Source organism: Ranitomeya imitator, chromosome 2, assembly GCF_032444005.1.
Source record: "Ranitomeya imitator isolate aRanImi1 chromosome 2, aRanImi1.pri, whole genome shotgun sequence".
In the NCBI taxonomy this organism is placed as follows: domain Eukaryota; kingdom Metazoa; phylum Chordata; class Amphibia; order Anura; family Dendrobatidae; genus Ranitomeya; species Ranitomeya imitator.
The window spans coordinates 31,436,654-31,497,601 of NC_091283.1; the positions used below are offsets into that span (position 1 = coordinate 31,436,654).

Genomic DNA, 60,948 nt, shown 5'->3' on the forward strand with positions numbered 1-60,948 from the left:
CCTACCTTTTCTCGCTGTCTCAGGGTCCCCACAGCTGCACCTTCCTACACCTTGCCTCACTCCCTACCTTTTCTCGCTGTCTCAGGGTCCCCACAGCTGCACCTTCCTACACCTTGCCTCACTCCCTACCTTTTCTCGCTGTCTCAGAGTCCCCACAGCTGCACCTTCCTACACCTTGCCTCACTCCCTACCTTTTCTCGCTGTCTCAGGGTCCCCACAGCTGCACCTTCCTACACCTTGCCTCACTCCCTACCTTTTCTCACTGTCTCAGGGTCCCCACAGCTGCACCTTCCTACACCTTGCCTCACTCCCTACCTTTTCTCACTGTCTCAGAGTCTCCACAGCTGCACCTTCCTACACCTTGCCTCACTCCCTACCTTTTCTCGTTATCTCAGGGTCCCCACAGTTGCACCTTCCTACACCTTGCCTCACTCCCTACCTTTCCTCACTGTCTCAGAGTCCCCACAGCTGCACCTTCCTACACCTTGCCTCACTCCCTACCTTTCCTCACTGTCTCAGAGTCCCCACAGCTGCTCCTTCCTACACCTTGCCTCACTCCCTACCTTTCCTCACTGTCTCAGAGTCCCCACAGCTGCACCTTCCTACACCTTGCCTCACTCCCTACCATTTCTCGCTGTCTCAGGGACCCCACAGCTGCACATTCCTACACCTTGCCTTACTCCCTACCTTTTCTCGCTGTCTCAGAGTCCCCACAGCTGCACCTTCCTACACCTTGCCTCACTCCCTACCTTTTCTCGCTGTCTCAGGGTCCCCACAGCTGCACCTTCCTACACCTTGTCTCACTCCCTACCTTTTCTCGCTGTGTCAGGGTCCCCACAGCTGCACCTTCCTACACCTTGCCTCACTCCCTACCTTTTCTCGCTGTGTCAGGGTCCCCACAGCTGCACCTTCCTACACCTTGCCTCACTCCCTACCTTTCTCGCTGTCTCAGGGTCCCCACAGCTGCACCTTCCTACACCTTGTCTCACTCCCTACCTTTTCTCGCTGTGTCAGGGTCCCCACAGCTGCACCTTCCTATACCTTGCCTCACTCCCTACCTTTCTCACTGTCTCAGGGTCCCCACAGCTGCACCTTCCTACACCTTGCCTCACTCCCTACCTTTTCTCGCTGTCTCAGGGTCCCCACAGCTGCACCTTCCTACACCTTGCCTCACTCCCTACATTTCCTCGCTGTCTCAGGGTCCCCACAGCTGCACGTTCCTACACCTTGCCTCACTCCCTACCTTTTCTCGCTGTCTCAGGGTCCCCACAGCTGCTCCTGCCTACACCTTGCCTCACTCCCTACCTTTTCTCACTGTCTCAGAGTCCCCACAGCTGCACCTTCCTACACCTTGCCTCACTCCCTACCTTTCTCGCTGTCTCAGGGTCCCCACAGCTGCACCTTCCTACACCTTGCCTCACTCCCTACCTTTTCTCGCTGTCTCAGGGTCCCCACAGCTGCACCTTCCTACACCTTGTCTCACTCCCTACCATTTCTCGCTGTCTCAGGGTCCCCACAGCTGCACCTTCCTACACCTTGCCTCACTCCCTACCTTTCCTCACTGTCTCAGGGTCCCCACAGCTGCACCTTCCTACACCTTGCCTCACTCCCTACCTCTTCTCGTTATCTCGGGGTCCCCACAGCTGCACCTTCCTACACCTTGTCTCACTCCCTACCTTTTCTCGCTGTCTCAGGGTCCCCACAGCTGCACCTTCCTACACCTTGCCTCACTCCCTACCATTTCTCGCTGTCTCAGGGTCCCCACAGCTGCACCTTCCTACACCTTGCCTCACTCCCTACCTTTCCTCGCTGTCTCAGGGTCCCCACAGCTGCTCCTTCCTACACCTTGCCTCACTCCCTACCTTTCCTCACTGTCTCAGGGTCCCCACAGCTGCACCTTCCTACACCTTGCCTCACTCCCTACCTTTCCTCGCTGTCTCAGGGTCCCCACAGCTGCTCCTTCCTACACCTTGTCTCACTCCCTCCTTTTCTCGCTGTCTCAGGGTCCCCACAGCTGCACCTTCCTACACCTTGCCTCACTCCCTACCTCTTCTCGTTATCTCGGGGTCCCCACAGCTGCACCTTCCTACACCTTGCCTCACTCCCTACCTTTCCTCGCTGTCTCAGGGACCCCACAGCTGCACCTTCCTACACCTTGCCTCACTCCCTACCTTTTCTCGCTGTCTCAGGGTCCCCACAGCTGCTCCTGCCTACACCTTGCCTCACTCCCTACCTTTTCTCGCTGTCTCAGGGTCCCCACAGCTGCACCTTCCTACACCTTGCCTCACTCCCTACCTTTTCTCGCTGTCTCAGGGTCCCCACAGCTGCACCTTCCTACACCTTGCCTCACTCCCTACCATTTCTCGCTGTCTCAGGGTCCCCACAGCTGCACCTTCCTACACCTTGCCTCACTCCCTACCTTTCTCGCTGTCTCAGGGTCCCCACAGCTGCACCTTCCTACACCTTGCCTCACTCCCTACCTTTTCTCGCTGTGTCAGGGTCCCCACAGCTGCACCTTCCTACACCTTGCCTCACTCCCTACCTTTTATCGCTGTCTCAGAGTCCCCACAGCTGCACCTTCCTACACCTTGTCTCACTCCCTACCATTTCTCGCTGTCTCAGGGACCCCACAGCTGCACCTTCCTACACCTTGCCTCACTCCCTACCTTTTCTCGCTGTCTCAGAGTCCCCACAGCTGCACCTTCCTACACCTTGCCTCACTCCCTACCATTTCTCGCTGTCTCAGGGTCCCCACAGCTGCACCTTCCTACACCTTGCCTCACTCCCTACCATTTCTCGCTGTCTCAGGGACCCCACAGCTGCACCTTCCTACACCTTGCCTCACTCCCTACCTTTTCTCGCTGTCTCAGGGTCCCCACAGCTACACCTTCCTACACCTTGTCTCACTCCCTACCTCTTCTCGCTGTCTCAGGGTCCCCACAGCGGCACCTTCCTACACCTTGCCTCACTCCCTACCTTTTCTCGCTGTCTCAGGGTCCCCACAGCTGCACCTTCCTACACCTTGCCTCACTCCCTACCTTTTCTCGCTGTCTCAGGGTCCCCACAGCTGCACCTTCCTACACCTTGCCTCACTCCCTACCTTTTCTCGCTGTCTCAGAGTCCCCACAGCTGCACCTTCCTACACCTTGCCTCACTCCCTACCTTTTCTCGCTGTCTCAGGGTCCCCACAGCTGCTCCTTCCTACACCTTGCCTCACTCCCTACCTTTCTCGCTGTCTCAGGGTCCCCACAGCTGCACCTTCCTACACCTTGCCTCACTCCCTACCTTTTCTCGCTGTGTCAGGGTCCCCACAGCTGCACCTTCCTACACCTTGCCTCACTCCCTACCTTTTATCGCTGTCTCAGAGTCCCCACAGCTGCACCTTCCTACACCTTGCCTCACTCCCTACCTTTTCTCGCTGTCTCAGGGTCCCCACAGCTGCACCTTCCTACACCTTGCCTCACTCCTTACCTTTTCTCACTGTCTCAGGGTCCCCACAGCTGCACCTTCCTACACCTTGCCTCACTCCCTACCATTTCTCGCTGTCTCAGGGACCCCACAGCTGCACCTTCCTATACCTTGCCTCACTCCCTACCTTTTCTCGCTGTCTCAGGGTCCCCACAGCTGCACCTTCCTACACCTTGCCTCACTCCCTACCTTTCCTCACTGTCTCAGAGTCCCCACAGCTGCACCTTCCTACACCTTGCCTCACTCCCTACCTTTTATCGCTGTCTCAGAGTCCCCACAGCTGCACCTTCCTACACCTTGCCTCACTCCCTACCTTTTCTCGCTGTGTCAGGGTCCCCACAGCTGCACCTTCCTACACCTTGCCTCACTCCCTACCTTTTATCGCTGTCTCAGAGTCCCCACAGCTGCACCTTCCTACACCTTGCCTCACTCCCTACCTTTTCTCGCTGTCTCAGGGTCCCCACAGCTGCACCTTCCTACACCTTGCCTCACTCCCTACCTTTTCTCGCTGTCTCAGGGTCCCCACAGCTGCACCTTCCTACACCTTGCCTCACTCCCTACCTTTTCTCGCTGTCTCAGAGTCCCCACAGCTGCACCTTCCTACACCTTGCCTCACTCCCTACCTTTTCTCGCTGTCTCAGGGTCCCCACAGCTGCACCTTCCTACACCTTGCCTCACTCCCTACCTTTTCTCACTGTCTCAGGGTCCCCACAGCTGCACCTTCCTACACCTTGCCTCACTCCCTACCTTTTCTCGTTATCTCAGGGTCCCCACAGTTGCACCTTCCTACACCTTGCCTCACTCCCTACCTTTCCTCACTGTCTCAGAGTCCCCACAGCTGCACCTTCCTACACCTTGCCTCACTCCCTACCTTTCCTCACTGTCTCAGAGTCCCCACAGCTGCTCCTTCCTACACCTTGCCTCACTCCCTACCTTTCCTCACTGTCTCAGAGTCCCCACAGCTGCACCTTCCTACACCTTGCCTCACTCCCTACCATTTCTCGCTGTCTCAGGGACCCCACAGCTGCACATTCCTACACCTTGCCTTACTCCCTACCTTTTCTCGCTGTCTCAGAGTCCCCACAGCTGCACCTTCCTACACCTTGCCTCACTCCCTACCTTTTCTCGCTGTCTCAGGGTCCCCACAGCTGCACCTTCCTACACCTTGTCTCACTCCCTACCTTTTCTCGCTGTGTCAGGGTCCCCACAGCTGCACCTTCCTACACCTTGCCTCACTCCCTACCTTTTCTCGCTGTGTCAGGGTCCCCACAGCTGCACCTTCCTACACCTTGCCTCACTCCCTACCTTTCTCGCTGTCTCAGGGTCCCCACAGCTGCACCTTCCTACACCTTGTCTCACTCCCTACCTTTTCTCGCTGTGTCAGGGTCCCCACAGCTGCACCTTCCTATACCTTGCCTCACTCCCTACCTTTCTCACTGTCTCAGGGTCCCCACAGCTGCACCTTCCTACACCTTGCCTCACTCCCTACCTTTTCTCGCTGTCTCAGGGTCCCCACAGCTGCACCTTCCTACACCTTGCCTCACTCCCTACCTTTTCTCGCTGTCTCAGGGTCCCCACAGCTGCACCTTCCTACACCTTGCCTCACTCCCTACATTTCCTCGCTGTCTCAGGGTCCCCACAGCTGCACGTTCCTACACCTTGCCTCACTCCCTACCTTTTCTCGCTGTCTCAGGGTCCCCACAGCTGCTCCTGCCTACACCTTGCCTCACTCCCTACCTCTTCTCGTTATCTCGGGGTCCCCACAGCTGCACCTTCCTACACCTTGTCTCACTCCCTACCTTTTCTCGCTGTCTCAGGGTCCCCACAGCTGCACCTTCCTACACCTTGCCTCACTCCCTACCATTTCTCGCTGTCTCAGGGTCCCCACAGCTGCACCTTCCTACACCTTGCCTCACTCCCTACCTTTCCTCGCTGTCTCAGGGTCCCCACAGCTGCTCCTTCCTACACCTTGCCTCACTCCCTACCTTTCCTCACTGTCTCAGGGTCCCCACAGCTGCACCTTCCTACACCTTGCCTCACTCCCTACCTTTCCTCGCTGTCTCAGGGTCCCCACAGCTGCTCCTTCCTACACCTTGTCTCACTCCCTCCTTTTCTCGCTGTCTCAGGGTCCCCACAGCTGCACCTTCCTACACCTTGCCTCACTCCCTACCTCTTCTCGTTATCTCGGGGTCCCCACAGCTGCACCTTCCTACACCTTGCCTCACTCCCTACCTTTCCTCGCTGTCTCAGGGACCCCACAGCTGCACCTTCCTACACCTTGCCTCACTCCCTACCTTTTCTCGCTGTCTCAGGGTCCCCACAGCTGCTCCTGCCTACACCTTGCCTCACTCCCTACCTTTTCTCGCTGTCTCAGGGTCCCCACAGCTGCACCTTCCTACACCTTGCCTCACTCCCTACCTTTTCTCGCTGTCTCAGGGTCCCCACAGCTGCACCTTCCTACACCTTGCCTCACTCCCTACCATTTCTCGCTGTCTCAGGGTCCCCACAGCTGCACCTTCCTACACCTTGCCTCACTCCCTACCTTTCTCGCTGTCTCAGGGTCCCCACAGCTGCACCTTCCTACACCTTGCCTCACTCCCTACCTTTTCTCGCTGTGTCAGGGTCCCCACAGCTGCACCTTCCTACACCTTGCCTCACTCCCTACCTTTTATCGCTGTCTCAGAGTCCCCACAGCTGCACCTTCCTACACCTTGTCTCACTCCCTACCATTTCTCGCTGTCTCAGGGACCCCACAGCTGCACCTTCCTACACCTTGCCTCACTCCCTACCTTTTCTCGCTGTCTCAGAGTCCCCACAGCTGCACCTTCCTACACCTTGCCTCACTCCCTACCATTTCTCGCTGTCTCAGGGTCCCCACAGCTGCACCTTCCTACACCTTGCCTCACTCCCTACCATTTCTCGCTGTCTCAGGGACCCCACAGCTGCACCTTCCTACACCTTGCCTCACTCCCTACCTTTTCTCGCTGTCTCAGGGTCCCCACAGCTACACCTTCCTACACCTTGTCTCACTCCCTACCTCTTCTCGCTGTCTCAGGGTCCCCACAGCGGCACCTTCCTACACCTTGCCTCACTCCCTACCTTTTCTCGCTGTCTCAGGGTCCCCACAGCTGCACCTTCCTACACCTTGCCTCACTCCCTACCTTTTCTCGCTGTCTCAGGGTCCCCACAGCTGCACCTTCCTACACCTTGCCTCACTCCCTACCTTTTCTCGCTGTCTCAGAGTCCCCACAGCTGCACCTTCCTACACCTTGCCTCACTCCCTACCTTTTCTCGCTGTCTCAGGGTCCCCACAGCTGCACCTTCCTACACCTTGCCTCACTCCCTACCTTTTCTCGCTGTCTCAGGGTCCCCACAGCTGCTCCTGCCTACACCTTGCCTCACTCCCTACCTTTTCTCACTGTCTCAGAGTCCCCACAGCTGCATCTTCCTACACCTTGTCTCACTCCCTACCTTTCTCGCTGTCTCAGGGTCCCCACAGCTGCACCTTCCTACACCTTGCCTCACTCCCTACCTTTTCTCGCTGTCTCAGGGTCCCCACAGCTGCACCTTCCTACACCTTGTCTCACTCCCTACCATTTCTCGCTGTCTCAGGGTCCCCACAGCTGCACCTTCCTACACCTTGTTTCACTCCCTACCTTTCCTCACTGTCTCAGGGTCCCCACAGCTGCACCTTCCTACACCTTGCCTCACTCCCTACCTTTCCTCACTGTCTCAGGGTCCCCACAGCTGCACCTTCCTACACCTTGCCTCACTCCCTACCTTTTCTCGCTGTCTCAGGGTCCCCAGAGCTGCACCTTCCTACACCTTGCCTCACTCCCTACCATTTCTCGCTGTCTCAGGGTCCCCACAGCTGCACCTTCCTACACCATGCCTCACTCCCTACCTTTCCTCGCTGTCTCAGGGTCCCCACAGCTGCTCCTTCCTACACCTTGCCTCACTCCCTACCTTTCCTCGCTGTCTCAGGGTCCCCACAGCTGCTCCTTCCTACACCTTGCCTCACTCCCTACCTTTCCTCGCTGTCTCAGGGACCCCACAGCTGCACCTTCCTACACCTTGCCTCACTCCCTACCTTTTCTCGCTGTCTCAGGGTCCCCACAGCTGCTCCTAACTACACCTTGCCTCACTCCCTACCTTTTCTCACTGTCTCAGAGTCCCCACAGCTGCACCTTCCTACACCTTGCCTCACTCCCTACCTTTCTCGCTGTCTCAGGGTCCCCACAGCTGCACCTTCCTACACCTTGCCTCACTCCCTACCTTTTCTCGCTGTCTCAGGGTCCCCACAGCTGCACCTTCCTATACCTTGCCTCACTCCTTACCTTTTCTCGCTGTCTCAGAGTCCGCACAGCTGCACCTTCCTACACCTTGCCTCACTCCCTACCATTTCTCGCTGTCTCAGGGTCCCCACAGCTGCACCTTCCTACACCTTGCCTCACTCCCTACCTTTCTCGCTGTCTCAGGGTCCCCACAGCTGCACCTTCCTACACCTTGCCTCACTCCCTACCTTTTCTCGCTGTGTCAGGGTCCCCACAGCTGCACCTTCCTACACCTTGCCTCACTCCCTACCTTTTATCGCTGTCTCAGAGTCCCCACAGCTGCACCTTCCTACACCTTGTCTCACTCCCTACCATTTCTCGCTGTCTCAGGGACCCCACAGCTGCACCTTCCTACACCTTGCCTCACTCCCTACCTTTTCTCGCTGTCTCAGAGTCCCCACAGCTGCACCTTCCTACACCTTGCCTCACTCCCTACCATTTCTCGCTGTCTCAGGGTCCCCACAGCTGCACCTTCCTACACCTTGCCTCACTCCCTACCATTTCTCGCTGTCTCAGGGACCCCACAGCTGCACCTTCCTACACCTTGCCTCACTCCCTACCTTTTCTCGCTGTCTCAGGGTCCCCACAGCTACACCTTCCTACACCTTGTCTCACTCCCTACCTCTTCTCGCTGTCTCAGGGTCCCCACAGCGGCACCTTCCTACACCTTGCCTCACTCCCTACCTTTTCTCGCTGTCTCAGGGTCCCCACAGCTGCACCTTCCTACACCTTGCCTCACTCCCTACCTTTTCTCGCTGTCTCAGGGTCCCCACAGCTGCACCTTCCTACACCTTGCCTCACTCCCTACCTTTTCTCGCTGTCTCAGAGTCCCCACAGCTGCACCTTCCTACACCTTGCCTCACTCCCTACCTTTTCTCGCTGTCTCAGGGTCCCCACAGCTGCACCTTCCTACACCTTGCCTCACTCCCTACCTTTTCTCGCTGTCTCAGGGTCCCCACAGCTGCTCCTGCCTACACCTTGCCTCACTCCCTACCTTTTCTCACTGTCTCAGAGTCCCCACAGCTGCATCTTCCTACACCTTGTCTCACTCCCTACCTTTCTCGCTGTCTCAGGGTCCCCACAGCTGCACCTTCCTACACCTTGCCTCACTCCCTACCTTTTCTCGCTGTCTCAGGGTCCCCACAGCTGCACCTTCCTACACCTTGTCTCACTCCCTACCATTTCTCGCTGTCTCAGGGTCCCCACAGCTGCACCTTCCTACACCTTGTTTCACTCCCTACCTTTCCTCACTGTCTCAGGGTCCCCACAGCTGCACCTTCCTACACCTTGCCTCACTCCCTACCTTTCCTCACTGTCTCAGGGTCCCCACAGCTGCACCTTCCTACACCTTGCCTCACTCCCTACCTTTTCTCGCTGTCTCAGGGTCCCCAGAGCTGCACCTTCCTACACCTTGCCTCACTCCCTACCATTTCTCGCTGTCTCAGGGTCCCCACAGCTGCACCTTCCTACACCATGCCTCACTCCCTACCTTTCCTCGCTGTCTCAGGGTCCCCACAGCTGCTCCTTCCTACACCTTGCCTCACTCCCTACCTTTCCTCGCTGTCTCAGGGTCCCCACAGCTGCTCCTTCCTACACCTTGCCTCACTCCCTACCTTTCCTCGCTGTCTCAGGGACCCCACAGCTGCACCTTCCTACACCTTGCCTCACTCCCTACCTTTTCTCGCTGTCTCAGGGTCCCCACAGCTGCTCCTAACTACACCTTGCCTCACTCCCTACCTTTTCTCACTGTCTCAGAGTCCCCACAGCTGCACCTTCCTACACCTTGCCTCACTCCCTACCTTTCTCGCTGTCTCAGGGTCCCCACAGCTGCACCTTCCTACACCTTGCCTCACTCCCTACCTTTTCTCGCTGTCTCAGGGTCCCCACAGCTGCACCTTCCTACACCTTGCCTCACTCCTTACCTTTTCTCGCTGTCTCAGGGTCCGCACAGCTGCACCTTCCTACACCTTGCCTCACTCCCTACCATTTCTCGCTGTCTCAGGGTCCCCACAGCTGCACCTTCCTACACCTTGCCTCACTCCCTACCTTTCTCGCTGTCTCAGGGTCCCCACAGCTGCACCTTCCTACACCTTGCCTCACTCCCTACCTTTTCTCGCTGTGTCAGGGTCCCCACAGCTGCACCTTCCTACACCTTGCCTCACTCCCTACCTTTTATCGCTGTCTCAGAGTCCCCACAGCTGCACCTTCCTACACCTTGCCTCACTCCCTACCTTTTCTCGCTGTCTCAGGGTCCCCACAGCTGCACCTTCCTACACCTTGTCTCACTCCCTACCTTTTCTCACTGTCTCAGGGTCCCCACAGCTGCACCTTCCTACACCTTGCCTCACTCCCTACCATTTCTCGCTGTCTCAGGGACCCCACAGCTGCACCTTCCTACACCTTGCCTCACTCCTTACCTTTTCTCACTGTCTCAGGGTCCCCACAGCTGCACCTTCCTACACCTTGCCTCACTCCCTACCATTTCTCGCTGTCTCAGGGACCCCACAGCTGCACCTTCCTACACCTTGTCTCACTCCCTACCTCTTCTCGCTGTCTCAGGGTCCCCACAGCGGCACCTTCCTACACCTTGCCTCACTCCCTACCTTTTCTCGCTGTCTCAGGGTCCCCACAGCTGCACCTTCCTACACCTTGCCTCACTCCCTACCTTTTCTCGCTGTCTCAGGGTCCCCACAGCTGCACCTTCCTACACCTTGCCTCACTCCCTACCTTTTCTCACTGTCTCAGGGTCCCCACAGCTGCACCTTCCTACACTTTGTCTCACTCCCTACCTTTTCTCGCTGTCTCAGAGTCCCCACAGCTGCACCTTCCTACACCTTGCCTCACTCCCTACCTTTCCTCGCTGTCTCAGGGTCCCCACAGCTGCACCTTCCTACACCTTGCCTCACTCCCTACCTTTTCTCACTGTCTCAGGGTCCCCACAGCTGCACCTTCCTACACCTTGCCTCACTCCCTACCTTTTCTCGTTATCTCAGGGTCCCCACAGTTGCACCTTCCTACACCTTGCCTCACTCCCTACCTTTCCTCACTGTCTCAGAGTCCCCACAGCTGCTCCTTCCTACACCTTGCCTCACTCCCTACCTTTTCTCGCTGTCTCAGAGTCCCCACAGCTGCACCTTCCTACACCTTGTCTCACTCCCTACCTTTCCTCACTGTCTCAGAGTCCCCACAGCTGCACCTTCCTACACCTTGCCTCACTCCCTACCATTTCTCGCTGTCTCAGGGACCCCACAGCTGCACATTCCTACACCTTGCCTTACTCCCTACCTTTTCTCGCTGTCTCAGAGTCCCCACAGCTGCACCTTCCTACACCTTGCCTCACTCCCTACCTTTTCTCGCTGTCTCAGGGTCCCCAGAGCTGCACCTTCTTACACCTTGCCTCACTCCCTACCTTTTCTCGCTGTCTCAGGGTCCCCACAGCTGCACCTTCCTACACCTTGCCTCACTCCCTACCTTTTCTCGCTGTCTCAGGGTCTCCACAGGTGCACCTGCCTACACCTTGCCTCACTCCCTACCATTTCTCGCTGTCTCAGGGTCCCCACAGCTGCACCTTCCTACACCTTGCCTCACTCCCTACCTTTTCTCGCTGTGTCAGGGTCCCCACAGCTGCACCTTCCTACACCTTGCCTCACTCCCTACCTTTCTCGCTGTCTCAGGGTCCCCACAGCTGCACCTTCCTACACCTTGTCTCACTCCCTACCTTTTCTCGCTGTGTCAGGGTCCCCACAGCTGCACCTTCCTACACCTTGCCTCACTCCCTACCTTTTCTCGCTGTCTCAGGGTCCCCACAGCTGCACCTTCCTACACCTTGCCTCACTCCCTACCTTTTCTCACTGTCTCAGAGTCCCCACAGCTGCACCTTCCTACACCTTGCCTCACTCCCTACATTTCCTCGCTGTCTCAGGGTCCCCACAGCTGCACGTTCCTACACCTTGCCTCACTCCCTACCTTTTCTCGCTGTCTCAGGGTCCCCACAGCTGCTCCTGCCTACACCTTGCCTCACTCCCTACCTTTTCTCACTGTCTCAGGGTCCCCACAGCTGCACCTTCCTACACCTTGCCTCACTCCCTACCTTTTCTCGCTGTCTCAGAGTCCCCACAGCTGCATCTTCCTACACCTTGTCTCACTCCCTACCTTTTCTCGCTGTCTCAGGGTCCCCACAGCTGCACCTTCCTACACCTTGTCTCACTCCCTACCATTTCTCGCTGTCTCAGGGTCCCCACAGCTGCACCTTCCTACACCTTGCCTCACTCCCTACCTTTTCTCGCTGTCTCAGGGTCCCCACAGCTGCACCTTCCTACACCTTGCCTCACTCCCTACCATTTCTCGCTGTCTCAGGGTCCCCACAGCTGCACCTTCCTACACCTTGCCTCACTCCCTACCTTTCATCGCTGTCTCAGGGTCCCCACAGCTGCTCCTTCCTACACCTTGCCTCACTCCCTACCTCTTCTCGTTATCTCGGGGTCCCCACAGCTGCACCTTCCTACACCTTGCCTCACTCCCTACCTTTTCTCGCTGTCTCAGGGTCCCCACAGCTGCTCCTGCCTACACCTTGCCTCACTCCCTACCTTTTCTCACTGTCTCAGAGTCCCCACAGCTGCACCTTCCTACACCTTGCCTCACTCCCTACCTTTCTCGCTGTCTCAGGGTCCCCACAGCTGCACCTTCCTACACCTTGCCTCACTCCCTACCTTTTCTCGCTGTCTCAGGGTCCCCACAGCTGCACCTTCCTATACCTTGCCTCACTCCCTACCTTTTCTCGCTGTCTCAGGGTCCCCACAGCTGCACCTTCCTACACCTTGCCTCACTCCCTACCATTTCTCTCTGTCTCAGGGTCCCCACAGCTGCACCTTCCTACACCTTGCCTCACTCCCTACCTTTCTTCACTGTCTCAGGGTCCCCACAGCTGCACCTTCCTACACCTTGCCTCACTCCCTACCTTTTCTCGCTGTCTCAGGGTCCCCACAGCTGCACCTTCCTACACCTTGCCTCACTCCCTACCATTTCTCGCTGTCTCAGGGTCCCCACAGCTGCACCTTCCTACACCTTGCCTCACTCCCTACCTTTCCTCGCTGTCTCAGGGTCCCCACAGCTGCACCTTCCTACACCTTGCCTCACTCCCTACCTTTTCTCGCTGTGTCAGGGACCCCACAGCTGCACCTTCCTACACCTTGCCTCACTCCCTACCTTTTATCGCTGTCTCAGGGTCCCCACAGCTGCACCTTCCTACACCTTGCCTCACTCCCTACCTTTCTCGCTGTCTCAGGGTCCCCACAGCTGCACCTTCCTACACCTTGCCTCACTCCCTACCTTTTCTCGCTGTGTCAGGGACCCCACAGCTGCACCTTCCTACACCTTGCCTCACTCCCTACCTTTTATCGCTGTCTCAGGGTCCCCACAGCTGCACCTTCCTACACCTTGCCTCACTCCCTACCTTTTCTCGCTGTCTCAGAGTCCCCACAGCTGCACCTTCCTACACCTTGCCTCACTCCCTACCTTTTCTCGCTGTCTCAGGGTCCCCACAGCTGCACCTTCCTACACCTTGTCTCACTCCCTACCTTTTCTCACTGTCTCAGGGTCCCCACAGCTGCACCTTCCTACACCTTGCCTCACTCCCTACCATTTCTCGCTGTCTCAGGGACCCCACAGCTGCACCTTCCTACACCTTGCCTCACTCCCTACCTTTCTCGCTGTCTCAGGGTCCCCACAGCTGCACCTTCCTACACCTTGCCTCACTCCCTACCTTTCTCGCTGTCTCAGGGTCCCCACAGCTGCACCTTCCTACACCTTGCCTCACTCCCTACCTTTTCTCGCTGTGTCAGGGACCCCACAGCTGCACCTTCCTACACCTTGCCTCACTCCCTACCTTTCTCGCTGTCTCAGGGTCCCCACAGCTGCACCTTCCTACACCTTGCCTCACTCCCTACCTTTTCTCGCTGTGTCAGGGACCCCACAGCTGCACCTTCCTACACCTTGCCTCACTCCCTACCTTTTATCGCTGTCTCAGGGTCCCCACAGCTGCACCTTCCTACACCTTGCCTCACTCCCTACCTTTTCTCGCTGTCTCAGAGTCCCCACAGCTGCACCTTCCTACACCTTGCCTCACTCCCTACCTTTTCTCGCTGTCTCAGGGTCCCCACAGCTGCACCTTCCTACACCTTGTCTCACTCCCTACCTTTTCTCACTGTCTCAGGGTCCCCACAGCTGCACCTTCCTACACCTTGCCTCACTCCCTACCATTTCTCGCTGTCTCAGGGACCCCACAGCTGCACCTTCCTACACCTTGCCTCACTCCCTACCTTTTCTCGCTGTCTCAGGGTCCCCACAGCTGCACCTTCCTACACCTTGTCTCACTCCCTACCTCTTCTCGCTGTCTCAGGGTCCCCACAGCGGCACCTTCCTACACCTTGCCTCACTCCCTACCTTTTCTCGCTGTCTCAGAGTCCCCACAGCTGCACCTTCCTACACCTTGCCTCACTCCCTACCATTTCTCGCTGTCTCAGGGTCCCCACAGCTGCACCTTCCTACACCTTGCCTCACTCCCTACCTTTTCTCGCTGTCTCAGAGTCCCCACAGCTGCACCTTCCTACACCTTGCCTCACTCCCTACCATTTCTCGCTGTCTCAGGGACCCCACAGCTGCACATTCCTACACCTTGCCTTACTCCCTACCTTTTCTCGCTGTCTCAGAGTCCCCACAGCTGCACCTTCCTACACCTTGCCTCACTCCCTACCTTTTCTCGCTGTCTCAGGGTCCCCACAGCTGCACCTTCCTACACCTTGCCTCACTCCCTACCTTTCCTCGCTGTCTCAGGGTCCCCACAGCTGCACCTTCTTACACCTTGCCTCACTCCCTACCTTTTCTCGCTGTCTCAGGGTCCCCACAGCTGCACCTTCCTACACCTTGTCTCACTCCCTACCATTTCTCGCTGTCTCAGGGTCCCCACAGCTGCACCTTCCTACACCTTGCCTCACTCCCTACCTTTTCTCGCTGTCTCAGAGTCCCCACAGCTGCACCTTCCTACACCTTGCCTCACTCCCTACCATTTCTCGCTGTCTCAGGGTCCCCACAGCTGCACCTTCCTACACCTTGCCTTACTCCCTACCTTTTCTCGCTGTCTCAGGGTCCCCACAGCTGCACCTTCCTACACCTTGCCTCACTCCCTACCTTTTCTCGCTGTCTCAGGGTCCCCACAGCTGCACCTTCCTACACCTTGCCTCACTCCCTACCTTTTCTCACTGTCTCAGGGTCCCCACAGCTGCACCTTCCTACATCTTGCCTCACTCCCTACCTTTCCTCGCTGTCTCAGGGTCCCCACAGCTGCACCTTCCTACACCTTGCCTCACTCCCTACCTTTCCTCGCTGTCTCAGGGTCCCCACAGCTGCACCTTCCTACACCTTACCTCACTCCCTACCTTTTCTCACTGTCTCAGAGTCCCCACAGCTGTACCTTCCTACACCTTGCCTCACTCCCTACCTTTTCTCGCTGTCTCAGGGTCCCCACAGCTGCACCTTCCTACACCTTGCCTCACTCCCTACCTTTTCTCGCTGTCTCAGGGTCCCCACAGCTGCACCTTCCTACACCTTGCCTCACTCCCTACCTTTCTCGCTGTCTCAGGGTCCCCACAGCTGCACCTTCCTACACCTTGCCTCACTCCCTACCTTTTCTCGCTGTCTCAGGGTCCCCACAGCTGCACCTTCCTACACCTTGCCTCACTCCCTACCTTTTCTCGCTGTCTCAGGGTCCCCACAGCTGCTCGTTCCTACACCTTCCCTCACTCCCTACCATTTCTCGCTGTCTCAGGGTCCCCACAGCTGCACCTTCCTACACCTTGCCTCACTCCCTACCTTTCCTCACTGTCTCAGGGTCCCCACAGCTGCACCTTCCTACACCTTGCCTCACTCCCTACCTTTCCTCACTGTCTCAGGGTCCCCACAGCTGCACCTTCTTACACCTTGCCTCACTCCCTACCATTTCTCGCTGTCTCAGGGTCCCCACAGCTGCTCCTTCCTACACCTTGCCTCACTCCCTACCCTTTCTCGCTGTCTCAGGGTCCCCACAGCTGCACCTTCCTACACCTTGCCTCACTCCCTACCTTTCCTCGCTGTCTCAGGGTCCCCACAGCTGCTCCTTCCTACACCTTGCCTCACTCCCTACCTTTTCTCGCTGTCTCAGGGTCCCCACAGCTGCACCTTCCTACACCTTGCCTCACTCCCTACCTTTCCTCGCTGTCTCAGGGACCCCACAGCTGCACCTTCCTACACCTTGCCTCACTCCCTACCTTTCCTCGCTGTCTCAGGGTCCCCACAGCTGCTCCTTCCTACACCTTGCCTCACTCCCTACCTTTTCTCGCTGTCTCAGAGTCCCCACAGCTGCACCTTCCTACACCTTGCCTCACTCCCTACCTTTCCTCGCTGTCTCAGGGTCCCCACAGCTGCACCTTCCTACACCTTGCCTCACTCCCTACCTCTTCTCGTTATCTCAGGGTCCGCACAGCTGCTCCTTCCTACACCTTGCCTCACTCCCTACCTTTCCTCGCTGTCTCAGGGTCCCCACAGCTGCACCTTCCTACACCTTGCCTCACTCCCTACCTTTCCTCGCTGTCTCAGGGTCCCCACAGCTGCTCCTTCCTACACCTTGCCTCACTCCCTACCTTTTCTCACTGTCTCAGGGTCCCCACAGTTGCACCTTCCTACACCTTGCCTCACTCCCTACCTTTTCTCGCTGTCTCAGGGTCCCCACAGCTGCACCTTCCTACACCTTGCCTCACTCCCTACCTTTCCTCGCTGTCTCAGGGTCCCCACAGCTGCACCTTCCTACACCTTGCCTCACTCCCTACCTTTCCTCGCTGTCTCAGGGTCCCCACAGCTGCACCTTCCTACACCTTGCCTCACTCCCTACCTTTCCTCGCTGTCTCAGGGTCCCCACAGCTGCTCCTTCCTACACCTTGCCTCACTCCCTACCTTTTCTCGCTGTCTCAGGGTCCCCACAGCTGCTCTTTCCTGGACTCCTGGGTGACTATGGTGCTAATACTGAGCTCCAGTTCCTCCCTATTCCATGTCTCTATACACCAAGAACGGACTTCTCACATCTTGCGTCCAATTTGCCACTTCTACACTCTGAATGCTTCATAACTAAAGACCCAGAAATCTCTGACAACTCCCTATTATTACCAAAATCTCCCCCCTGCTGCAGGACCTGCCATCGCTATTAATCCTTGGTTTCCTTAATCTAATCACATTTAAAGGGATTATAAAACATTGTACAATTACATCAAGCATCAAAGCATTCCCATCTCCAAGATCCCATCCCAATATGTAGTAGGTGTGATAATAAAAATATTAACAAATACCTCCATTTAGAAATGTAATATAGTTCTTCTGATTTGCTATGTCTTTCAGGGTATTGCAGTAGCTTCGGTATCCATGGTTACGACCACTCATATAGTGACAGTTAGTTGTTAGTGGTCGTAACCATGGATACCTAAGCTACAGCAATGTCCTGTATATGGGGTAAAGGACAAAGATTATCAGAAGAACTATACTACATTTCTAATTGGAGGTATTTGCTAAAATAATTATTATTACACCTACTACAAATTGAGACAGGATCTTGGAAATGGGCTCCGCAGCTGGAGCTCATCTTTTGCCGTTACCTGCCACATGTGGAGGAACCTCAGCTCCTGAGCCCCGTACACACGCAATCATGTACATGTATGTGATATTGCATTTAGGGGTTAAAAGGACCGACGACAATTACCGGAAACATAACAGTCGTTAGTGCCATCCTTCTGTTATTATGCAAGGTCTTGGCAGCACATCCTTTGTTTACACGGGAAACGTGCTGGCGATTTTTACACTGACGTAATCCCCATGTACAAGGGTTTTGCTTATTTTTTGGCTTATTGACAACATGTTTAGATGAGTCAATTCTAGGTTTGTGTAAATGAGACATAATACGTTCTCCCTCCATTATCTGACATTAATCTGGGTAATTATTACACGTTTTACAACTTATTATGCAACACGGCTGTAATTGTGCACCCTGCACCGCACGCCCTGCACCGCACGCCCTGCCTGTCCTCGGCAATGACGAATTGGAACGTTGCCCAGGACCTATATAAACACATAGGACGCAGGGCAGCCAGAGCTGTAGTCAGGGGGACTCGCGATGGCACTGAATATCGCATCCACACTTCTCCTGGCCACTGGAGTCACTCTCCTTTTTTATCTCATTAGATGGTGGGGTAGGGTCAAACAGAAGAACCTCCCACCAGGACCCACACCTCTGCCCGGCTTGGGGAATATCCATCAAATCAGCACCACAGAACTACCGCGGTCATTAGTTCAGGTAAGAGCGCACAATTTGTGACAGTCTGTGTCACTTGCTCTGTGGCTTGCGGTAGTTTCCTTACAATTAGTACTTTATCGGCAGGAGATTATCACTGCAGGACTAGGTGTCATGTGCAGACCAGTCAGGCTGATCTGTGACTCCGCCCCTACCACTGATTGGCAGATTGCTGACAATGTACAGTGTACACAGGCCAATCAGTGATGTGGGTGGAGTCATACACAACTTAACATTCTGAGCACTGCTACATTTACAGCAGACAAAGTAGCGTCTGGGTAAAACTTTCTTGCACTGGACAGGATGCAGATTTGTAATACACTCATGTGAACATGGCCAAAGAGTTACATCCATCATTTTGTTTTATTTTCTAGCTGAGTAAGACATATGGACCCGTCTATACCATCTACATGGCAAATCTGCGGACCATAGTACTGATTGGGTACGATGCTGTGAAGGAAGCGCTGGTGGACTGCAGCGACGCGTTTAGTGATAGGGGAGACACCGGAATAGGAGAGTTTTTTTCTAAAAAATTTGGTAAGTTGTAAAGTGAATATTTAATCTGAAAATGTCAGTCATTGTACAGGAGGAGGAGGTGAGCTGTGACATCACCTATTGTGAATGGTGGATCCTGTGTTATCTACTGTATATAGAGGTGTTATCAGTCATTGTACAGGAGGAGGAGGTGAGCTGTGACATCATCTATTGTGAATGATGGATCCTGTGTTATCTACTGTATATATCGGTGTTGTCAGTCATTGTACAGGAGGAGGAGGTGAGCTGTGACATCACCTATTGTGAATGGTGGATCCTGTGTTATCTACTGTATATAGAGGTGTTATCAGTCATTGTATAGGAGGAGGAGGAGGTGAGCTGTGACATCACCTATTGTGAATGGTGGATCCTGTGTTATCTACTGTATATAGAGGTGTTATCAGTCATTGTACAGGAGGAGGAGGAGGTGAGCTGTGATATCAACTATTGTGAATGGTGGATCCAGTGTTATCTACTGTATATAGAGGTGTTATCAGTCATTGTACAGGAGGAGGTGAGTTGTGACATCATCTATTGTGAATGGTGGATCCTGTGTAATCTACTATATATAGAGGTGTTATCAGTCATTGTACAGGAGGAGGAGGTGAGCTGTGACATCATCTATTGTGAATGGTGGATCCGATGTTATCTACTGTATATAGAGGTGCTATCAGTCATTGTACAGGAGGAAGAGGTGAGCTGTGACATCACCTATTGTGAATGGTGTATCCTGTGTTATCTACTGAATATAGAGGTGTTATCAGTCATTGTACAGGAGGAGGAGGTGAGCTGTGACATCACCTATTGTGAATGGTGTATCCTGTGTTATCTACTGAATATAGAGGTGTTATCAGTCATTGTACAGGAGGAGGAGGTGAGCTGTGACATCACCTATTGTGAATGGTGGATCCTGTGTTATCTACTGAATATAGAGGTGTTATCAGTCATTGTACAGGAGGAGGAGATGAGCTGTGAAATCACCTATTGTGAATGGTGGAAACAGTGTTATCTACTGTATATAGAGGTGTCATCATCTACTGTGAATGGTGAACCCTGTGTCATCAGCTGTGCATAGAGGTGTTACCTTTCATTGTAACTCTGTCTGTGATGATAATGAGACTGTTGAAAACTCTTCTGTAATAAATAGCAAGATGTATAAGCCTAAATAAGCTTTTCAGGTAAGTATGAAAATTGCAAGATTTCATTTTTTATGCAGATTGTGATATGAAAATAAATAAACAAAAAGAAAAATAAATAATGTATTTCATACAAAAAACGTGATTTATTCTATCGGTCATTTTCTGATGATAAATTCCCTGTAATAGATGAAGAGAATGATAATAGATGCATCATGTCACTGTGAATTACTGTATGATGCTACATCTAAGCCATACAGCTCTACTAGTATAGAGACCATAGCCAGAGGGTGCGGGGCCAATATTAGATTGTTCCTCATCACGCTCATCAGAGAAATGTGGACGCTCTGTGAGGGTATCAAACACTCTGTGACGTTTCGGATTCTCTGTGACAGTATTGGGCGCTCTGTGATGGTATCAGATGCTCTGTGAGGGTGTTGGGCGCTCTGTGATGTATCGGACGCTCTGTGAGGGTATCAGACACTGTGACGTATCGGACGCTCTGTAAGGGTATTGGGCGCTCTGTGATGGTATCGGGCGCTCTGTGATGTATCGGTCGCTCTGTGACAGTATCGGGTGCTCTGTGAGGGTATTGGGCGCTCTGTGAGGGTATTGGGTGCTCTGTGATGGTATCGGGTGCTCTGTGACGGTATCGGGCGCTCTGTGAGGGTATCAGACTCTCTGTGATGTATCGGACGCTCTGTGACGTATCAGAGACTCTGTGACAGTATCGGGTGCTCTGTGAGGGTATTGGGCGCTCTGTGATGGTATCGGGCGCTCTGTGACGGTATCGGGCGCTCTGTGAGGGTATCAGACTCTCTGTGATGGTATCGGACGCTCTGTGACGTATCAGATGCTCTGTGACAGTATCGGGCGCTCTGTGAGGGTATCGGGTGCTCTGTGACGGTATCGGGCGCTCTGTGAGGGTATCAGACTTTCTGTGATGTATCGGACGCTCTGTGACGTATCAGAGACTCTGTGACAGTATCGGGTGCTCTGTGAGGGTATTGGGCGCTCTGTGACGGTATCGGGCGCTCTGTGACAGTATCGGGTGCTCTGTGAGGGTATTGGGCGCTCTGTGAGGGTATTGGGTGCTCTGTGATGGTATCGGGTGCTCTGTGACAGTATCGGGCGCTCTGTGAGGGTATCAGACTCTCTGTGATGTATCAGACGCTCTGTGACGTATCAGAGACTCTGTGACAGTATCGGGTGCTCTGTGAGGGTATTGGGCGCTCTGTGATGGTATCGGGCGCTCTGTGAGGGTATCAGACTCTCTGTGACGGTATCGGACGCTCTGTGACGTATCAGATGCTCTGTGACAGTATCGGGCGCTCTGTGAGGGTATCGGGCGCTCTGTGAGGGGATTGGGTGCTCTGTGATGGTATTGGATGCTCTGTGATGGTATCGGGCGCTCTGTGACGGTATCGGGCGCTCTGTGAGGGTATCAGACTCTCTGTGATGTATCGGACGCTCTGTGACGTATCAGAGACTCTGTGACAGTATCGGGCGCTCTGTGAGGGTATTGGGCGCTCTGTGATGGTATCGGGCGCTCTGTGAGGGTATCAGACTCTCTGTGATGTATCAGACTCTCTGTGATGGTATCGGACGCTCTGTGATGTATCAGATGCTCTGTGACAGTATCGGGCGCTCTGTGAGGGTATTGGGTGCTCTGTGACGGTATCGGGCGCTCTGTGAGGGTATCAAACTCTCTGTGATGTATCGGATGCTCTGTGACGTATTAGAGACTCTGTGACAGTATCGGGTGCTCTTTGAGGGTATTGGGCGCTCTGTGATGGTATCAGGCGCTCTGTGACGGTATCGGACACTCTGTGACAGTATCGGGTGCTCTGTGAGGGTATTGGGCGCTCTGTGAGGGTATTGGGTGCTCTGTGATGGTATCGGGTGCTCTGTGACGATATTGGGCGCTCTGTGAGGGTATCAGACTCTCTGTGATGTATCGGACGCTCTGTGACGTATCAGAGACTCTGTGACAGTATCAGGTGCTCTGTGAGGGTATTGGGCGCTCTGTGATGGTATCGGGCGCTCTGTGAGGGTATCAGACTCTCTGTGACGGTATCGGACGCTCTGTGACGTATCAGATGCTATGTGACAGTATCGGGCGCTCTGTTAGGGTATCGGGCGCTTTGTGAGGGGATCGGGTGCTCTGTGATGGTATTGGATGCTCTGTGAGGGGATCGGGTGCTCTGTGACAGTATCGGGTGCTCTGTGAGGGTATTGGGCGCTCTGTGATGGTATCGGGTGCTCTGTGACGGTATCGGACGCTCTGTGAGGGTATCAGACTCTCTGTGATGTATCGGACGCTCTGTGACGTATCAGAGACTCTGTGACAGTATCGGGTGCTCTGTGAGGGTATTGGGCGCTCTGTGATGGTATCGGGCGCTCTGTGACGTTATCGGGCGCTCTGTGAGGGTATCAGACTCTCTGTGATGGTATCGGACGCTCTGTGACGTATCAGATGCTCTGTGACAGTATCGGGCGCTCTGTGAGGGTATCGGGTGCTCTGTGATGGTATCGGGCGCTCTGTGAGGGTATCAGACTCTCTGTGATGTATCGGACGCTCTGTGACGTATCAGAGACTCTGTGACAGTATCGGGTGCTCTGTGAGGGTATTGGGCGCTCTGTGATGGTATCGGGCACTCTGTGACGGTATCGGGCACTCTGTGACAGTATCGGGTGCTCTGTGAGGGTATTGGGCGCTCTGTGATGGTATCGGGTGCTCTGTGATGGTATTGGGCACCCTGTGAGGATATCAGACTCTCTGTGATGTATCGGACGCTCTGTGACGTATCAGAGACTCTGTGACAGTATCGGGTGCTCTGTGAGGGTATTGGGCGCTCTGTGATGGTATCGGGCGCTTTGTGAGGGTATCAGACTCTGTGACGGTATCGGATGCTCTGTGACATATCAGATGCTCTGTGACAGTATCGGCGCTCTGTGAGGGTATCGGGCGCTCTGTGAAGGGATCGGGTGCTCTGTGATGGTATTGGATGCTCTGTGAGGGTATCGGGTGCTCTGTGACGATATCGGGTGCTCTGCGAGGGTATCAGACACTCTGCGATGGTATCGAGTGCTCTGTGACATATCGGACACTCTGTGAGGGTATCGGGCGCTCTGTGAGGGTATCGGACACTCTGTGAGGGTATCGGGTGCTCTGTGACAGTATTGGGTGCTCTGTGACGGTATCGGGTGCTCTGTGACGGTATCGTACGCTCTGTGAGGGTATCAGACACTGTGACGTATCAGACACTCTATGAGGGTATCGGGCGCTCTGTGAGGGTATCGGATGCTCTGTGACGTATGGGATGCTCTGTGAGGGTATCGGACGCTCTCTGAGGGTATCGGACGCTCTGTGAGGGTATCGGGTGCTCTGTGACGGTATCGTGCGCTCTGTGAGGGTATCGGGCGCTCTGTGATGGTATCGGATGCTCTGTGACAGTATCGGATGCTCTGTGATGGTATCGGATGCTCTGTGACAGTATCGGATGCTCTGTGATAGTATCGGTTGCTCTGTGAGGGTATTGGACGCTCTATGAGGGTATCGGCGCTCTGTGACAGTATCGGACGCTCTGTGAGGGTATCGGATGCTCTGTGACAGTATCGGACGCTCTGTGAGGGTATCGGATGCTCTGTGACAGTATCGGATGCTCTGTGATAGTATCGGTCGCTTTGTGACATATCGGATGCTCTGTGATGGTATCAGGTGCTCTGTGAGGGTATCGGACGCTCTGTGAGGGTATCGGGCGCTTTGTGACAGTATCGGATGCTCTGTGAGGGTATCGGATGCTCTGTGACAGTATTGGACACTCTGTGACGGTATTGGATGCTCTGTGACGGTATTGGACGCTCTGTGAGGGTATCGGGCGCTTTGTGACAGTATCAGATGCTCTGTGAGGGTATCGGCGCTCTGTGACGGTATCGGATGCTCTGTGACGGTATTGGACGCTCTGTGAGGGTATTGGGCGCTTTGTGACAGTATCGGGTGCTCTGTGATATATTGGACGCTCTGTGAGGGTATCGTACGCTCTGTGAGGGTATCGGTGCTATGTGACGGTATCGGAAGCTCTGTGATGGTATCGGACGCTCTGTGACGTATTGGACGCTCTGTGAGGGTATCGGGTGCTCTGTGACATATTGGACGCTCTGTGAGGGTATCAGATGCTCTGTGACGTATCGGATGCTCTGTGAGGGTATCGGACACTCTGTGAGGGTATCGGGCGCTTTGTGACAGTATTAGATGCTCTGTGAGGGTATCGGACGCTCTGTGACGGTATCGGACGCTCTGTGATGGTATTGGACGCTCTGTGAGGGTATTGTGCGCTTTGTGACAGTATCGGACGCTCTGTGACATATTGGACGCTCTGTGAGGGTATCGGCGCTCTGTGATGGTATTGGACGCTCTATGAGGGTATCGGCGCTCTGTGACAGTATCGGACGCTCTGTGAGGGTATCGGATGCTCTGTGACAGTATTGGATGCTCTGTGAGGGTATCGGACGCTCTGTGACAGTATTGGACGCTCTGTGAGGGTATCGGACACTCTGTGAGGGTATCGGGCGCTTTGTGACAGTATCGGACGCTCTGTGAGGGTATCGGACGCTCTGTGACGGTCTTGTATGCTCTGTGACGGTATTGGACGCTCTATGAGGGTATCGGCGCTCTGTGATGGTATTGGACGCTCTATGAGGGTATCGGCGCTCTGTGACAGTATCGGACGCTCTGTGAGGGTATCGGACGCTCTGTGACGGTCTTGTATGCTCTGTGACGGTATTGGACGCTCTATGAGGGTATCAGCGCTCTGTGATGGTATTGGACGCTCTATGAGGGTATCGGCGCTTTGTGACCGTATCGGACGCTCTGTGAGGGTATCGGATGCTCTGTGACAGTATCGGACGCTCTGTGAGGGTATCGGACGCTCTGTGACAGTATTGGACGCTCTGTGAGGGTATCGGACACTCTGTGCGGGTATCGGGCGCTTTGTGACAGTATCGGATGCTCTGTGAGGGTATCGGACGCTCTGTGACGGTATCGGACGCTCTGTGATGGTATTGGACGCTCTGTGAGGGTATCGGGCGCTTTGTGACAGTATCGGACACTCTGTGACATATTGGACGCTCTGTGAGGGTATCGGCGCTCTGTGATGGTATTGGACGCTCTATGAGGGTATCGGCGCTCTGTGATGGTATTGGACGCTCTATGAGGGTATCGGCGCTCTGTGACAGTATCGGACGCTCTGTGAGGGTATCGGACACTCTGTGACATATTGGACGCTCTGTGAGGGTATCGGCGCTCTGTGATGGTATTGGACACTCTATGAGGGTATCGGCGCTCTGTGACAGTATCGGACGCTCTGTGAGGGTATCGGACGCTCTGTGACGGTCTTGTATGCTCTGTGACGGTATTGGACGCTCTATGAGGGTATCGGGTTCTCTGTGATATATTGGACGCTCTGTGATGTTATTGGAGGCTCCAAACACAAATTGTATTTTTTTTTATATTTCAGAACTAGCTATATGAATCCTTACCCTTCTCACTCCATAAAAAACAAAGATTTTATTAGGTAAAGGTAAAAAAATACAAAACTTGAGAGAAAAGCTTTTAATGTGGTTGCCAGTCCACCCACGGCCACTTTCCTCCTCATTCAGTGCCGCATCTAGAAGTGCCATGTTTGGAAAACAACACCCATGTTTTTCTAAATCTAGACTCCCCTTTTAACCCTTTGCTTAAACTTACAGGGGTCATTGCCAGCAATGGAGAAAGATGGAAGATCCTTCGTCGATTTTCATTGACAACTATGAGAAATTTTGGGATGGGAAAGAGAAGCATCGAAGAAAGAATCCAAGAAGAAGCGCGATGTCTCACCGAGAAATTCATGAAGGAGAAAGGTTGGCGCAATTTTAAAAAAATATGTTCTCAGGTCGGTCATACGTATCTGATGGCCATCACATAAAGGATTGGACATGTTCATATTCAGCATGCCTGATCCTTCTTTTCCAAATGCTGACGATTGTATCGCTGCCCCTGTACATGTTAGATCAATGGCTACAAGCAGAAATCCTCGTATTTACAGCCTCGACTGCTTATATAAATGCTGCTCTGGTGTCTGCCATTAATACCTCTTTCAGTAGGACATAACTGCTCTAACCGTAAAGAACCCTTTCCTCTTTATCTGCCAGAATCGCCTTTCCTCCACGCGTAATGAATGCCCCCCTTGTTCCTATGTATTGACCAGACATATTTTGCCAATTTCCCTAATGACTCTTCATATTCACTTGCAGACGCTCCTATTAACCCTTTATATGTGATGCGACAAGCCGTTTCCAATGTTATTTGCTCCGTCGTGTTCGGTGAAAGATTCGACTACGAAGATCAAAAATTCTTGACCCTTTTGTCGTACATTAATGATATTTTCCAGCTGATAAACACCCGCTGGGGGCAGGTAAATATTACACAATGTGTGCAGGGAGCGCAGAGGTAACAGCCCACCTAATTCCTGGCAAGTTAGTAAAAAGTAGGGGACAGATGGAAAAAAGCATAAGGGGCAGCAGGATCTGACAACACAGGGTGTATTTGTAGTCTGTAACCATGGAGATAGAATGGTCTGAATACAAAAGGTAACTTCAAAATTCTGGGGCCCAAAGCAATTAAAAATATCACCGTGTCATTTTAAAGGTTATCAGGCTTAAAGGAGATCTGTCAGCACATTTTTTGAGAGCAACATAATATGGGGCGGAGACCCTGATTCCAGCAAGGAGGAGATTATCATCACAGGACTAGTTGTCTGGTGCCTCCTGGTCCAAACATGCCCCCAGCACTGATTGGCAGCTTTCTGCCTATGCACAATGTATACAGAAAGTAGCCAATCAGTGGTGTGGGCGGGGTTATACAGGGATCAGCATTCAGAGACCTCCTAGATCTGCAGCAGAGAAAACAGGAATTCTATCACAGCTACTGAACCAAGTAAACTGGAATCAGGGTCTCTGCCCCTACATTATGCTGATCACGGATTACAAAGCAAAAACATGCTTTAAATTAAACATAGTCATCGGCTGTCACCCCTGTGTATCTAGCAAAGGCCGCATTGGCGATCTGTACTGGAAGTAATAATGTCACCATTCATCTGTCACGGGACCACTGAGGCCTACGATTGGCTGGAAGGTGGTTGTTTCCCTTATCCAGTTACCTGACCGCTGCAGCCGATCACAGTTTACTGAAGGAATGCAAAAAAAAACCCAAAACAACTTAAAGAAGAATAATGAATATAAATATGACTCAGAACCAACAAAGTAATAGTAATGTTGGTTTTTATTTCTTCCTTCTTTAGCTCTTGAACGTGTTTCCCACCGTGATGCCGCACATTCCTGGTCCTCATCAGAAGATCTTCAGCTGCTTTGACAGCCTGAAACAATTTATCAATGAGATGATAAAGAGCCATCGAGCCTCTCTGGACGAGAACTGCCCCCGCGACTTCATAGACTGCTTCCTCATCAGGATGGAGGAGGTGAGATATTACGAGACCCCTTGTATCTAGAGGACGTCCGTAAGCACTAACATAAGTGGCTGACATCAAACCTTCCAGTTTGTTGCACTTCGCTTTGACTCCTATTTGCACATTTTTCATCATTTTTTTTTATATTTGAAAAAAAAAAATTATATATTTTTTTTTTAGGAAAAAAAGAGCCAAGGGACAGAATTTCATGATGAGAATCTACAGGCGACGATATTAGACTTATTTTTTGCTGGAACGGAGACGACTAGTTTGACGCTGAGATATGGTTTTCTTATACTAATGAAATATCCTGAAATACAAGGTGATCATTTTAATGCCGGTTTCTAATATTTTACCTTTTAAAAACTTTGCATGTTGATCCCGGCGCGCGGTGTAATAACGTTTTAATTTTTTTAATTCTGACTTTCCATTGCAGAGATATAAGCGATCAAAGCATTTGGAACCTAATGAGTTAAGTTTTGTTAAGTCCATACAGGAAGTACACGCCCCCAGTGAAAGCTCTCTGTTAACACCCACTTAGGCTTACCAAAAGTTAACTCATTAGGTGCCAAAAACTTTGATGGCTAATATCTCCGCAACGGAGAGGCGAAATAAAAAAAAATCCAAAACATTTTATTCCGCTCTTCAGCCACTATTACACCTTTTAGCATCTTTACCTTCTTTGAAGATGTATTACTTCTGTCTTTTTGGTCCCGAGGTGACAACATTTTCACCAGAAGTGGTTTTTGGTTTTAAAATGATACAAGACTAAACAAATACGGTATGTCCTTTGTTCCATTTTGTAAATTCCAGAAAAGATCCACAAAGAGATTGATAATGTAATAGGCAAAGATCGCTGTCCGTCAATAGAAGATAAGAGTAAAATGCCGTATACAGAAGCCGTAATCCACGAGATCCAGAGGTTTGCCGACATCGTCCCCACAGGAGTGCCCCACGCCGTCAGCAAGGACACCACCTTCAGAGGATATCACATCCCTAAGGTACGGTAGGATCTTGTCTTATCCCCCACACCGGACAATTGTTTGGCCTTGGGTAGATGTGGGATTTAGCAGCACAATATTCTGTCTGTATCCGCAAGTTTGACTTTCTCAGCTCTTCACCCCTTTCTATCTTTTCAGTTTTTGAACCAAGACTGACACTTAAGGCTACTTTTACACTGGCGTTTTTTGTAATACGTCGCAATGCGTCGTTTAGGGGAAAAAACGCATCCTGCAAAGTTGTTTGCAGGATGCGTTTTTGCCCCATAGCGTAACATTACCGACGCATTGCGACGTATTGACACACGCCGCCCCCACCTCCCCGCACCTCACAATGGGGCAGCGGATGCGCCGGAGAAATGCATCCGCTGCCTCCGTTGTGCGGTGCTAACAACGCTAGCGTCGGAATCTCGGCCCGACGCAATGCGACGGGCCGAATTCCGATGCTAGTGTGAAAGTAGCCTAACTCTTTGTGTTTTAACGCTTACCCTACTCTTACCTATACAGTAACTAGTGGTTGTACCTCTGATTCACCGGGATTTGCTACCTTAGAAAAAAGTGTCGCTACTTCTCAATGTCTTGGTTCAATTCTTTCTATCAACTGGATCTCACTCCTATCAACTACCAACTAGATCTCACTTCTATCAACTAGATCTCACTCCTATGAATTACCAACTGGATCCCACTCCTATCCGCTACCACTAGATCTCACTCCTATGAACTGCAAACTAGATCTCACTCCTATTAACTATCAACTAGATCTCAGTCCTATTAACTATCAACTAGATCTCACTCCTATGAATTACCAACTAGATCTCAGTCCTATTAACTATCAACTAGATCTCACTCCTATGAATTACCAACTAGATCTCACTCCTATCAATTACCAACTAGATCTCACTCCTATCAGCTACCAACTAGATCTCACTCCTATCCGCTACCAACTAGATCTCACTCCTATCAGCTACCAACTAGATCTCACTCCTATCCGCTACCAACTAGATCTCTCTCCTATCAGCTACCAACTAGATCTCACTCCTATCAGCTACCAACTAGATTTCACTCCTATCCGCTACCAACTAGATTTCACTCCTATCCGCTACCAACTAGATCTCACTCCTATCAGCTACCAACTGCTTGTTACTTTTAACCCTTCAGTTTTCTACGTCTACATATGTTATACATTACTTTTTCAGGGAAGCCTTGTGTTCCCAGTCCTGACTTCTGTCCTAAAAGACCCCAAACATTTCAAAAACCCCGAGGAGTTTGATCCTGGACACTTCCTTAATGAGAAAGGCGGATTTAAGAAAAGTGATGGATTTATGCCATTCTCTGCAGGTAAGATATTATTACATTATCTGTAAACTATGACTGAAAATGAACCAGGGTTTATAATATGAGAATATGCCGCTTTTTTTCTGGCTGGTGGATACGGGCTGGGATTAAGACCAAAAACATCACTTGATAGGATTTGGGAATCCGTTGTTTTATTTTATTCTTACAAATACACTACAATAGATGTAAGAACCATCATATAAAACAAGGATGAGGCAGATGGAATTTCCCCCAGTCAGTCCTTTCATTTCCAGGGGAGATAAGCCTCTGCCAGTGATGTTTGGCAGCTGCTTTCTTCTCTTTTTCCATTGAAAACAGTTGAAGGCTCAGTGGAGCCTGGCGCTCACGTGTATGGTGGAGTCTGGAGACGCAGCCTTCTGCTGACGGCTATTGTTTCACCAGCTTAAAGGCCTATTACATTAAAACCTGTCAATATCAACCAACGAATATGTATGGAGGACCTTCTCTTTAATTGAGTAAGATTTTTGGCGGGAGGTACACCACGGCTCATGAATTAGACCAGCTGCGGTGTCACGTCCTCGTTCCTCCCCAGTTCTGGCCACTTTGGCGAAGCTGGGAGAGACTGGTGTGAAAACGCCAAAAGTTGCAAATTGTTTCCACAACTTCCAAATTGCACAACTTTTCAAAGCAATTTGCGCCAGAAAACAATGGCTTCTCTTTACGTTTTGCGTGAGATCTTATCTTGTACACTCATTTGGTTTTCTCAGGAAAACGCATGTGTTTGGGAGAAGGCCTGGCTCGCATGGAGCTCTTCCTCTTCCTAACCACCATACTGCAGAAATTCACCCTGGAGCCGACCGCAGACAGAAGGAATCTGAACGTAAGACCCGAGCCCAACACCAACGCTTCCAAACCTCAGAACTACCAGATGAATGTCGTCCCTCGTTTCTGAGCGGAATACGAACTTCTTGCAAAAAGGAAACCTAGAAGTTCCAGAACTTACAATATAAAAGACGGCTCCTCTACTGTGGGAAGAATATCAACTGATAGACTCGTAAGCACAAAAAATTACGTATATTTTTTTAATCTTTAGTATTTTTGTGCCAGAATAATAATGTACGGAATAGAATCAGAATTTTATACATCCGCAATTACTTTATGTTAATAAAAATATCGGACTGTGACATGTCTGTAATCCTTGATGCAGTAGATTTTTTTTTTTTCTGGATTATTTCTTTTAATGAAGCTCGTGTTATCTCTGCATTTTGTCTGGAATAGAAGACCCCACAACGTATATGAGTCTCCACCATTGCCTCCAGTGTCAGCAGCACTGAAGTCACATCGACAGCACTGCAAGCGATCAATGAGCTCAGCAGCTCTGAGTGGCTGCAGCGCTGTTGATGTGACGCCTGCAGCGCTGTTAATGTGACGTCTCCAGCGGTTAATGTGACGCCTGCAGCGCTGTTGATGTGACGCCTGCAGCGCTGTTGATGTGACGCCTGCAGCGCTGTTGATGTGACGCCTGCAGCGGTTGATGTGACGCCTGCAGCGCTGTTGATGTGACGTCTGCAGCGCTGTTGATGTGACGCCTGCAGCGCTGTTGATGTGACGCCTGCAGCGCTGTTAATGTGACCTCTGCAGCGCTGTTAATGTGACATCTGCAGCGCTGTTGATGTGACATCTGCAGCGCTGTTAATGTGACGCCTGCAGCGCTGTTGATGTGACGCCTGCAGCGCTGTTGATGTGACGCCTGCAGCGCTGTTAATGTGACATCTGCAGCGCTGTTAATGTGACCTCTGCAGCGCTGTTAATGTGACATCTGCAGCGCTGTTGATGTGACATCTGCAGCGCTGTTAATGTGACGCCTGCAGCGCTGTTAATGTGACGCCTGCAGCGCTGTTGATGTGACGCCTGCAGCGCTGTTAATGTGACATCTGCAGCGCTGTTAATGTGACATCTGCAGCGCTGTTGATGTGACATCTGCAGCGCTGTTAATGTGACATCTGCAGCGCTGTTGATGTGACATCTGCAGCGCTGTTAATGTGACGCCTGCAGCGCTGTTGATGTGACGCCTGCAGCGCTGTTAATGTGACATCTGCAGCGCTGTTAATGTGACATCTGCAGCGCTGTTGATGTGACATCTGCAGCGCTGTTAATGTGACATCTGCAGCGCTGTTGATGTGACATCTGCAGCGCTGTTAATGTGACGCCTGCAGCGCTGTTGATGTGACATCTGCAGCGCTGTTAATGTGACATCTGCAGCGCTGTTGATGTGACATCTGCAGCACTGTTAATGTGACGTCTGCAGCGCTGTTAATGTGACGCCTGCAGTGCATATACCAAGGGAAGCAGAGGAGTCAGAGCCGGACCCAGGAAGGGCGACCAAAGCAGTTTGCTTATTAACTAAACCCAATACATTTTTAGAAAGGTAATGGAAAACCCCTTTAATCTTATGAGTATGGCCAAAACCAACATGTAATGTTAGTCTGAAGCCATCGGTTCAAAAAGGCAACCTACTTGACGTTAACCTCTACGTCTATCAGATCCCAGAGAAACTTTGTCCTTCACCCTTTAACCTCTATACACAGATCTAGACCTACTACAGGGCCCTCTGGGTTGTACCTATGGAGTAGCTGCTGGCCAGAGGAGCGATGCTAAAGCAACAGTAGTCAAGATAGCTGGGTCAGTAACTGGAAGAACAGAATCAGGAGACAAAATCATAGTCAGCAAAATAACTGGGATCACGTGCCAGGAAGTCAAAGCAAGATCAGACAAGCTGAGGTCTGAATCATTAGGAAAATCACAGAGTTAGATGGAGTCAGAGTCACAAATCAGGTCAAGATTAGGACACCAGGAGAATATTACCTGAGTTCAATAATAAATTTGATATCAATAAACCAATGGCGGCATTACCAGTGTGAGACATGTAGATCAGGAAAGCAGACTGTCAGTCATTACATGTCTCACATGGGTAACACCCCTCTAGAGGCGGATTGTCCGGGAGATCTATGTCCGGCCCATAGATCTTAATAGCTTATTTACATATTAAGAAAAACATGGATTTCTCTGGAATAAGACATCAGATCACAGATATCAAGGTATCACGTCATACATTTTCTTTTTTATTACCTATATGCTCATATAGAGGCTTAGGAGGGTTAATCCAACTGACAGATTCCATGTAACTCCCACACTTAGCTCATGGCAGTCTAGAGACATATTATCAACAAAGACTGGTGCATCTTGGCCCACTTATAAACATCTTAACAAATTCACATGAAGAACACAACTTCTTACTGAAAAATCATTATGCATAATTAAATAACTAAGATATGAAAAGCAATTCTTGAGATTTGCCATTGCTCACAGTGCTTCTACCACTGACAGTGCCCCTACCTTCCCAGCATCAAACCTTGGCATTACAATAGTGTTTTCCATCGACTCTGGGCCCATGTCATAGGAGCACAAAGTCTGACTGTTTAGCTCTCAAAGCAGAGGAGGTAGTCTGAGCAGAAGACTGCATCCAGCTGATGGTGTCGCTGTCAGAGGCTACATCATCTTACACTGATTGAGATGAATGATGTGACAGACATTGCTTTACGCCCTTTGCTTTCTCATAAAAGAACATGTTTGCCAAATCAACAGGAGGCCAAATGTGACTTGTGTTTGAATCATAGAATGTAGAGTTGGAAGCGTTTGGAGACTTCATTTGCAGCTGAACTCACCACATCTTGTGGCAGCCTGTTCCACTCATTGATCACACTCACTGTCAAAAAGTTTTTTCTAATATCTAATCTGTATTTTCTCCCTTTCAGTTTCATTCCATTGCTTCTCTTGTTTCCATGTGCAAATGAGAATGATGATCCCTCTGCACTGTCACAACCCTCCAGATAGTTGTAGACAGCTATTAGGTCTCTGTCTTCTTTTTTGCAAGCTAAACATTCCCAGATCCTTTAGCCGTTCCTCATAGGCCATACTTTGCAGTCCTTTCACCATCCTGGTGGGTCTTCTCTGAACTTGCTCCAGTTTTTCAATGTCTTTTTTAAAATTTGGTGCCCAGACCTGGACACAGTATTTCAGATGTGCCTGACCAAGGAGGAGTAGAGGGAGATAATTACTTCACGTGATCTAGACTCTATGCTTCTCTCAATACATCCTAGAACTGTTTGCCTTTTTCGCTGCTGCATCACACTGTTGACTCATGTACAGTCTGTGATCTATTAGTATACCCAAGTCTTTTTCACATCTGATGTTGCTTAGTTCTATTCCACCCATTCTGTAGATGTAATTTACGGTTTTCTTGCCCAGATGTACAATCTTGCATTTCTCCCTGTTAAATACCATTCTAATAGTTGCTGCCCATTGGTCAAGCTTCTCCAGATCCTTCTGAATCATTTCTCTCTTTTCCAGTGTTAGCTAGCCCTCCTAAGCTTGCATTGTCTGCAAATTTGATTAGTTTACCTTCAGTTCCCTTATCTAGATCATTTATAAAAATGTTGAACAACACTGGGGCCAGGACAGATCCTTCTGGTACCCCACTTGAAACTTTTGAAATTGGATGTGCAACCATTTATCACCACTCCTTGAGTATGATCACTGAGCCAGTTATTAATCCACCTAACCATAACCTTATCAATCCCATACTTGGTTCTTTTTTTCCATAAGGATAGTATGAGATGCTTTATAAAATGGTTTTCTGAAGTCAAGATATAGTATATCTACCACATTTCTGTGATCCACCCAGTCGGTGATTCCATCATAGAAAGAAATTAGTCTGGCATGACTTGTTTCATACTACTGCCGGGATGTTTGCTGTTTCTAGCAGTACTTTAATTTTTTCCAATATAAAAAAAAAAATAAAATGAGACAAAACAAGACCATAAATTGTTTTATTTCATGTACTGCTGTAATTTACAGCAATAAGGATTCGGGTGTCACGGCCCCAGGTTGCATGTAACCGCAGGTATCTGATTAGCTCCACCAGATGTAAGCTTCTCAATATACGACAGTCCACGTGAGGAAGAGCAGACGCCTCCCCCAAATACTGTCACAGGGCAGACCTCATAGAGGTTAATGTTAGCCCCAAATCAAAAACTTCACAGTCCCGGAGGTCTGGTCAGTGTGAGGTCTTGCTGGATACGCCGTCATGCCGATGGCCATTTAATGGGTCTTCAGTTTTGGAAGCATCGGATTAGAAAAAAGTAAAAGAGAGCAATGTTAGAAAGAGCGAACAACCCCTTTAAGGACACCTCTACCTCTCCAAGAGAATAGATTTAATACTGACCTCATGGTGTCTGATCACTGTGTGTACAGGCTGGCAGCAAAGACTATATCCCTCTTGATAAGCTGTGAAGCGGCTTCCATTTTGGCGCAGAGCGTGGCGTCTCCGACCAGACGAGCAGCGGAGCGCACGTCCCGGCAAGCTTCATCCAGACGCTGCACACACCGCACAATGAGGCCCTCCTGGATGTCTGTGAGCGTCATAATCTCCGAGAAGGGCTGGAAATGAAATACAAGTAAGATATTAAGCTCAGTACAAGAAGGTTCCTGTTCACTGTCAGCAAGCAGAGATCTTTATAATATAGTAAGAAGCCTGCAGACAAGTTCATTATACAATGATCGCTCAATATTAAATTCTATTATGATGCTGCACGTCTGCTGAAGAGTCGCTCATTACCATGCCACGAGCCCATTCATAAACCACCTCCGTCAGACCAAACTTGTACTGTGCAACAAAATCTTCCACCGACTCCTTCAGACCGCACTCCCGCTGAATCAAAGCCAAACGTTCCGCCAACTCCCGCACCTTCTTCACACCCTGCGGGTAAGAGCAGAAAGGGGCTATATCTTCCATGTGTGCGGTTTCCCAGGTACATTATTCTTGTAGAGAGTGAGCAGTATTATAGTAGTTATATTCTTGTACATAGGGGGCAGTATTATAGTATTTATATTCTTGTACATAGGGGCAGTATTATAGTAGTTATATTCTTGTACATAGAGGGCAGTATTATAGTAGTTATATTCTTGTACATAGTGAGCAGTATTATAGTAGTTATATTCTTGTACATAGTGGCAGTATTATAGTAGATATATTCTTGTACATGGGGCAGTATTATAGTAGTTATATTCTTGTACATAGCAGCAGTATTATAGTAGTTATATTCTTGTACATAGCGGGCAGTATTATAGTAGTTATATTCTTGTATATAGGAGCAGTATTATAGTATTTATATTCTTTTACATAGGAGCAGTATTATAGTAGTTATATTCTTGTATGTAGGAGGCAGTATTATAGTAGTTATATTCTTGTACATAGGGGCAGTATTATAGTAGTTATATTCTTGTACATAGGGGCAGTATTATAGTAGTTATATTCTTGTATATAGGAGCAGTATTATAGTATTTATATTCTTTTACATAGGAGCAGTATTATAGTAGTTATATTCTTGTATGTAGGAGGCAGTATTATAGTATGTATATTCTTGTACATAGCAGCAGTATTATAGTAGTTATATTCTTGTACATAGCAGGCAGTATTATAGTAGTTATATTCTTGTATATAGGAGCAGTATTATAGTATTTATATTCTTTTACATAGGAGCAGTATTATAGTAGTTATATTCTTGTATGTAGGAGGCAGTATTATAGTATGTATATTCTTGTACATAGCAGCAGTATTATAGTAGTTATATTCTTGTACATAGGGGCAGTATTATAGTAGTTATATTCTTGTACATGGGGCAGTATTATAGTAGTTATATTCTTGTACATAGGGGGCAGTATTATAGTAGTTATATTCTTGTACATAGGGGCAGAATTCTAGTAGTTATATTCTTGTACATAGGAGCACTATTATAGTAGTTATATTCTTATATATAGGGACAGTATTATAGTAGTTATATTCTTGTACATAGGGGTCAGTATTATAGTAGTTATATTCTTGTACATAGGAGCAGTATTATAGTAGTTATATTCTTGTATATAGGGGCAGTATTATAGTAGTTATATTCTTGTACATAGGGGCAGTATTATAGTAGTTATATTCTTATATAAATGTGGCAGTATTATAGTAGTAATATTGTATACATCAGTTGCTTTCTTACTTCCTTCAACGTGTCTGTAAGTTTTGGTTCACACTGTGTTTTATGCTGGAAGACGAGGCAGGACAGCAGGGCAGCGATCTCCTCGGGGTTAAGGGGCGACAGAGCTCCATCCAGCACCAGCTCCGTAACCAACAGTTCATGACTGCAAACCTCACAAGCCACGCGGCCCTTCAGCTGCACTGCGCCACCATCATCTATGTACTTCAGGGTGCGCAGGACCTGACATCACAAGATGACAGCGATAAGAACAAGCAGCAAGTTCTGGCAGAAGACCCAGGTCAGACCCAGCAGATCCCTAAACTTTCGTCTCCAATGACTTACATCGATTCTTTGCTGGTACTCGGGCAACAGACTCAATGACTGCTCAGACGTCAGGAAGCGGAGACGATCCAGCTCATCCATGACCTGTGATCTCTGCTCCAGACGGAGATACTAAAAGGATAAAAAGGACGGAGTCATGAGAACGAGAAAAGGAACATGGTCAGAGGATGTGCGTTCAGAAGTCAGCGATGACGTCACCTGGGAGGTAAAGCGGGGACTGTTCGGGGAGTTGAATCCCCTCAAGACTCCTTCCAGTCTCTTGACCCTGCTGACGGCCTCCACCACCTCCAGCTCCTTCAGCTGTAGATCATTCACGGGGCACAGCGCTGACAGCGACCCAGGTGGCAGGTCCGCCAACCGCGCCAGCTCCTGGGTCACACCGGATACTGCGGGGCCCGGAGGGTCATTTCTGTGATTGGGAGAGAAATTCACATTGGTCAATAAATGGCCTCATAGTGGACGAACATAATCACGATGTTATAGGTGAGGTACCTGAAGCGCGGGGTCTGGCTCCTAGCGACATCGTCCAGAACTTTATCGGCATGGACCCGTAATGTCTTCACAGTTATCATGAGAATTTCGGAGGAGCGGAGCTTCAGAAGCTTGTAGTCACATGGTCCTAAATCAGGAGGGGCACACCACTGAATGCTCACATAATACGAGAGTGCGGACTACAGTCACAATCTGCCAGCCCATGGCGGTTGTCCATGGTCAGACTTGACAGTAGCCCCTCGCTTGAATTAGCAGGGTGCAGATGCTCGCGGGACAATACCCTTTAACCCCTATGGAAGGATCTGCACATCGCTGCAGGCGACCTTCGGTTGGGTTCTGCAGAGTAGTAGCTGACTGGTAGAGCGGGCGAGTAAGAAAAGCTAACAAGCTAGGCCGGGGCAGGGACAAAATCAGAACTTATTAAAGGTAGGACAGAGTCTGCAAGACCTTGACAATACTCACTTGGATGAGCGGGGTCTAGGGGTTGCTGGGATAATACTCTAACTCTTATGCAAGGATCTGCACATCGCTGCAGGGCACCTTAGGTTGGTTCTGCAGGGTAGCAGCCAAGTGGAAGGGCGGGCGAGGAAGAAAATCTAACAAGTTAGGTCGGGGCAGGACCAAAATCAGAATTTAATACCAGAGTGCGGACTACAGTCACAATCTGCCAGCCTGTAGCTGTTGTCCATGGTCAGACTTGACAATAAGCCAGTCGGATTAGAAGGGTCTAGGGGTTGCTGGGATAATACCCTTTAAATGCTATGCAAGGATCTGCACAGAGAGCAGGTGAGGAAAAAAATCTAAGAAACTAGGCCGGGGCAGGGACAAAATCAGAACTTAGTTAAGATAGGTCACAGTCCATCAGACTATACAACTGGCCCTGGATTCTGTCACTCATGCAGGCTGGACAACGCTGGCACCACTGGCTATCTTCTCTGAGAAGACCACCCCACTACAAGACCACTTTTTAATGCATTCTCACTTTTGACCAGATATTACTAGGAAAGTCACGTTATGTCCTGCCAGACAGAAAAAGGATTTTTTTTTTGCCTCTTCTTACCCTCGGGGCGGAACACTTTGGTCATTAACAGGTCATCAGGACATGGCGCCATCTTGTTGTCCTTCTCTGCTCGTGGCGTAGAGGCCATCGTACCATCGTGTTTCTTCTCACACAGCACCAGTGTAGTGTAGATCTTATTGGTGGCATCTGATGACACCTAAAGGGTAAGAGACGATGGTCGTGTGCTGTAGAGTACGCCGGTCACGCCGGGTATGGCGAGTTCTGAGTGGAATCCTACCTGCAGGATAACTCCGGGCACCCAGGGGTGATAGTCTGTACGGATGATGACGATACGTCCCGCACTTAGACACTTCATGCCGTTCATGGATTCAACCACCTTTTTCTAGATAACATAGGTTTGGAAAACATAACTTTTCAAGTTATCAATTTTTTAAAGGTTCCCTCTCCATCAGGAACGGTGCGATGCTACTGGCGGCACAGGTGTAACGCGAGAAAGTTGCACCGTGCCAGATGAACCCGCTACATAACGGGTCTATACCTTATGGAACAAGAAGGGGTTAAATATGTCCACCAGAGTATAGGGACAATCAGAAATTCATATTCAAAGATGGAGGACTTGGAGCGTTACCTGCAGCATCTCCCTTGTGTAGACGAGTTCCTGCACCGTCACAAAATAGTCATAAAGATCTGCCAGGTCCCCGGAGCACTCGACGTCCCCCATGTCGCCCAGCGTCTTGGTCAGGACCTTAATGCGTTGTTCATGGGCCTGTGAAATAAACACTTATTAACACATAGCTCAGGGGTCTCTCCCGGCATACAGCATGCTGGGAGTTGTAGTTTCACAGCACCTGAAGGGTCACAGGCGGAGACCAGGGGCGAGTAGACAATACGGTAGTCCGCTATTTGGTTCTGGAGCTGTGTGGTCTCCTCTTCTGCTCAGCAAGGAGATCCCAAAAAACGGTTCTGAATTTTTAACCCCGTGTTGTAAGCACTCACCTTGCTATCTTTTTGGGTGTGGGCTTCAGCAAAACTCCTCTTCATCATGTCCTCCACTCTCAAAGCCTCGACCCGGAGGAGATTCAGGATCATGGAGTATGTGAGACGGAACTGGGAGTGCAGCTGGGTGGGCTTCCCCTGGTCAGAAGGGGGGCAAGGAGTTTAGTAGGGTAAGACGGTGATATAAAGAAGCCCCCATCGTGATCAATAATCTCCATCTCTCCAGTGGAAACGGTGCGGTCAAAAAACATTCTGTGTGACCTGCGGGTTTCAGGTTTCTGTCCCTCCGCAGGGCTCCGGCACAGCATGAAATCATGTTATGGTGAAAAAACCGAGAGTGTGGGGGGTCTGTGCCGTGTGGTTCTCACAGTCACCTATAGCCACCAACGTACACAATCATTAGTGGAACTGACGCAGCGTGACATTGTAATATAATGTCCTAGCTCATTACATTCCCATAAATCACAGGCCTCCTCTCTCACGGCGTGTGATTTCACAGAGAAGCTGCAGCCGCATCCCCCTCCTCAGCCCGATTACTATTCATCTATCCAGCACGTATCATAGACCGCTGCATTATTGCAGTCTTATGTCTGAAACACGGCGAGATTTATGACAAAGCATACTTTGTGAGGCCGCCATGGCTGACTAGTCCAAGGCCGTCACCCGGAAGCTTCTCCCCACCCTCTTCTCCTCGATTGACAGGTCTCCCCCCCCCTGTATATTTATAGGTAAATCTGAAAGTGATTTGAAGATGGCGGCTGCAGCGTACAATCCCAAGAACATTGAGGAATAAGTAAGATTCCTCAGAGGTCGATGTCCGGCGATGCATCACGTCTGCAGCAGGTTATAACAGCCAGAGGGGCTTTACCAAGTACTGTCAGTAATAATAGCATTTTGTAAAGTATCTGTAGGAACCTCGTAATATTAGTTTGAGCGATTTACATTGTTCCTGATTAGTTTATTGCACAAATGTCGATAATAATCCGAATTTGCAATAGAGTAATCTTGCTTGCACTTGTCCCCATCATCTACCTAGCTGTCCCATCCGCCATCCTCACCATCATCATCTTGTGCAGGTCGCTCATCTCGGGCACGTCGGATTTGCACAGTATGATCACCATTCCGGTGTTGTCCAGCCCTCGCCGTCCGGCGCGCCCGGCCATCTGTATATACTCTCCTGTGTGAGGAAGCATCGGCCATTACTGCACCGCCTGAAAGTCGCCCGGTGATCAGAGCCCGCGGCTCCCGGATCTGGTGGATCGCACCGCGCGTGGACGTGACGTACCCGGAGTCAGGTCTCTGAAGTTGGATCCATCGTGCTTTCTGATGGAGTCAAACACCACGGTGCGGGCCGGCATGTTCACCCCCATGGCAAATGTCTCTGTGGCAAACAGGATCTGAGGAGCACGAAGAGAAGGCGTTAACCTTGGCCACTCCTCTGGTATTCCTCCTGGAAATTTACCATAAATTAGTGTCACCGTTCCCCTTTAAGGTCGTGTGTCCCCATCGTCTGATACAGAACAATAAGTGCCGCAGAACCTGTAGCGACACCCTGGTGAAAAGGGTTAACAGTGACTGCCAGCAGTCAACTTATTCGGACATTTGCAGGAGGAATAACAGAGGAGCGAGGTTCGATACTGACCTTGACGAGTCCGCGGCTGAATAACATCTCCACCACTTCCTTCAGGATGGGCAGGATCCCGCTGTGATGGATCCCGATCCCCCTCTTCAAGAGGTCCAGCATATGCAGCACCTGCAATCATGACATAGCTATTTACCCGCAGCATGCTGGGAGTTGTAGTACCTTGATACCCCCTGGGCCGTGTGTTTGGCAGGTGACCATGTACATACCTGGGGGAGCTGGCGGTCGCCGCCACGCAGTCGGCTCAGGCATTTGTTGTAGTACGTCTGGATTTCGCTCCGCTCAGGCGCCGTACACAAGTCCACGGTGGTCAACGCTCCGGCGTTCTGCTCGCACCGGGTACGGGAGAATGTGAACACCACGACGGGCAGAGCGTCCCTCTGCCGCAGGGACTGGATGAGCGACAGCCAGGTGCCCTTATCCTGCGAGGGTCGAACACAGGACCATTAACCCTTCCTCCTCCCTGATCAACCTCTTCCCCATCCTTATGGTCTCTTACATGTCCGGCACCTCCTCCATGTGGGTGTTTGGCCCCAAACGTCTGCGAGTACTTGGAGGAACGCTCCTTCTTTGCTTCAACTGCAGCGTAGTATCTGTAGAGAAGGGGCTTTCACATAAGAACGTCACTATTACTAGAGCAATTGGTAAGTAAACCCCTGCCCTGGTGGTGCCCGCAGAGAATACTAGTGCCATTTATGCCATCCAGTGCCCTATGGGCGGCCAGGAGACTATTAAAGGAAAATGCACCATTGAGGTTAATGAAAGCTGCCCCTAGTGGTGGCCACAGAAATTACACAATTAGCTCAAGAAAGCTTTAGGCGGCTGGACACAAAGTTCTCTTTTTTTTCCCAAAATCAGGGCTACTCTTGGCTATAGGATGTTTTCGGCTTTGCAGCTCACCCCCATACAATTCAGTTTGGCCGAGATGTAATATCAGATACAGGTGATGATTGGGGGTCTCACCCCTTGGTTTGGAAGGTCCCAGTTGCATCTTGCAGCAGAAAAAACTGGTTGAGTGTTTTCTGACTATTTCCCGTGTACAGATAATGCTCCAGAGGGACCGGCCTCTTTGATGTACTGATGACGTAAATCTTCTTCTTCTTAATTCTCCTGTAAGGTAAAAATATAGAAAAAAAATCACCCACTAACAACCTGAAGGTCTCTGACGGCCGCATTCAAGTGGGGCCCGATCCCGAGCCACAATGCTGCTGAAGACCCCCGATCCCCCAATAAAGAAAAAACTATGCATGTTTGGTATCTCCGTCCTCGTGCTGACCTGGAGAATCATAATAACAGGTCGGTCTTACCACATAGTGAACATGGTAAATAAAAAAAACAAAAAACTAGTGTGGAATTGCACTTTTTGTTTTGCAATTTCATTGTTTGTCCAGTTATTTTTCACAATTTATCCCCACTGTGATTTGTTTCGTTTTTTCAGCACATTATATGGCAAAGTGAACGGCATCATTCAAAACTACAGCTCGTCCCACATAAGGCAAGCCTTCGACGGCAATGGAGACAGAAAACTAATTAACCCCTTCATGACCCAGCCTATTTTGACCTTAAAGACCTTGCCGTTTTTTGCAATTCTGACCAGTGTCCCTTTATGAGGTAATAACTCAGGAACGCTTCAACGGATCCTAGCGGTTCTGAGATTGTTTTTTCGTGACATATTGGGCTTCATGTTAGTGGTAAATTTAGGTCAATAAATTCTGCGTTTATTTGTGATAAAAACGGAAATTTGGCGAAAATTTTGAAAATTTCGCAATTTTCACATTTTGAATTTTTATTCTGTTAAACCAGAGAGATATGTGACACAAAATAGTTAATAAATAACATTTCCCACATGTTTACTTTACATCAGCACAATTTTGGAAACAAAATTTTTTTTTGTTAGGAAGTTATAAGGGTTAAAATTTGACCAGCGATTTATCATTTTTACAACGAAATTTACAAAACCATTTTTTTTAGGGACCACCTCACATTTGAAGTCAGTTTGAGGGGTCTATATGGCTGAAAATACCCAAAAGTGACACCATTCTAAAAACTGCACCCTTCAAGGTACTCAAAACCACATTCAAGAAGTTTATTAACCCTTCAGGTGCTTCACAGCAGCAGAAGCAACATGGAAGGAAAAAATGAACATTTAACTTTTTAGTCACAAAAATTATCTTTTAGCAATAATTTTTTTATTTTCCCAATGGTAAAAGGAGAAACTGAACCACGAAAGTTGTTGTCCAATTTGTCCTGAGTACGCTGATACCTCATATGTGGGGGTAAACCACTGTTTGGGCGCACGGCAGGGCTTGGAAGGGAAGGAGCGCCATTTGACTTTTTGAATCAAAAATTGGCTCCACTCTTTAGCGGACACCATGTCACGTTTGGAGAGCCCCCGTGTGCCTAAAAATTGGAGCTCCCCCACAAGTGACCCCATTTTGGAAACTAGACGCCCCAAGGAACTTATCTAGATGCATAGTGAGCACTTTGAACCCCCAGGTGCTTCACAAATTAATCCGTAAAAATGAAAAAGTACTTTTTTTTCACAAAAAAATTCTTTTAGCCTCAATTTTTTCATTTTCACATGGGCAACAGGATAAAATGGATCCTAAAATGTGTTGGGCAATTTCTCCTGAGTACACCAATACCTCACATGTGGGGGTAAACCACTGTTTGGGCACATGGTAAGGCTCGGAAGGGAAGGAGCGCCATTTGACTTTTTGAATGAAAAATTATTTCCATCGTTAGCGGACACCATGTCGCGTTTGGAGAGCTCCTGTGTGCCTAAACATTGGCGCTCCCCCACAAGTGACCCCATTTTGGAAACTAGACCCCCCAAGGAACTTATTTAGATGCCTAGTGAGCACTTTAAACCCTCAGGTGCTTCACAAATTGATCTGTAAAAATGAAAAAGTACTTTTTTTTCACAAAAAAATTCTTTTCGCCTCAATTTTTTCATTTTCACATGGGCAGTAGGGTAAAATGGATCATAAAATTTGTTGGGCAATTTCTCCCGAGTACGTCGATACCTCATATGTGGGGGTAAACCACTGTTTGGGCACTCGGCAGGGCTCGGAAGGGAAGGCGCGCCATTTGACTTTTTGAATGGAAAATTAGCTCCAATTGTTAGCGGACACCATGTCGCGTTTGGAGAGCCCCTGTGTGCCTAAACATTGGAGCTCCCCCACAAGTGACCCCATTTTGGAAACTAGACCCCCCAAGGAACTTATCTAGATGCATATTGAGCACTTTAAACCCCCAGGTGCTTCACAGAAGTTTATAACGCAGAGCCATGAAAATAAAAAATAATTTTTCTTTCCTCAAAAATGATTTTTTAGCCTGGAATTTCCTATTTTGCCAAGGATAATAGGAGAAATTGGACCCCAAATATTGTTGTCCTGTTTGTCCTGAGTACGCAGATACCCAATATGTGGGGGTAAACTACTGTTTGGGCGCACGGCAGGGCTCGGAAGGGATGGCACGCCATTTGGCTTTTTAAATGGAAAATTAGCTCCAATCATTAGCGGACACCATGTCACGTTTGGAGAGCCCCTGTGTGCCTAAACATTGGAGATCCCCCAGAAATGACACCATTTTGGAAACTAGACCCCCAAAGGAACTAATCTAGATGTGTGGTGAGGACTTTGAACCCCCAAGTGCTTCACAGAAGTTTATAACGCAGAGCCATGAAAAAAAAAAAAATTATTTTCTCAAAAATGATCTTTTAGCCTGCAATTTTTTATTTTCCCAAGGGTAACAGGAGAAATTTGACCCCAAACGTTGTTGTCCAGTTTCTCCTGAGTACGCTGATACCCCATATGTGGGGGTAAACCACTGTTTGGGCACATGCTGGGGCTCGGAAGTGAATTAGTGACGTTTTGAAATGCAGACTTTGATGGAATGCTCTGTGGGCGTCACGTTGCGTTTGCAGAGCCCCTGATGTGGCTTAACAGTAGAAACCCCCCACAAGTGACCCCATTTTGGAAACTAGACCCCCAAAGGAACTTATCTAGATGTGTGGTGAGCACTTTGAACCCCCAAGTGCTTCATAGAAGTTTATAATGCAGAGCCGTGAAAATAATAAATACGTTTTCTTTCCTCAAAAATAATTATTTAGCCCAGAATTTTTTAATTTTCCCAAGGGTAACAGGAGAAATTTGACCCCAATATTTGTTGTCCAGTTTCTCCTGAGTATGGTGATACCCCATATGTGGGGGTAAACTACTGTTTGGGCACATGCCGGGGCTTGGAATTGAAGTAGTGACGTTTTGAAATGCAGACTTTGATGGAATGCTCTGCGGGCGTCACGTTGCGTTTGCAGAGCCCCTGATGTGCCTAAACAGTAGAAACCCCCCACAAGTGACCCCATTTTGGAAACTAGACCCCGAAAGGAACTTATCTAGATGTGTGTTGAGCACTTTGAACCCCCAAGTGCTTCATAGAAGTTTATAATGCAGAGCCGTGAAAATGATAAATACGTTTTCTTTCCTCAAAAATAATTATTTAGCCCAGAATTTTTTATTTTCCCAAGGGTTACAGGAGAAATTGGACCCCAAAAGTTGTTGTCCAGTTTCTCCTGAGTACGCTGATACCCCATGAGTGGGGGTAAACCACTGTTTGGGCACACGTCGGGGCTCAGAAGGGAAGTAGTGACTTTTGAAATGCAGACTTTGATGGAATGGTCTGCGGGTGTCACGTTGCGTTTGCAGAGCCCCTGGTGTGCCTAAACAGTAGAAACCCCCACAAGTGACCCCATTTTAGAAATTAGACCCCCCAAGGAACTTATCTAGATATGTGGTGAGCACTTTGAACCCCCAAGTGCTTCACAGACGTTTACAACGCAGAGCCGTGAAAATAAAAAATCATTTTTCTTTCCTCAAAAATTATGTTTTAGCAAGCATTTTTTTTGATTCACAAGGGTAACAGGAGAAATTGGACCCCAGTAATTGTTGCGCAGTTTGTCCTGAGTATGGTACCCCATATGTGGGGGTAAACCACTGTTTGGGCACACGTCAGGGCTCGGAAGTGAGGGAGCACCATTTGACTTTTTGAATACGAGATTGGCTGGAATCAATGGTGGCGCCATGTTGCGTTTGGAGACCCCTGATGTGCCTAAACAGTGGTAACCCCTCAATTCTACCTCCAACACTAACCCCAACACACCCCTAACCCTAATCCCAACTGTAGCCATAACCCTAAACACAACCCTAACCGCAACACACCCCTAACCACAACCCTAACCCCAACACACCCCTAACCATAACCACAACCCTAATTCCAACCCTAACCCTAAGGCTATGTGCCCACGTTGCGGATTCGTGTGAGATATTTTCGCACCATTTTTGAAAAATCCGCGGGTAAAAGGCACTGCGTTTTACCTGCGGATTTTCCGCGGATTTCCAGTGTTTTTTGTGCGGATTTCACCTGCGGATTCCTATTGAGGAACAGGTGTAAAACGCTGCGGAATCCGCACAAAGAATTGACATGCTGCGGAAAATACAACGCAGCGTTTCCGCGTGGTATTTTCTGCACCATGGGCACAGCGGATTTGGTTTCCATATGTTTACATGGTACTGTAAACCTGATGGAACACTGCTGCGAATCCGCAGCCAAATCCGCACCGTGTGCACATAGCCTAATTCAAAAGGTATGTGCACACGCTGCGGAAAACGCTGCGGATCCGCAGCAGTTTCCCATGAGTTTACAGTTCAATGTAAACCTACGGGAAACAAAAATCGCTGTGCCCATGCTGCGGAAAAACTGCACGGAAACGCAGCGGTTTACATTCCGCAGCATGTCACTTCTTTGTGCGGATTCCGCAGCGGTTTTACAACTGCTCAAATAGAAAATCGCAGTTGTAAAACCGCAGTGAAATGCGCAGAAAAACCGCGGTAAATCCGCCATAAATCCGCAGCGGTTTAGCACTGCGGATTTATCAAATCCGCAGCGGAAAAATCCGCAGAGGACCAGAATACGTGTGCACATACCGAAACCCTAACCCTAACCCTAACCCTACCCCTAACCCTAACCCTACCCCTAACCCTACCCCTAGCCCTAACCCTACCCCTAACCCTAACCCTATTCTAACATTAGTGGAAAAAAAAAAATTTCTTTATTTTATTATTGTCCCTACCTATGGGGGTGACAAAGGGGGGGGGGTCATTTATTATTTTTTTTATTTTGATCACTGAGATAGATTATATCTCAGTGATCAAAATGCACTTTGGAACGAATCTGCCGGCCGGCAGATTCGGCGGGCGCACTGCGCATGCGCCCGCCATTTTGGAAGGTGGCGGCGCCCAGGGAGAAGACGGACGGGACCCCGGCTGGATCGGTAAGTATGATGGGGTGGGGGGGGACCACGGGGGGGGGGGGGGGGGGGGAAATCGGAGCGCGGGGGGGGGGGGGGAATCGGAGTGCGGGAGGGGTGGAACGGAGCACGGGGGGCGTGGAACGGAGCACGGGGGGGCTGGAATGGAGCACGGGGGGGTGGAACGGCGCACCGGGGGGGGTGGATCGGAGTGCAGGGGGGGTGATTGGAGCACGGGGGGGTGATTGGAGCACGGGGGGAGCGGACAAGAGCACGGGGGGGAGTGGAGCACTGGACGGAGGGGAGCCGGAGCAGTGTACCGGCCAGATCGGAGGGCTGGGGGGGCGATCGGAGGGGTGGGGTGGGGGCACACTAGTATTTCCAGCCATGGCCGATGATATTTCAGCATCGGCCATGGCTGGATTGTAATATTTCACCCGTTATAATGGGTGAAATATTACAAATCGCTCTGATTGGCAGTTTCACTTTCAACAGCCAATCAGAGCGATCGTAGCCACGAGGGGGTGAAGCCACCCCCCCTGGGCTAAACTACCACTCCCCCTGTCCCTGCAGATCGGGTGAAATGGGAGTTAACCCTTTCACCCGATCTGCAGGGACGCGATGTTTCCATGACGCCACATAGGCGTCATGGGTCGGATTGGCACCGACTTTCATGACGCCTACGTGGCGTCAAAGGTCGGGAAGGGGTTAAAAAAAATAGTCCCGAGGAGGATGATGATGGTCAGCGGTCCCCGTGCCGCCATGCGGGGATATCACGCTGCTATTAGATGTAAATTAGTCTCAGCAGTTAATAAACGACTCACCCGATCCAATCTGCGAACTCCACGGTGTTGGGGACGGTGGCGCTCAGCAGAATGATGTTTACGTGGTCCGGGAGCATTATAAGGACCTCTTCCCATACTACACCGCGCTGGGAGGTTGGAGCACACAAGGGGTTAATATGGCTGTGACAGGAACTCATCTCAATATGGAAAAAAAGATTATACACACCAACCTCAGCGTCATTAATGTAATGAACCTCATCGAAGATGACCCACTCCAAGTCCCGGATGACGTCAGAGCCGTTGTACAGCATTGACCTGGGAGAGTGAAGAGTAGATTTACTTTACGTACGCCCTCCATGCCACATACAGATAAAGGGTTAACGGCCTGATCTTACATAAGTAAAATAGCAAAGTGATTGTAAAAACTACCAACCACCCCCCCAGCAAGCAGGAGCCCACCGTCCCACCAGCAAGTAGGAGCCCACCGTCCCCCCCCCCCCAGCAAGCAGGAGCCCAACTTCCCCCCCCCGCCAGCAAGCAGGAGCCCACCGTCCCCCCCCAGCAAGCAGGAGCCCACCGTCCCCCCCCCCAGCAAGCAGGAGCCCACCGTCCCCCCCCCCAGCAAGCAGGAGCCCACCGTCCCCCCCCCAGCAAGCAGGAGCCCACCGTCCCCCCCCCAGCAAGCAGGAGCCCACCGTCCCCCCCCCCCAGCAAGCAGGAGCCCACCGTCCCCCCCCAGCAAGCAGGAGCCCACCGTCCCCCAGCAAACAGGAGCCCACCGTCCCCCAGCAAGCAGGAGCCCACCGTCCCCAGCAAGCAGGAGCCCACCGTCCCCCAGCAAGCAGGAGCCCACTGTCCCCCCAGCAAGCAGGAGCCCACCGTCCCCCCAAGCAAGCAGGAGCCCACCATCCCCCCCAGCAAGCAGGAGCCCACCGTCCCCCCAGCAAGCAGGAGACCGCCGTTCTCCCAGCAAGCAGGAGCCCACCATCCCCCCCAGCAACCAGGAGCACACCATCCTCCCAACAAGGAGCCCACCTTCCTCCCAGCAAGCAGGAGACCAATGTCCACCTAACAAGCAGGAGCCCACCGTTCCCTCAGCAAGCAGGAGCCCACCGTTCCCTCAGCAAGCAGGAGCCCACCATTTCCTCAGCAACCAGGAGCTCACCATCCCCCCAACAAGAAGGAGCCCACCATCCCCCCCAACAGGCAGGAAGCCATGATGCTGGGGAGCAGCGCGCTCCTGCAGAAGATAATGGGAACCATCCATTAAGAAACCTTGTAAATACATCCTGTATTATTACTCCAGAGCTTCATTCACAATTCTGCAGGTGAAGAAAGCCTGAAAATGAAGAATACAGAAGGAGCCATACACATACGACCTTTCCAGTACCTTAAGATCTCCGTGGTCATGATAAGACACGAGGCACCGGTGTACAGCTGGACATCCCCAGTGATCAGGCCGACGTCTCTGAAGGTGATCCTGAAATCTCTGAATTTCTGATTGGACAAAGCCTTGATTGGAGAGGTGTATATGGTCCTAAGGAATGGAGGCCAGGCCAGGTAAGGTGCGACTGACAGATAGGGGGCAGTATAGCCTGATACAACCCCGGAGGTCTGCAGAGGACGCCGCTCACCTGGTCATGTGCTTCAGAGACAATGCTATGGCGTATTCAGCCACCACCGTCTTCCCGGCAGACGTGTGAGCAGCGATGAAGACGGAGGAGCCGTCCTCCAGGCACTGCACGGCCTTCTTCTGAAACGTGTCCAGCTCAAATGGATGCTGCAGGGGCAGTGACGTAGTACCGGGGTCAGACGGTGACGACCAGCGTAGACCGAGACTAGAGAACACGACAAGACGCACAACGTCTACATCTTACCTTAAAGGCCAGGTCCGGGATACGCTTATAGAAATCATCCACCGGGGAATGACTGTTCAGGGGGACGGCCCACTGCTCCTGGGGGGCTTCTGCTGGAGCCAAGACTGGTGGTGGAGGGGCCATAGTAGAGACTGCCTGAGAGAGAAGCGACGAGCGGCCATGATCCCATACACTATGTACATGTCCTGCCTTCTCATGTGTGATCTCTACCGCTCATATCTTGGAGGCTTTCAGGTGACACCTCGAGGCCGGCGCCCAGCATTCTTGGACTGGTGCCGCCATTGTCTCTATCCGTGTACCCGATATTCCTCCATCTCATATCTACAAGCCCTCCTGACTCTTACGTCATTCTTGCTGGATTAGATAGAGGATTGCTAAATATTTTGGCTTATCTGATGTGGTGCATTGTGGAACATCACCCGGATAATGGAGAACATCTAATACTTCCAGCACATTCTACAGAGCAGCTTAATGAAGCAGAATTCGGAATGCAGCTCCGGAGTATACGACACACTAAAGCTCTAGCGATAACCAGCATTATGTGTACGACAGAGCCGACGTCCTCCATCCTCCTCTTACCTCCACTCCCAGCTCCTCCAGGCTATCGCTCCTCGGGAGACCTTCAGCTTTAGGTCCTTTATCCTTCTCTTTGGCTTTTATTTCTTCTTCATCCTCACTGGAGTCTCCCAGTGTGAAATCTTCCAGAGACCCCAGCAGGCTGGTGAAGGGCAGGACCCCTGGGGCCCGGGACCCGTCTGATAGATTGAATAAATAATAAAAGTGCAGTTCATTGTGGACATCTGAGATCGAGTGCAAACGTCAAATCTGCCTGACAACAGCAAACGGAGCTGTAATAGGAGCCACAAGGGTTGTCGGCCACACATGGGCGGAGAAAATGTCCACTTTATTCTTTGCTTGGACCAGGGGGCCGCCTCATTTTTTAAATTTATTTGTATGAAGGTTTTAGATTGAAACCAGGAGGCTCCATCCATCGTTCAATCTAAACATCCCTTTATCCATCATTGCTCCCTCCATCCATCGCTCCCTCCCTCCCTCAATCCTTAGCTCTAAACATCCCAGTATCCATCCGTTGCTCCTTCCAATCATTGCTATCTCCGTCCATCTCTCCTTACAACCAGCTCTCCCCTTCATCCATTCATTGCTTCATCCATCACTCCCCTCCATCCGTCCCTCCCTCCATCCGTCCCTCCCTCCACCCATTGCTATCTTCATCCATCCCTCCTTACAACCATCTCTCCCTCCATACATTCATTGCTTCAACCATCATTCCCTCCATCCATCGTTCCCTCCATCCATCCATCCGTTGCTCCCTCCATCAGTCGCTCCCTCCATCCTTTGCTCCTTCCATCGCTCGCTCCCTCCTTCCATCGCTCCCTCCATCCATCCGTCGCTCCCTCCATCCATCCTTCGCTCCCTCCATCCGTTGCTCCATCCACCCGTCGCTCCCTCCCTCCATTGGTCGCTCCCTTCCTCCATCCGTCGCTCCCTCCCTGCGCCGCGCCCTCCATGCGTCGCTCCCTCCCTCCATCCGTCGCTCCCTCCATGCGTCGCGCCCTCCATGCGTCGCGCCCTCCCTCCGTCGCTCCCACCATCTGTCGCACCCTCCCTCCATCGCTCCCTCCCTCGCTCCCTCCCTCCCTCCATCCGTTGCTTCATCCATCCGTCACTCCCTCCATCCGTCACTCCCTCCATCCGTCGCTCCATCCATCCGTCGCTCCCTCCCTCCCTCGCTCCCTCCATCCGTCACTCCCTCCATCCGTCACTCCCTCCATCCGTCGCTCCCTCCATCCGTCGCTCCCTCCCTCCCTCGCTCCCTCCATCCGTCGCTCCCTCCATCCATCCGTCGCTCCCTCCCTCCATCGGTCGCTCCCTTCCTCCATCCGTCGCTCCCTCCCTCCATGCGCCGCGCCCTCCATGCATCGCTCCCTCCCTCCATCCGTCGCTCCCTCCATGCGTCGCTCCCTCCCTCCGTCGCTCCCACCATCTGTCGCACCCTCCCTCCATCGCTCCCTCCCTCGCTCCCTCCCTCCATCCGTTGCTTCATCCATCCGTCACTCCCTCCATCCGTCGCTCCCTCCATCCGTCGCTTCATCCATCCGTCGCTCCCTCCCTCCCTCGCTCCCTCCATCCGTCACTCCCTCCATCTCTCCCTCACTCCATCCGATGTGGCATCAGAGACACAGATGATAACCACATTTAGGACAAAAGTTATTTTCTCATATTTTAGGGCTGTGCAGATATTAACTCTTCCTGTACCAGCAGCTATGCGGAGCGCTGACGCTTGCTGACTACTTATGAGGAGAGATTTGTATACGGCTGCACATCATCCTGTAGATAATACGATTGTTACCTGGCGTCTTGAAGCTCATCCCCTGTGTCCACCCGGGGGGAGCAGTCAGTAGATCTGTCATTGAAAGGAGACGAATATTTATCACGGGAGGACCCGACACGTCCGCGCACTACATCAATGACAATAGGCAGCCTGTAATGCTATGTCTCCCCAGTAGAGGCGCTGGAGGTAAACTGCCCCCTTGCTGTCATGCCCTCCTGCAGATTACAATTACCATTATAGGCATTGTCCACCGCAGACGTGAAGGCTCCTCTAAGGGCTGCTGTAAAAGGTTTTTATGTATTTTAGGAGTTTTCACTACTTCCTACAGGCACCCTAACTCCAGCATGAAATGGCTGATAACAGGGGACAATAGATCGTACACAAATATCAATCAAGCCTATTTCTGTCACGGCATCTTAAAGTTAAAAATGTCCGTCAGTGTATATCAGCGAAAAACGGTACCTTTCTCAAAGTCCAGCGCCTCTTCCTCATCTCCAGCGGCCTTCATCTGTTCTAGGGTGGGCTCATCCATTCCCCCTGATAAAGAGAGACAAGGTGCAAAAGGTTAAAGGGGTTGTCCAGGCTCAGATTATGGGGGGTCCGACACCCAACACCCCCCAGTGATCAGCTGGGACAGAACAGGTCCATAAACCACACAGAGCCCATTAGAGGGTCTGCGGCTCAGATCTCGTTCATACAGGGCAGTGAGGGGCTAAAGGGCTGCAACGGCAGCCGGGGGCCTACAGCCGCCATCTTGGTACACCTACCTACCTTCATAGACCAATATTGTGTCTAAATACTACAGTGTATAGTACAAGTGATCAGGAAACCACTGGTTCAAGTCCACTAAGAAGACGAAAAAGTAGGGAAAAACTTTATATTATTAAAAAAAATAAAAATAAAGAACATTAAAAGAAAAAGTTTGATGAAGATAAAGTCATAAAGAAATAAGATTATGTATCTCCGGATCTGTAAATGTCTCCTGTGTCAAAAAATTGAAAATTATTCTCTTGTAAAGTAAATGCTGCAAAAAAAAAAAAAATTAAATTAAAAAAATTGACAAAACTCCGAAATTAATATTTTCATTCATGGAATAATCCCCAAAAATGTAACGCAGGAGATAAGAACTCAAAAATGGTAGCGGTAAAATCTACATCTCGCCGCGCAAGAAACAACCCCTGACACGGCCCCGAGAGCGGATAAATAAAACCGCCGCGAGTCTCAGAAAACGACGACTCAAAACTAATTTAATTCCTTTTTAAATATTTAAGAAAAAAAAACGAAACAAGTTCCTTACCGCTGGGATCTCACCGAGCGGCAGATCCGTGCCGTCAGCTCATTTTTCCCACGCGTTGAATGCCGTAAAAACAAGACACAAAAAATGGAGGAATTGTGTTTCTCTTAATTTCACCGCACTCGCCATCTCTTTCCCGGCTTTCGTACATTGTGAAGTGAATGTGTCAATAAAAACTATAACTCAGTCCCCAAAACAACAGATAAAAACCTGTCCCAATAGCGCAATGGAGATGGAAGAATGAAAAAAATTGGGAGAAAAAATAAATAAAAGAGCAAAAATTAAAAGTGGCTGAAGTGGAAAGGGTTAATAGGAGCTTCAGTACTGAAAACGGCCACTACACTGTAAGGAGCGCTGCTATTTACAGCTGGGGGTCTCTGCTGCCGGACCCCACAGGTCAGATACTGATGACCTACATTATCGTCAGTATGAATATATATGGACGCCCCGTTACCAGGACTATCACCGTCTATTCGTCAGATGTTCGATAACTTACCCGGCCAGAACGGAAAGTTAGAAGTGCTGCCCTTCACTGACTGGGACGGAGGCCCCGGGGGGCGGCGCAGGGAGAGAGAATTCTGCGCAGAGAGGCCGCTGTGCCCGATGGTGACCTGGCAAGAGAGAAGGGAGGCCGGGGTGAAGAGAGAGAAGGGAGGCCGGGGTGAAGAGAGAGAAGGGAGGCCGGGGTGAAGAGAGAGAGAAGGGAGGCCGGGGTGAAGAGAGAGAGAAGGGAGATCAGGGTGAGGAGAGAGAAGGGAGGCCGGGTGAAGAAGAGAGAAGGGAGGCCGGGGTGAGGAAGAGAGAAGGGAGGCCGGGGTGAGGAAGAGAGAAGGGAGGCCGGGGTGAGGAAGAGAGAAGGGAGGCCGGGGTGAAGAGAGAGAGAAGGGAGGCCGGGGTGAGGAGAGAGAAGGGAAGCCGGGGTGAAGAGAAGAGAGGCCGGGGTGAGGAGAGAGAAGGGAGGCCGGGGTGAAGAGAGAGAAGGGAGGCCGGGGTGAGGAGAGAGAGAAGGGAGGCCGGGGTGAAGAAGAGAGAAGGGAGGCCGGGGTGAGGAAGAGAGAAGGGAGGCCGGGGTGAGGAAGAGAGAAGGGAGGCCGGGGTGAGGAGAGAGAGAAGGGAGATCAGGGTGAGGAGAGAGAAGGGAGGCCGGGGTGAAGAAGAGAGAAGGGAGGCCGGGGTGAGGAAGAGAGAAGGGAGGCCGGGGTGAAGAGAGAGAGAAGGGAGGCTGTGGTGAGGAGAGAGAAGGGAAGCCGGGGTGAAGAGAAGAGAGGCCGGGGTGAGGAGAGAGAAGGGAGGCCGGGGTGAAGAAGAGAGAAGGGAGGCCGGGGTGAAGAGAAAGAGAAGGGAAGCCGGGGTGAAGAGAGAGAAGGGAGGCCGGGGTGAAGAGAGAGAAGGGAGGCCGGGGTGAGGAGAGAGAAGGCAGGCCGGGGTGAAGAAGAGAGAAGGGAGGCCGGGGTGAAGAGAGAGAGAAGGGAAGCCGCGGTGAAGAGAGAGAAGGGAGGCCGGGCTCAACAGAGAAGGGAGGCCGGGCTCAACAGAGAAGGGAGGCCGGGCTCAACAGAGAAGGGAGGCCGGGCTCAACAGAGAAGGGAGGCCGGGCTCAACAGAGAAGGGAGGCCGGGCTCAACAAAGAGGGGAGGCCGAGGTGAACAGAGAGGGGAGGCCGAGGTGAACAGAGAGGGGAGGCCGGGCTCAACAGAGAAGGGAGGCCGGGCTCAACAGAGAGGGGAGGCCGAGGTGAACAGAGGGGGGAGGCCGAGGTGAAAAAGAGAGGGAAGGCCGAGGTGAACAGAGAGGGGAGGCCGGGGTGAACAGAGAGGGGAGGCCGGGGTGAACAGAGAAGGGAGGCCAGGGTGAACAGAGAAGGTAAGCCGGGGTGAAGAGAGAGAAGGGAGGCCGGGGTGCAGAGAGAGAAGGGAGGCCGGGGTGCAGAGAGAGAAGGGAGGCCGGGGTGCAGAGAGAGAAGGGAGGCCGGGGTGAAGAGAGAGAAGGGAGGCCGGGGTGAAGAGAGAGAAGGGAGGCCGGGGTGAAGAGAGAGAAGGGAGGCCGGGGTGAAGAGAGAGAAGGGAGGCCGGGGTGAAGAGAGAGAAGGGAGGCCGGGGTGAAGAGAGAGAAGGGAGGCCGGGGTGAAGAGAGAGAAGGGAGGCCGGGGTGAAGAGAGAGAAGAGATGCCGGGGTGAAGAGGGAGAAGGGAGGCCGGGGTGAAGAGAGAGAAGGGAGGCCGGGGTGAAGAGAGAGAAGGGAGGCCGGGGTGAAGAGAGAGAAGGGAGGCCGGGGTGAAGAGAGAGAATGGAGGCCGGGTTGAAGAGAGAGAAGGGAGGTCGGGGTGAAGAGAGAGAAGGGAGGCCGGGGTGAAGGAAGAGAAGGGAGGCCAGGGGGAACAGAGAGGGGAGGCCGGGGTGAACAGAGAGGGGAGGCCGGGGTGAACAGAGAAGGGAGGCCAGGGTGAACAGAGAAGGTAAGCCGGTGTTAAGAGAAAAGGGAGGCCGGGGTGCAGAGAGAGAAGGGAGGCCGGGGTGCAGAGAGAGAAGGGAGGCCGGGGTGCAGAGAGAGAAGGGAGGCCGGGGTGAAGAGAGAGAAGGGAGGCCGGGGTGAAGAGAGAGAAGGGAGGCCGGGGTGAAGAGAGAGAAGGGAGGCCGGGGTGAAGAGAGAGAAGGGAGGCCGGGGTGAAGAGAGAGAAGGGAGGCCGGGGTGAAGAGAGAGAAGGGAGGCCGGGGTGAAGAGAGAGAAGGGAGGTCGGGGTGAAGAGAGAGAAGGGAGGCCAGGGTGAAGGAAGAGAAGGGAGGCCAGGGGGAACAGAGAGGGGAGGCCGGGGTGAACAGAGAGGGGAGGGTAGGTGCAAAAGAGGAACCAGTCTTCATATTTAGCTGATTATATCTGCCCCCTAGGAAAGATGGGAGGTGAACAACATGGCCACCAATGCAGAGAGTTGTCACCACTTGGGGGAGCTGTAGTGATGATGTATTGGTTGCCACAGAATAGTAATGCAATGCATGTACACAGTGACTGCACCAGCAGAATAGTGAGTGCAGCTCTGGGGTATAATACAGAATGTACCTCAGGATCAGTAATGTATGTACACAGTGACTGCACCAGCAGAATAGTGAGTGCAGCTCTGGGGTATAATACAGGATGTAACTCAGGATCAGTAATGTAATGTATGTACACAGTGACTGCACCAGCAGAATAGTGAGTGCAGCTCTGGAGTATAATATAGGATGTAACTCAGGATCAGTAATGTAATGTATGTACACAGTGACTGCAGCAGCAGAATAGTGAGTGCAGCTCTGGGGTATAATACAGGATGTAACTCAGGATCAGTAATGTAATGTATGTACACAGTGATTGCACCAGCAGAATAGTGAGTGCAGCTCTGGGGTATAATACAGGATGTAACTCAGGATCAGTAATGTAATGTATGTACACAGTGACTGCAGCAGCAGAATAGTGAGTGCAGCTCTGGAGTATAATACAGGATGTAACTCGCGATCAGTAATGTAATGTATGTACACAGTGACTGCACCAGCAGAATAGTGAGTGCAGCTCTGGAGTATAATACAGGATGTAATTCAGGATCAGTAATGTAATGTATGTACACAGTGACTGCACCAGCAGAATAGTGAGTGCAGCTCTGGAGTATAATACAGGATGTAACTCAGGATCAGTAATGTAATGTATGTACACAGTGACTGCACCAGCAGAATAGTGAGTGCAGCTCTGGGGTATAATACAGGATGTAACTCAGGATCAGTAATGTAATGTATGTGCACTGTGACTGCAGCAGCAGAATAGTGAGTGCAGCTCTGGGGTATAATACAGGATGTAACTCGCGATCAGTAATGTATGTACACAGTGATTGCACCAGCAGAATAGTGAGTGCAGCTCTGGAGTATAATACAGGAGGTAACTCGGGATCAGTGTGGGATTTTTATTTCCTGTGCAGCGTCATCTTTACCTCACTGATCCCCCGCAGTTCCCCGGTCGCTGCATTTCGTTCCATGTTGAGCTCTGTCTGAGGGGCGCTGATATCCATATGATACAGGGATGCGACATCTTTACTTCTAGGGAAAGACCTGAGAGAAGAACAGGATAACTGGTGGGAAAGCAGACGATGGTCATACACAGTCCTGTAACTTGGGGAATAATCCTCCCGTCACCCCGTAGAGGCCAACAGGAAATGTACAGCAAGTGTATAACCGAAGCGCCCCCTACTGGGTGAAGCCAGAGCACGACAGGCAGGAGCTGACATCAGCACCCCATAAGGACATGGCGGACGATCTCCCCCAGATCTTCACTCACCTGCGGCTTCTATCAAAGTCATGGAGAGACAGCCATTCCGGGTCGGCGAGATACTTCTCAATCACTTCATAGGAGAGATCGACTTCATAAGGGGGTAACCCATGAGGAACCTGCAATGAGGAGTTGGGGCATTCACTTTTAGCTTTTTTTTCCCTTTTCATTGTCCAAGAAACATTACTTGCCAAAGATTTTGTCTTTTCAGCGTTTGTTTGGTAAAAACTACCTGGTATCGTATCGTAAGGCAACTGTCTATGCTGTGAAGATACGAGATGTGCAGCATCTGAAACTACGGATACTGGAAGCCTGCGCTCCCATTTATTCTGCGGTGCTGCCACCAGTGTGTCAAGAGCGGGAGCAGAGGGTCTCATTGACAATCCAACACAATGGGCAGCACTTTGAACACATTTTATAAGTGGTCATAAACTTGTAAATAACTCATGAAAGAATAACGTTGCATTAAAACCAAGCACGCCATTGTTTTTCTTGTGAAATTCCCGATAAGTTTGATGTGTCACATGACCCTCTTCCCACTGGAAAAAATAAAGTTGGATTCAAAATGGCCATCTTCAAAATGGCCGCCACGGTCACCACCCATCTTGAAAAGTCCCCCCCCTCCCATATACTAATGTGCCACAAACAGGAAGCTGATATCACCAACCATTCCCATTTTATTTAGGTGTATCCATATAGATGGCCCACCCTGTATATATACTCCAACAGTATAGTATATAGTAATAATCACAACCATCCCGTTAAGCTTTGGCTTCTTTGGAGTACCAAGATGGCAGTCATGGTGGTCTTCAGCAGGCCCCTGGCTGCCATGGCAACCCCTCCGAACCCGGCGATCGCATTGGCCCCCTGGACGGACGCGCTTTTGGCACTTCTGCCAGAGACAGCGACGTTCAGGTGGTCACACAGCAGGGGTCAGAGCTGACTCTGCTGATAGATGCCGGCTGTATACCGCAGCTCAGGAGCCCCATAGTGCGCCATGGGACGGCTTTATCGTACGTTCTGTCCAACAGTAACAATCCGTCCAATGTGGTCGTCATCCGTCAGATAGTGACGGAAGGCATCAGAAATGGATGAAAACGATGAAGCGGCTCCTGTCGGTGTAACGTCCTCACCGTGGATAGAGGAAAGGTGGAGCCTTTAGGGTCGGGGGCGTCAGTGATCAGATCCAATCTCCCAGCGATCCCTACTTCCAGTATAGAAAGCGGGAGATCCAGTGGATCCACAGAGGAGAGATCTGGAGGGTAAAATCACATAATTAGTTCCTCAGGGGTGTGGTCGCCTGTAGTAACCAATCAGATCCCAGCTTCCTTTCCCATCAGATGAGAGAAGCGATCCGATTGGCCGCTCGGGAGAACCCTGGCGACATCTCACCTCGCTTGCTCATTGCAGACGTCTGGAGCTCGCGCCACACAAGGACGGCTCTTCATGCGAGATCTAGGACATAACGAGAGATGGAAACACAAAGTGAAAACCTTTATTACCAGCTTACCCCAAAAGTCATGGCGTCCCCGTTACCATGGTGACAGAAGCCCCTCTAAATACAGGAAGGAACAGATTGAATGAGGGGTCTTGTCCTAAAGCATCAAGTCCTGAAGCCTGCAGAGGAATGCACGAGAGAAGCCCCCGAATACTATACTGATAGCTGCAGGCATGTGTGGTTACATATTCTGCCGTCCCGACTACAGCCCCGAGCAGACAAGCAGTCACAAGTAATGTGTACTTACCATACAAAAAGCAGCACTCTGCCTGTGTGTCAGCGAGGAACGCCGGGAGCCTGACGTCAGAGGGCGCAGGAAGTAAAGTCATTTCTGTATCTGTCTCCAGTGGCAGCCATATTAAAGGAGGCAAACTGACGCAGCACTGTATTACATTGTCCACAATAAGATGGCCGCCGCGCCCGGGTCACCTGTTGTTTTACCTCTAGTAAGAGGACGTTGCGCAGCGTGGTGAGGGCATTGTAGACGGAGACGTCATGACGCAGGTGGATGGCGGAAGTTAATGGTGCTCGTGTATGCGGCGTCTAGATGGTTGGCAGGGATGGGCACGTGACCGATGAAGTCCAGCTGTGTGGCGGATGGATTGTCGCCAGCTCCTGTTATGCCCAGAAATGCTGGAATTAATGAGTGCAGGGAAATGTCAGGAGATGCTGGAATCCCGGGATTATGCTGTTTATTGGAGAACTGAAAAAAAAGACTAGGAGCGGTCTACAAATATCTGAAGGGCTGTCACAGTGTAGCGGGATCATCATTATTCTGACAAGGAAAGACTAGAAGCAATGGAACTGAATGAGAGCAGACAGATTAGATAGTAGAAAAAACTATGACAGGGTGAGCAATGAGTGGGACAGGCGGCCACAAGAGGTGGTGAGTTCTCCTTCAATGGAAGTCGTCACACAGAGGCTGGAGAGACATCTGTCTGCGATGGTTTAGTGACTCCTGCATTGAGCCGGGGGTTGGATCAGATGACCCCGGGGGTCCCTTCCAACTCTAACAGTCTATGAACTGTATATGGGGTCTCCAGATCGCACTGTATATGGGGTCCACAGATCGCACTGTATATGGGGTCTCCAGATCGCACTGTATATGGGGTCCACAGATCGCACTGTATATGGGGTCCACAGATCGCACTGTATATGGGGTCCACAGATCGCACTGTATATGGGGTCTCCCGATCGCACTGTATATGGGGTCCACAGATCGCACTGTATATGGGGTCTCCAGATCGCACTGTATATAGGGTCCACAGATCGCACTGTATATGGGGTCCACAGATCGCACTGTATATGGGGTCTCCAGATTGCACTGTATATGGG

At 50.8% G+C, this 60,948-nt stretch overlaps 2 protein-coding genes across 3 annotated transcripts; one reads left to right on the forward strand and one right to left on the reverse strand.

The window, feature by feature from the left end:
- The first annotated feature begins 17,951 nt into the window (after positions 1 to 17,951).
- LOC138661586 (cytochrome P450 2C8-like) lies at positions 17,952 to 30,823 on the forward strand. The gene is made up of 9 exons (XM_069746401.1): positions 17,952 to 18,171; positions 18,543 to 18,705; positions 25,590 to 25,739; positions 26,133 to 26,293; positions 27,179 to 27,355; positions 27,524 to 27,665; positions 28,157 to 28,344; positions 29,538 to 29,679; positions 30,405 to 30,823. Exons 1-9 carry the CDS (start codon positions 17,992 to 17,994, stop codon positions 30,587 to 30,589), a joined length of 1,488 nt encoding a protein of 495 aa, XP_069602502.1. The 5' UTR covers positions 17,952 to 17,991; the 3' UTR covers positions 30,590 to 30,823.
- Positions 30,824 to 34,509: 3,686 nt separating this feature from the next.
- Positions 34,510 to 59,973, reverse strand: SKIC2 (SKI2 subunit of superkiller complex). Of its 2 annotated transcripts, none has more exons than XM_069746402.1 (31): positions 59,861 to 59,973; positions 59,508 to 59,570; positions 59,249 to 59,370; positions 58,125 to 58,234; positions 57,781 to 57,898; positions 54,325 to 54,439; positions 52,997 to 53,071; positions 52,553 to 52,606; positions 50,761 to 50,936; positions 50,182 to 50,316; positions 49,939 to 50,084; positions 49,695 to 49,841; positions 48,535 to 48,619; positions 48,344 to 48,450; positions 42,176 to 42,322; positions 41,712 to 41,805; positions 41,422 to 41,634; positions 41,213 to 41,323; positions 40,856 to 40,967; positions 40,629 to 40,747; positions 39,571 to 39,708; positions 39,203 to 39,340; positions 38,852 to 38,956; positions 38,614 to 38,770; positions 37,554 to 37,680; positions 37,260 to 37,470; positions 37,062 to 37,172; positions 36,741 to 36,959; positions 35,315 to 35,455; positions 34,922 to 35,136; positions 34,510 to 34,806 (listed from the first exon to the last, which is right to left on the reverse strand). In XM_069746402.1, the coding sequence occupies exons 2-30, from the start codon at positions 59,518 to 59,520 to the stop codon at positions 34,936 to 34,938; spliced, it is 3,747 nt and encodes a 1,248-aa protein (XP_069602503.1). In that variant the 5' UTR covers positions 59,521 to 59,570; positions 59,861 to 59,973; the 3' UTR covers positions 34,510 to 34,806; positions 34,922 to 34,935. The 2 variants fall into 2 exon arrangements, with proteins under 2 accessions (XP_069602503.1, XP_069602504.1); XM_069746403.1 differs by having other exon boundaries at positions 59,652 to 59,883.
- Positions 59,974 to 60,948: the final 975 nt, after the last annotated feature.

Coding starts and splice junctions, on each gene's coding strand:
- LOC138661586 (XM_069746401.1), top strand. CDS start 17,992: ATGGCACTGAATATCGCATCCACACTTCTCCTGGCCACTGGAGTCACT. Junction 27,356..27,523: donor TCCTCATCAGGATGGAGGAG/GTGAGATATTAC, acceptor TTTTTTTTTTAG/GAAAAAAAGAGCCAAGGGAC. Junction 28,345..29,537: donor GAGGATATCACATCCCTAAG/GTACGGTAGGAT, acceptor TTACTTTTTCAG/GGAAGCCTTGTGTTCCCAGT.
- SKIC2 (XM_069746402.1), bottom strand. Junction 41,806..42,175: donor GGGACCTTCCAAACCAAGGG/GTGAGACCCCCA, acceptor CCTTCTCTACAG/ATACTACGCTGCAGTTGAAG. Junction 35,137..35,314: donor ATGAATGGGCTCGTGGCATG/GTAATGAGCGAC, acceptor TTTCATTTCCAG/CCCTTCTCGGAGATTATGAC.